The 59,302-nt window shown below is 49.2% G+C and overlaps 1 protein-coding gene and 1 long non-coding RNA gene across 4 annotated transcripts; one reads left to right on the top strand and one right to left on the bottom strand.

The window, feature by feature from the left end:
• Positions 1-10,991: 10,991 nt before the first annotated feature.
• Positions 10,992-35,137, bottom strand: SLC35B4 (solute carrier family 35 member B4). 2 transcript variants are annotated; one of them, XM_002712001.6, is made up of 10 exons: positions 34,740-35,137; positions 28,986-29,099; positions 25,017-25,119; positions 23,892-23,941; positions 21,010-21,091; positions 20,733-20,796; positions 19,204-19,313; positions 17,864-17,939; positions 15,631-15,706; positions 10,992-14,870 (listed from the first exon to the last, which is right to left on the bottom strand). In XM_002712001.6, the coding sequence occupies exons 1-10, from the start codon at positions 34,814-34,816 to the stop codon at positions 14,624-14,626; spliced, it is 999 nt and encodes a 332-aa protein (XP_002712047.1). In that variant the 5' UTR covers positions 34,817-35,137; the 3' UTR covers positions 10,992-14,623. The 2 variants fall into 2 exon arrangements, with proteins under 2 accessions (XP_002712047.1, XP_017198174.1); XM_017342685.4 differs by lacking the exons at positions 23,892-23,941; positions 25,017-25,119 and having other exon boundaries at positions 34,740-35,067.
• Positions 35,101-43,629, top strand: LOC149127596 (uncharacterized). Of its 2 annotated transcripts, none has more exons than XR_016231073.1 (2): positions 35,101-35,212; positions 42,607-43,629. It is a non-coding gene; the product is annotated as an uncharacterized LOC149127596 (long non-coding RNA). The 2 variants fall into 2 exon arrangements; XR_016231074.1 differs by having other exon boundaries at positions 35,178-35,354.
• The last annotated feature ends 15,673 nt before the right edge of the window (positions 43,630-59,302 follow it).

Consider the following 59,302-nt stretch of genomic DNA (forward strand, 5'->3'; position numbering starts at 1 on the left):
ACTGCCATGGCCTTGGGCTTCTTAGATAGGAAATATTGCTGGTGGTGGTGTTGTGGGGCGCTATGAAAATGCTATCAGGGCCAGCACTGTGGCGTAGCAGATAAAGCTACCACCTGCAGTGCCAGCATCTTATATGGGCACCAGTTCGAGACCCAGCTGCTCCACTTCCAATCCAGCTCTCTGCTATGGCCTGGGAAAGCAGTAGAAGATGGCCCAAGTCCTTGGGCCCCTGCACCTGCGTGGGTGACCTGGAAGAAGCTCCTGGCTCCTGGCTTCTGATCAGTGCGGCTCCAGCTATTGCGGCCATCTGGGGAGTGAACTGCGGATAGACAACCTCTCTCTCTCTCTCTCTCTCTCTCTCTCTCTCTGCCTCTCCTTCTCTCTCTGTGTAACTCTGAGTTTCAAATAAATAAATAAATCTTCAAAAAATACTATCATTCTATCTCTTGTTTTCTGAGACTGACTTTTTACATCAGTGGCGTTTTTGAGATTCATCTCTGTTGATGGTTAAAGCTATAGCTTATTCATTGCTTTTCCATTCTTCCAGTCTCTTGTCAGTGATAATTTTAGTCTTTCCAGTTTTGTGCAGAGAAATCAGTTCTATTATGAACAGTGTGTTCATGTCTGCTGGTGCACACGTGCAGGAGTGGGTCTGTGGCTATAGCCAGGCGTGGAATGTCTGACGTCAAATTGTTTCTCAAGTTGGCTGTACTAATTTGCACTTCGCAGTAGTACGTAAAAAGTTCACGTCGATACGGCCCTCCTCTACGCTTGCTGTCTTCTGACTTTTCAATTTCAGCAGATGTGATGAATACGATGCACCACCCTGGGGTTAGGATGCACCTCTCTAATTACTGATGAGCCTGACCACCCTTGCGTGTTTCGTGCCCACTTGGTGTTTTCTATCCTGTGAATTATTATTTTTTTATTTGACAGGTAGAGTTACAGACAGTGAGAGAGAGAGAGAGAGAGAAAGGTCTTCCTTCCGTTGTTTCACTCCCCAAGTGGCTGCCACGGCCGGGGCTGCGCCGATCCGAAGCCAGGAGCCAGGTGCTTCCTCCTGGTCTCCCATGAGGGTGCAGGGCCCAAGGACCTGGGCCATCTTCCACTGCACTCCCGGGCCACAGCAGAGAGCTGGCCTGGAAGAGGGGCAGCCGGGACTAGAACCCAGTGCCTATATGGGATGCCGGTGCCGCAGGTGGAGGATTAACCAAGTGAGCCACGGCACCAGCCCCTGTGAATTATTTTTGTTCTTTTCTTTATTGATTTCAGAAGTTCTTTATAAATGCTGGATATTCCTCTTTATCACTTAGATGTATAAAATGTGTTCTCCTAGATTGTGGCTGAATTTTCTCCTCCTCTCCTTTTTTATTCCCCCTCCCTTCCTTGTTATACTTTTCCCTAGAATATCTGTGATTTGGAACAGACAAAGGACCCACACATGTCAGCTCAGCCCATCACATGATGGAATTCCCAACAGACTCGGTCTTCCTCTTAAATTTCCCCATCCCTAGCATTTTTGGCAATTATTCCTAGATAGTTTTGTGAAAAACTAAATAGTTACCCTCTGTGGCATGTGAATTACTCTTTTTCATTTTTAAATTGAGAAGTAAAATGATTTTTTTTTTATTTCTCCCTTTGTGCACCGTTTGGAATTAATCCAATTTCTAATATTCCTCCATAACCTTAACTAATGGGACACAATGCATAATTTATGGGTAATTTGACAGCTGCTCTAATGCTTGGCAAATTTTAATACCATTTGTTTGTTGAAATTATTTGCATAGATGGAATCCTGAGAGTCCAGCATTCTTTTCTGTCCTTACATTTTCCTTCCCCAGCATGGAATTTAGCATTAAACCTGTGAAGCTTCAGGTTGGGTCTAGACGCTCAGTGGTCAGTTCCCTAAGAACACGGGCCCTGTGGATTTTGTTCAGCGATGGACTCCTAGTGCCCAGCGCCTTCCTGGCTCAACGCTGCTAACCCAATACATCCCTGACCAATGGAGTAAGAGTACAGTGTTGGTCACATGTATTTTAGAAACTTAAAGTCACACTGTATCCACTTCCAGGGAGTATACTGAGAAAGAAATATGACCAAGCCACATAGATTTTATACAAAGATATTCACAGGATCAGTATTATTTATAATAAAGTAAGTTTGTAAATATTATATTTTAAATGTTCAACAATAATACATTTATTTCAACAATTATGGAACAATAGACCACTGTGAGTTATTAAAACTTGCATTTGCAAAGCAAACAAGAAACAGTATTACATGAATCAAAAAGAACATAGAGAGCTGGCGCTGTGGTGTAGCAGGTAAGGCTGCCGTCTGCAGTGCCAGCATCCCATGTGGGCGCTGGTTCGAGACCAGCTGCTCCACTTCTGATCCAGCTCTCTGCTGTGGCCTGGGAAAGCAGTAGAAGATGGCCCAAGTGCTTGGGTCCCTGCACCCATGTGGGAGACCCAGAAGAAGCTCCTGGCTCCTGGGTGTGAATCAGCACAGCTCCAGCTGTTTCGTCCAACTGGGGAGTGAACCAGCGAATGAAAGACCTCTCTCTGGCCGGCGCTGCGGCTCACTAGGCTAATCCTCCGCCTTGCGGCGCCGGCACACCGGGTTCTAGTCCCGGTCGGGGCGCCGGATTCTGTCCCGGTTGCCCCTCTTCCAGGCCAGCTCTCTGCTGTGGCCAGGGAGTGCAGTGGAGGATGGCCCAAGTGCTTGGGCCCTGCACCCCATGGGAGACCAGGAGAAGCACCTGGCTCCTGCCATTGGATCAGCGCGGTGCGCCGGCCGCAGCGCACCAACCGCGGCGGCCATTGGAGGGTGAACCAACGGCAAAAAGGAAGACCTTTCTCTCTGTTTCTCTCTCTCACTGTCCGCTCTGCTCTGCCTGTCAAAAAAAAAAAAAAAAAAAAAAACTCTCTCTCTCTGCCTCTGCCTCTCTGTAACTCTGCCTTTCAAGTAAATAAATAAATCCTTAAAAAAAAAAGATTTTGAATTCCAGGGACCAGTGTGGTGGCGCAGTTGGTTAAGCCACCACCTGCAACATTGGCTTCCCATAAGAGTGTCAGTTTGCGCCTACTCCACTTCTGATCTAGTTCCCTGCTAATGCACCTGGGAAAGCAGAAGATGGCCTAAGTCTTTGAGCCTCTGCAGCCACTCGGAAGAGCTGGATGGAGTTCCAGGCACTTGGCTTTGGCCTGGTCCAGCCCTGGGAGTTGTGGCATTTAGGGAGTGAACTAGCAGAAGATCTCTGCCTCTCTCTGTCTCTCCTTGTGGTGTGTGTGTGTGTGTGTGTGTGTGTGTGTTTGACAGGCAGAGTGGAGAGAGAGAGACACAGAGAGAAAGGTCTTCCTTCCGTTGGTTCACCCCACAATGGCTGCTGCGGCCGGCGCACTGCGCTGATCCGATGGCAGGAGCCAGGAGCCAGGTGCTTCTCCTGGTCTCCCATGGGGTGCAGGGCCCAAGCACTTGGGCCATCCTCCACTGCACTCCCTGGCCACAGCAGAGAGCTGGCCTGGAAGAGGGGCAACCAGGACAGAATCCAGCACCCCGACCGGGACTAGAACCCGGTGTGCCGGCGCCGCGAGGCCGAGGATTAGCCTAGTGAGCCGCGGCGCCGGCCTCTCTGTCTCTCCTTGTAACTCTGCCTTTCAAATTATTTTATTATTTTATTTTAACAAATGGGCATGGACGAAGCAGCAGAGACGAAGCGGCCACTCAGGGCCCAAGCGGAGCGCTCTTGTTGCTGGAGGTGTTGGCGGTGGTAGCGGGTGCTCTTGGCTGTCAGGAGCACAGAGGAGGCCAGGGGATGCTAAGTTCCAGACCCTCATTCTTTCGTCCCCCCCACCCCCGAGGTGAGGGAAACAAGACCTATACTGCAGTGTTTCACTGACTAGGCATCTGTCTCTGCCTTCCTATTCCTTTTCTGCATGAAAAACCCTCTGCCTGGTTTTAATTCTCCCGCTCCAGGCCTTTAGTGTTGCCTTCCCTGGGATAAGCCACGCATTCAGACCCAGAGGAAGACTAGGAGTCACACGGCCAGAGAAGCCCAGACAATGATTCCAAGGAGAAGGCGCCGGAACTGCAGGGTCCCCCAGCTTTGGGGACCCCAGGAACCAAGACTGGGCACAACATTCACAACTCATCATTTACTTCCTGCACCTCACAGATGCCTCCTGGATGTTTATGCAACTCCAGGTGGATGACAAAGATGGAGCTTGGGAGTTTGAGAGCCTCACAGGGCTGGCAGAATGAGGCTATCCATCAGGCCTTTCAATTTTTTAAATACCACTTACATGTGCCATTCCTGTCACAGTCCAGTTTGTGATCCAAAATCCATCCTCATGACCCTCCGGGTAGTGGGAGTGTGAGTCCTGAATACTAAGAGCAGAGTTGGGCTCCTCGATGACTTTAGGGACAAATTTCCAGACGATATCAGCAAATACTTGACCCCCAGATGGCAAGAAGCCTTTTGTCTCAGAGCATATATGACAGCGAAGTGTTAATCTTCGCATTGGTGAAACCCCATCTGTCACTGTCAGCTGTCTCTGTTGCCCTTGAATGCCACTCTCAGTTATGCATTCCGCCAAGTGAGCTCCTCTTTACATAATTAACCACCTTGGGCAGTGGCTAATGGATGAAGGGAACGCGCCATTAGGAGGCCATCTGAATTCATCCCACGCCTCCTACAGGAAGAAGACGGGCACTTGCTTCTGTGCCACGCGGCGACACAACGGGATGGGGGATTGACTCTTGGCCTTTCCTGGATAATTGCCTAGCAAACTTGGGTGTGTACGATTGTAAACTGCTGCCTACTGTGTGATTACAAGATTATGAAAGAAGCCGTGAATTGCTAATCTTGTCAGTCCAACTGTTTTCTTCCTGAATAACATTTGCGTTATTACACTTTGGGTGATGAAAGATTGTAATTGGCTGTTGACACTGATTGAAGGAAGGAGACGTGGCTTTTTTTTTTTTTTTAAAGAGAATTAATTAGCTTTGGCGAGGGAGGTAACACAATTCAAATCCGCAGCGCTCACAGCTGCATAACAGAAGTGAACTGTCAAAGAGTGTTTTCATCTCTTTCTTCCCCACCTGTTTTTCTCATTTTTGATGACATATTTTCCGAGATTTAACACATTTAAAATAAGCTCACCAAAGGAAAAGAGGGGGTGAGCTGGGGAGCCTTCAAAAGAGAAAGAAAAAAAAAAAAACCTGGAGTTTTCTGGGAGTCACAGCAGAAAAGCTGCAGATGTCCGCGGGTTCCATTTGCATGTGTGAAAGCCGTGTTTGAGGAAGACCTCCCAGACGCGGGAGGTGAGCGGCCACGTCTCTGCATGCCACTCAAGCTGTTTAAAGCCAGTGGCAAACTTCAGACTTCGTGGCTGTGTGGGAGCCAGAGCGGGGTGGGGGTGGGGGGCTCTTGGTCAGTTGACATTTCCCGGTGTGACTGGTTCAAGCCAATCTCGGTGTGGGCTGATGAAATGGTCCATGAAAACCTGGTTTCCTACAAGATACAGGACATCCGTGCTTGAACTGCCGCCAACACGGGGGAGGGGGCTTTTCTCCCTTGGGTACAAGCAGGAGGCAGCAGCGCAGTGGCTTCTTTGACTGCTAACAACCCACTTGCAAAGTGTTTTCTTTCTTGTTCCTACAACTTTAAGTTTCCGTTCTCAAGCGGGAAGCGTTGTCACCAAGGAATGCAACCAACGTTCAGTTGAGAGCGGGTGTTGTGGGGGCCGTGGGGTCACATTTGCCTTCTCGGGCCATTCAAGCAAAGCAGAGGCCACTACTGCGCCCCGGGGAAATCAACTGCAGGCATCGAGGGGAACCAGGGGCCTTCTACCTGATGCTCAAGGCGTTCCCTGGGGGCCTCTCCTAGTACTTCCTGTCCAGAGGGAAAAGTTCGCTAAGACAACACCACCAGTGCAGACCAGACAGGTCGGACCGTTGAGAAACGCACGTGGGCATCATTCCACAAGGCGGAGACACGTGACCGGCGAGGCCGGGTGGAGGATGCACAGTGCAGAAAGAACATTATAAATGCCTGCGAGAGCCGCTGACAGGACCGCAGTAACTGGGGATTTTCCTCCTTGCATTGTGAAGAGGCGAGTAGATTAATATTAGCAAGTTGATTTTTTTTTTTTTTTTGACAGGCAGAGTGGACAGTGAGAGAGAGAGAGACAGAGAGAAAGGTCTTCCTTTGCCGTTGGTTCACCCTCCAATGGCCGCCGCAGCCGGCACACCGTACTGATCCGAAGCCAGGAGCCAGGTGCTTCTCCTGGTCTCCCATGGGGTGCAGGGCCCAAGTACTTGGGCCATCCTCCACTGCACTCCTGGGCCACAGCAGAGAGCTGGCCTGGAAGAGGGGCAACCGGGACAGAATCCGGCGCCCCGACCGGGACTAGAACCCGGTGTGCCGGCGCCGCAAGGTGGAGGATTAGCCTAGTGAGCCGCAGCGCCGGCGGCAAGCTGATCTTGCTAGTGGCAGCAAATTCCTCCCTTGAGGTCAGGCGTAGGAGATGGTCACATCGTGTTGGGCAGAAGCGTCCTGTGCTGCTCTGCTCGTTTGGAAGTTAAACCTTCTGCAACAGTCCAGCCAAAGGGCCGGACTTCGCTGTGTTGCTTGCTGGTAATTCAGCCCCATTTCCCCGTCTCTCATCTCTCCTCCAAGTACATCTTCCACAATCTTGGCCTGCAGGATTCTGGGATAGGATCCTGGAAGGCCAAGGACGTGTGAGATCTGGAAGGCAGAAACAAAGCGACAGCCATGTGCCCGCACCTCCGGCACTGGCGGGCACATCCGGGGGCTTCGGCACGTGCGAGGCATGTCCTAGCAGCTTCCACTTGTTTTCCTTGAAGACTTCCTTTGGGAGCCTCAGCAACCCCAATCCACCTGTGTCTCCTGTGAGGAAGAAACCCTCGGGGTTTCCACTGCATCCAGTTAAACATAATTCAGATCCCATCATATACAGCACGACAGTTTCCCTTTATGACATGAGTACATATGCAAACACATCTGCACAGACAAACGTCTTCCAGGAACAGCACTTGAGCAATAATGCACCACTGATTCCGGTTTGAACGTCGGATATCATCCGATAACGCACTTCACTCTGATTTGTGCCAAAGCTACCGATTCACTGAAAATGAGAGCTGTAATGATTCTTGTATAACGGCTGAGGGTCTATTAGCCGCGTGTAATTCAGCGATGGCATTTATCCAGGTAGATAACATAATTTAAGTGCTTTCTGGGGCAGAGCTGAGAGACTTAAAACATGGTTAACACATACGTTCAACAGTCTGTAAATTACAGCTCCTTAAGCCAACTGTTGATAAAGGTTTTGTGATGTAATTACCTAAGTTTCTGTACTGCCTGTTGGTTATTGTTGATTGACTTCAAAGTTGGGTACATTCTGATGTGAACATTTAGGAGCCAGGACTGTTTCAGAATCCTGTTTCGCTACTGACTTTCTGGGTTTTATCTTCTCGCTTTTACCACAGAGCAGATCATAGGCTCTTAAGAAACAGGACGTGAATTCAGAAAGACACGAAGAGGTAAGAAGACACATTCAAGACTTACTGATGGCATTTAGTATACAGGGATCTACACAAAGCAGGCAAACACAAGGCAAAGAGACTGTCGCCTCATTAATGAGGTTCCAGAGGTAGCACAGGGCAGTATCAGGAGTCCATGGCTTCAAACCCCAGCAGACAAGTTAGGCAGCTCCTCCTCTGTGCCTCAGTTTCCTTATCTGTAAAACAAGGATATTTCCCTCATGGCGATAATTTGAAATGATTAAATAAGTTACAATCAGCGAAGTATCTTATACATGGTAAATATATGTTTACTATTGTCACTGCATTCTATGTAGTTGCTGGAATGCAACTCCTTATGTTAATGACGTTAAGATTCTGGGAAAATTGACAGAGATGTCTGGCCTTTGTGAAGGGAGTATGTTCACGCAGTCAGCTGCACTCAATGCCATCACAGGAAATGAAACTTCCGTAATTATAATCACTTAGTTTAGAGCCACATGTAATAAAGGCGCCAAATGCTAAGTCCTTGGAAATGCTGATTAAGAAACCAGGCATTGAAATAATTTAATGATGACATGATTTATTAATTTGCAAAGAACATGACTGACAAGCTTTGACGATGAATACTTGCACAGCCAGATGTGCTGTTCTCCCTTTGAAAGGGGATTTTTGATACACGCGTGCGCACGCGCGCACACACACAGACACAATTCATTAATCTGCACTCATTTCTGACAGAATGTAATATGGGGGACGGGGGAATCGGATCTTTGCTGACATCCCCCGTGTGCCGCTGGCCCTTATGAATGTGGGATCTCTCGGGAGGAACCACTGCGTTGTTTTGCTGCTGGTACCCGAATCACTGGGTACCACGTGGAAGCTCCACTGATGAGATTATCATTCGCTGACGATTGAACCAAACCATGATTTAGTCTCCTGAAGGATCCTTTGGTTTTTAGATTTGTGGTTCCTAACATTATTTACAGTTCTACCTGTCCTATGCCTGTAAGACTTGAGATCCAAGGGGCCTCAGGAAGCAGTGAGACCATTCCACTTGGCAACACAGCGGGTGGAGTGGGGTAGAACGCTGTAGGGTATGCGCAGCAGCTAAGCGACATCAGGTTCTGAGCTGGGTGAGTACGAACACTGGCGTCCGGCCTCAGGAGTTATCTGCGTTCCACACAGAAGCCTCAGAGCTGTTCCAGAACACACAGCCCAGTCCCTCTGATACAAGGTGACTGCAGCTTGTGAAGAGATGTCTTTAGTGGGCTAAGCCTCCGCCTGCGCTGATGGCATCCCAAGTGGGCACCGATTCGTGTCCCAGCTCTCTGCTAATGGCCTGGGAAAGCAGTAGAAGATGGCCCAAGTGCATGGGGCCGCAGTACCCACATGGGAGATCCGGAAGAAGCTCCTGAATCCAGGCTTCAGATTGGCCCAGCCCCCGCCGTTGAGGCCATCTGGGGAGTGAACCAGTGGATGGGAGACCTGTCTGTCTCTCAAATAAAAACAAAAAAACAAAGAAAACAAAAAAGAGATAATTTTCCCCCTAGCATTGGTTACCTGAGGACTGCTGTGTAACATGATTAAAATTGGACTGGGTGGGGTGAACTGCTTTGAGTTGCTTTTGCTTTCTGGTTTAAAGTGACATACTAAAAATACAGGGCGCTGGCCATCACAGCTTAGAAAAGTCGAGGTATTTTATCATGGCAAAGAGGTTTTGAGAGATCTGCTATAGAACTATACTGCCATGAGCCTCTAAAACCTCCCAAAGTAGGCCGATCCTCCTTTCATTTCTGAAGCAGAAAAACAGGACTGAACATTAGAAAGACAGTGTCGATGACTGTTTCTAATAACATACTCCACCGCCACTGGACAAGGTGAAAGTTGGGAAGTGGGGGCCAGTGCCCGGTGGGTGGGTTAAGCCACTGCTGGCAACGCCTGAGCCTGAGTGGCCGGCTGAGTCCCAGCTCCTTTGCTTCCAAGCCAGCTTTTTACTAACTCCTTCCCCGAGAAGACAGCTGGTGATGGCCCAACACTTGGGTCCCTGCTGTCCTTATGGGAGCTGGCCCAGCCCCAGCGGTTGTGGGCACCTGGGCAGTGAATTAGGGATAGAAGATTCTCTCCTTCTCTCTCTGTTGCTGTTAAAAAAAAAAAAATTTGGAAAGCTGAAAGCCACACAAGTAGTTGAAAGGTAACAGTACTGGAAACACCTGCAAGAAATTTCTCACTTTTATTAGGAAACAATGATTGCAAAATGCAAGATAAAAGCCAGATGTCTGAGGAGTTGCTTCTGAAGGTTTTTTTTAAAAAAAAAAAAAAAAAGCGGCAGCCGTGTATCAGAAACAATGGTGAAGACTCAATCCGTCTGGCAAAACATTTTATTCACAAAATCTCCTAGCACAGTAGTGACTTGTGACTGTAAGTAATCCGCAGACATTTTTACTGCGCCCGAGGAGTAACCACCGCTACTCTGGGGCTCCTAGGAATCTTCTTTACATCTCAAGACACAAATCATTCCCTGCGCCCAAGCAGTCATTACCACGTTCCCCTTAAATAGGGGCCTTATTTCCTCTAAGTGCAGACCGGATTTTCTTTTTCCTCCTACCTCGGATGGCCCTGCAGTTGGCCTCACTGGATAAAAGCGAAGGGCTTCCGGTAGGATGGTTAGCAATTTCGGTAGCTCCAGCTCAGGGAAGGAGTCTCAGCAGGACAAGGAGACCAGACAAGGCAACAGCAGTCCGCAGGCAGAGGCACGGTAAAGTAATTGCGCCGGCCACGGTGGGGCGGTCACCCGGGAGGCTTACTTCACACACTTTTAAGGAAGCTTTCATGCTCTGATGGGCATCTCCTTGGACTTTCTTCCTGAGCAGCAAACCTGCAAGGTGCTAAATCTATAACGCCTTTGCCTCCTACCACTAGCCAATCAAGAGAGCAAAGACCCCGGCGGCATGGAGTTCTGGTACCCAGCCCAGTAACCCTCCATTCCTTCTCTTGCTTGCAAGCCTAGCAGGGTCTCCTCTGACTTGCTTTTGTTTTTTGTTTTTTTGTAAATTTCTTTGAAAGGCAGTTAGTGAATGAGGGCGAGAGCAAGAACGAGAGGGAGGATATCTTTCATCTGCTAGCTCACTCCCCAAATGGCAACAACAGCTGCGGCTGGGCCAGGCCAAAGCCAGGAGCCAAGAGCTACAGCTGTGTCTCCCACGTGGGTACGGAGGCCCAAGCACTTCGCTGTCCCAGTTGCATTAGGAGACAGCTGCATTACAAGTGGAGCAGCAGGGACACGAACTGGGGCCCGTATGGGATGCCAGCATCGCGGGCGGTGGCTTTACCTGCTACACCACGACGCCCACCCCATCCCTTGCTTTCTTGCCAACCACAACAGTGGGGACGGGTCCCAGGAAACATTATCAGACGGTTTCTCAGAAAGTTGAGGGAAGACGAGATCTTGGTCAAGCATTTGTTTATTCATAGAAGATAAATCAGACACTGTGCCAAGGGCTGCCAACCCAGAAACGAGCAGGCTGGGAGCGCTGTCCCTTGCAGCCCCTGGAATGTGTGTTGTGAGCAGGCTGCAGGAGACAGAGCACAGAGAAGGGCGTCTCCACCGCGCAGACACTGCTCGCCCGCCAGGGCTCCCCGCGGGACCTTTATTTGCACACGGTGTTTGCACTCACTTTCAGAAGTCACACCCAGGATTCCATCACAGTTCTCTTCAGGACAAAGACCAACATGCTTTAGCTATCTGCTAAGGTCAAAATTACTCAGAATTCTATTTCGAGTCAAAGAGAAACAAAACACAGCAGACGTAGGGTCTTGGCGTCAGCTCTCTGCAACATGGTTCTTCTCCAGGTGTATTTGTGTGCCTGCTGCGGTCATTGTCGCCAGCGGGCACAGGGCGGACTCGCAGGTTTAGAATTCTTTCTGACCTGATGTTTTTTTCCTTCCTGTCTCCACTCTCTCCGTAAGTATCTGGCACCACGGAATGAAGCCAGCCAGAGGTAGGGTAAAAACAGCAAAATAAACAAACTCTTTTCCAAATACAGAGGGAAATGGCGGCACACACACGCAGCCCCGACTTGGAGCTGCACCGGAACAGGCAGCATTTCTTCCTGCTCACACGCACCCACTCACACACGGCCCCCTACTCTTACCCGCGGAGTTGCATGCTTCTAACAGCTTCTAACAGCAACGTTTATAAGAATTTGTAACAAAATACATGGTGCACAGATATAAATACCCTATAAAAATCTACAAAAACACCCAGGCGCCCCAAAGAACAGAGGCAGACACAGGTCCAAGGTTAATTACAGGTCCTGCTCAGGAACAAACGCAGGTGCAGGGAAGCCAATGGAAGGTCAGTAGGGGTGAGGAGGAGGGGGAGAAGGAAGGAAGTAAGGGCATCAGAGAGGAGAGGCGCTCAGGCCATGACCTAAGTTGGTCCTTTATAAGTATCCGGGAAACACAAGAGGTCTGGTAAGGGTTGGCACCCACCAACTCAGCTTACAGCACTGACCGATTCCAAATGCTGCAGCATTTCCTCTGACTAGCTGGGCGGTTAGAGGGAAACAGCTCTGAAATGTGTCCACATCTACAGAACTTGGTATCAGCTCAGCCAGTGCCTAGTGGGTGTTCTGGCTGGATGAAAAATAAGCCTCCAAGAAAGAATTATTGGTTAAAAAAAAATGAAAAATCACTTATAACGTGCCAACAGAATTTCAGTAAGGACACGTGGATTCAGACATCCACCGTCTTCTCCTGCCACCTCCCCGGTCGCTTAGCCAAGCTGTTGAGCGCACACAGAGTGGCACGCGCCTTGCACTTCCTGGCCAGGGCCTGTCCTTTGCCATTTGATCTTTGCTCTGGAGAGGAGTGTTGGGCGTCTCAACCACCACATTCTTTTGTAAGCAAACCCTCTGCTCTGTCTCTGCAGCACAAAGCACACGGTCCTGACCCAGGCAAAGAGGAGGAGCCACTCGTAGACATTTCTCCTCCTGCAGGTGAGAATGGTCCTCTCGCAAATGACTTATTTGCCCTTTGAAGAAAGGCCGAAAACAATTTCAACTTGCCTTTAAAAATCAGTTAGCCAAAGGGAATGTGGGCATGTGTGTGTGTGATAAATGGTTAAGAGAAATATAGTAACTGGTGCCAGGCATACTCCCTTCTATCTAGCCAGTGCCAGGGCCGCGCAGGCACCTGTCTCCCAGCAGCTGGACTGTCTCTCCTGTCCACACATGCTCCCTCTGTTACAAAGTGCAGAGTCCCACTGACAAGCTCTAAATCCAGCACCTAAAGCCTCACGGGCCCAGTTAAATGCTGTCTGTGTGCATTCACCTGTCTCAAGCAAAAAACCCAATTCTCCGCTTTAACACGGAAAGGGTGACTGGAGCTGCACAGCAGTCAGCCAGCCGCTCGGGGCGGGCTCCTCTGTGACCGCTGCCTACGGGAGGGGGTTCAGCACTCGGCATTCGCGACACCATGTCTGAGGAGGGACCCGCACGTAGCTCAAAGCGAGGAGGTTTGATTCCAGGAGATGGACTCACACCTATGCTGGCATTCGAGGAGAGACCGCCAGTGGCCCTGGCGAGTGCTCAATGTCCAGGACAAACAGGCCTGCCAGCCCAGGGAGCGGGGTGCAGAAACAGCACCCACATTTTATGTAACAGAGACACACCTGCGGCAGGGCTGGGCCCCTCGCCTGCTGCCACAGCTTCTCAGCCCCACAGAGCAAGGCTCCAGTCAGTGGGATACACACCCACGCGACCCCCAGGCCGCCCAGCAAGCATCCTGATCTCAGAACAGTCTGCACCCGGCCGGAAACGCAAGGCCTTTGTCTGCAGGTGAACGCTAGGAGGCCTAGCTGCTTCCGGTGCTTCCGGGAGAGGATGCGCTTGGCTGAGGTTAACAAAGGTCTGGGGTAGGAGAAGAAAGGGGAGATGTGAGAACACTGACTTCCCACGATGCCTGCACTGTGCTGACAGCATTCTGCTCCCAGGATCCCTCGCTGGGAGGAAACCAGGCCCCTGAAATGATCAACGAGAGAGAGAGAGAGAGAGAGAGAGAGAGAGAGAGAGAGAGAGAGAGGCAGGTTTCTCCTAACAGCAAACCCTTCCCCCAACACCCAGTGACCACATGAAGGACCTTAAACAAGAGAGTGCCTCTCGGCGTCCTTGGGATTTGACCTGATTGACACCCTGCATGCCCGCCCACCGCACAGCCTAGCCTCTTCAGTAGCCTGACGGGTCAGGGCTCTGGGTGACAGTCTTCCAGAGCCTAACCCTCCCACGTGGCCGCCCTGGGAGCACCTGGTTGGGCCCACAGTGGGGGCCAAGCAGGGCCGGCTGTGCCCTCCCCACCTCAGCCCCAGGCTAAACAGCTGCACAGCAAGGCTGGGGGCCTCTCCCTGGCGATCCGTACACAACTCTCCTCTCCTCTGAGCGCTGTCCACTGCAGGACTCCCCGAGCACAAAAAGCAAGAGGCAGCTGATTTCTGCAGGGGAAATAAAGCAAATGGGGGCAGGGCAAAGAAGCCCCCCTGCTCGGCTCACAGGGACACCACTGTTCTCCAACACGTGGGAGGAGGCCGGGCCGGGGGCCTGGCGCTGCCGCTTGCTCGGGCACTCAGCTCGCCCCGCTGACCATGCTGTGTGCAGCGTGACTGACTGTGCGGGGCTGCGTCGGGAGAAAAAAGCCATGGATGACAATGACGATGATCATGACGGCAGGGAATCACCAGGATGGCAACGGAAGGCGTAGCTGTGTCCCAAGACTGTGCATATAAAACTAGTAGCTCTGGGGGCGTGGAAGTCCATAAACAAGTATAGCACTGAATTTTTTTTTTTGTAAACAAAACAGACATAACCAATGAAAGGGCTGTCCAAAAGTACAGAACTGGCCTTTTTTTCTACTTTGGGATTCACGGATTTCTACTCAGAGTCTACGGATGTTGTCTGTACGGACAGGAGACATTGAGGCGTCGTCTCCTGAGGACCTCTGGTCCTGTGCTGGGGGGAACGTGATGACCCGGTGGCCAGACCGTCACCAGGACCCCTCTCACGGCGACACTCCCGGGCAGACCTCAGTTCTCCTTGTGGCCTTTCTGGGGCTGACTCTCTGCGGCCCCCAGACTGTTCCACACCTCTGTGTACAGCAGGGTCCCGATGAAGACAAGCGAGGTGCCCAGCCAGTGCCAGGCGGTGAAGGGGTTCTGGAAGTACAAGATGGAAAAGATGAGGCTCACAAACTTGCGCAGAGTCACGACGAGTGTGACCGTGAGCGAGGCACATTCCGTCGTGAGGATGAACACGCCCCGGATGCACACGTACCTGGAGGGAAGGAGTTAAGGCGGCGGCTTGGACCTGGGAGATCAGGGCGGGAAGCCGGAGGGTCTGCGAGGGTGGCCCCGAGGCTCCTCCTCGCTGGACGTCCTGCAGGATTCCTGCTCTGCCACTCCACCCACAGAGCCCCACCCACCCACCCACACCGGCCAGAGACCTCCTCTTATCCTGGAGTCTCTGAGCACTTGGCCCCCCTCCCAGCTAACGACAGGTGCCACTCTCAGTAAGGTGGACCCCAGCCACCTTCGTCTGATCTTGTCCCCACCCTTCCACAGCTCTTCTTCCTAAAAGGGACTCACAGCGCCCTGTGAGGTGGCTTCAAGGGTGAGGCTGATCTCAATCTGTTTCACTGTTTCAAAGCCTTAGCGACTTCTACAAGGTCGTTCAAAATAGCCATTTTAAAAAAAAATCAAGTGTTGATGTGTTTGAGATTTCAGAACTTTGTGGCAACTTGTGGTAACTGGAAATTATTGTAGGATACTGGAAAACTCCAGTAGAAATGAGTTTGTAATCAGTCCGTGGGCTCCTACATATCTACCTGGGGGAGCTTCTCCCCATCACTCCCCGTCTGACCGACTAGCACATCACTAGTATCTCTTCTGCCCTCCACAAGACAGCGCCCTTTCCTGCTCTAAGCACGTGAAAGCAAGGCAAACTCCACACTCATGGTAAGGAGAAAATAACACACATCCCTCCGCCAAAGTCACGTGGAGGAGACACAAAGACAGCAAAAGAGTGCGAAGGATACTGAGTGATGACGTTCATGAGGAGGTAGAACCACATGATGGGCATGGTCACGCCGACGACTGGGATCTGATAGGATTCTGCGAGGGTTGAGAGAGGACACAGTCACGTCACTTTCGGATAGCTTCACCGTTCTTCCCAACAAGGCAGGGCAGCAGCCTGCACGTGAACAGGACAGTAACCCCCTCCTGCTCACAAACGGCTGTGGGCTAGGGATCGCGTTACTCGCCGCGGTTCCTGTCCACCACAGCCACAAGGGTCATGGCTATGTGGGGACAGACAGAGAGCTTCAGGACCGTCCTGCTGACTGCCAGAAAGGGTTCTGAGCAATTCAGAGCCTCACAAACTTCCTTACGTGCTGCGAATCTTTATCACACACACACACACCCCTTTTTTTAATGCCAGATGGGAGAAGCAACACAGCAGAGGCAAACCGCTGTTGTAACTTCACAACTCACATTCAGGTAGCAAACAAATATCTGCTGACTCCCTACCGTCATTCTCAAAATACAGTTACTGTGGGATGAATGTGCAATGGAAAGCCTCGATAATTAAAAATTAAGTGGGGGCTGGCGCTGTGGTGCAGCAGGTTAAAGCCCTGGCCTGAAGCACTGGCATCCCATATGGGCGCCGGTTCGAGTCCCGGCTGATCTACTTCTGATCCAGCTCTCTGCTATGGCCTGGGAAAGCAGCAGAAGATGGCCCAAGTGCTTGGGCCCCTGAACCCATGTGGGAGACTCAGAGGAAGCTCCTGGCTCCTGGCTTTGGGTAGGCCCAGCTCCAGCCATTGTGGCCATCTGGGGAGGGAGCCAGCAGATGGAAGACCTCTCTCTCTCTCTCTCTCTCTCTCTCTCTCTGCCTCTGCCTCTCTGTAACTGCCTTCAAAATAAATAAATAAATCTTAAAAAAAAAAAAAATTAGTGACCAGCACTGTGGCATAGCAGGTTAAGCTGCCCTGTGGGATGCCACCATCACATATGGGTACTGGTTCCAATCCTGGCTACTCCACTTCCAATCCAGCTCCCTGTAAATGCCACCCAGGAAAGCAGAAGATGGCTCAAGTGCTTGGCCCCTGTACCTACGTGGGAGACCCGGAAGAAGCTCCTGGCTCCTGGCTTCAGCGTGACCCAGCCGTGGCAACTTAGGCCATGTGGGGAGTGAACCAGAAGAAGGGATATTTTTGTCTCTGCCTCTCCCTCTCTCTAACTCTGCCTTTCAAATACATAAAATAAATCTTTTTAAAAAATGTTTATTTGGTCCTTGTGTGTTCATCTGTCTTCTAACACACCACATCTATGACTAGATAATTGAGTTCTTTCGAGTTAACTGACAATCTATAGTGACTTTCCCCAACAGCCACTTTAAAAAGCCATCGCTCACACTGCAGATGCCTGAAGCCATTCTGCTTCCTCCTGCTGCCTCTCTCCTCTGCATCCCTGTGCTCCCCTCCTGCTCTCTCCAAGGCAGCTGGAGTGCGTGTGTGGGCAGCTCTGCCTCTCACAGAGGGGTGGGGTGAGCAGCAGCAGTGGGAGCTGGACTGCAGCCCAACTCGGCCAAGCTCCGCTCTCCGCACTGGGCCATGACCATGGGCTTTCATTTTCTAAACGTCGCATACCCCACTCCAGTGCAAACCCCAATACCAAAGCAATACAGAAAATCTGAAGGTGCTTGCTTCCTCCATTTCTTTTTTTTTTTTTTGACAGGAAGAGTGGATAGTGAGAGAGAGAAACAGAGAGAAAGGTCTTCCTTTTGCCGTTGGTTCACCCTCCAATGGCCGCCACGGCTGGTGCGCTGCGGCCGGTGCACCGCGCTGATCCGAAGGCAGGAGCCAGGTGCTTCTCCTGGTCTCCCATGGGGTGCAGGGCCCAAGCACTTGGGCCATCCTACACTGCCTTCCAGGGCCACAGCAGAGAGCTGGCCTGGAAGAGGGGCAACTGGGAAAGAACCCAGTGCCCCGACCGGGACTAGAACCCGGTGTGCCGGCGCCGCTAGGTGGAGGATTAGCCTATTGAGCTGCGGCGCCGGCCTGCTTCCTCTATTTCAATAGCTGAGATGCACCTGTAAGAGGTTCTCCTCCCGCGACTGCTGACTAATGCCCTGCCCTCCTGGAAAGTGCAACGGGGACGGTTTCAAGAGGATTTGGGTAAGATCATGAAAATGTCCTGGTCAAGTCGAGTAAAACGGAGACTCTGCTTCAGAAACCGTCAGGCAGTTCTACCAAACGATCCCCAACTCACCAGACTTATTAAACAGAACCGCGTGGTCATAGATATCAGAGGCCAAGAAGATGAAGCCAGGAAGCGGAAGGGCGTGCTGTGGGGAAAGAAAAACAGTTCATATACATTTAGATGCGAAAACATCGTGGAATAATCAGAACAGGCTGACAGTGACTCCGAGTGGTCAAAGTCTTCTGCCAAGCGATATGAAGAGGCGTGAGGGAGACTGACGCCCCAGACGTCCAGTCCCTGCCCTGTGCAATCTGACAGCCACTGCAGACAGAGCACGAACTGGAGCCAGTGTCCTGTCCTCGGTGAAAAAGGCGGAGAAATTTAAACACGGATCATTCCACTCGAAGGGATTCCCTACATTCTATTATTTTTGAGAAAAGTGAAGCCAACAAAATATACCCTAAAACGATAAAGAATGCAGCAGCCATTTCTAAGAGTTCAGAAAACTAGTGGTGAAAGACGGAGAACAATCCGAGGTCAGGGACAACGAAATGAAGACAGGAATAAAGAGATGGACGAGGAAGAGGAGACAGTGGGGGAGCCAAGACAAAGGGCCTGACCCCACTCCCCAAAGTAATAAGAGCCCACGGCTCACAGCCACGGAGCTCTACCACGTGCCACGCATTGTGCTGAACAAAACATGTGAACAAAGTAAAATGTTTAACGTTTTCAATTCTCAGCCACAGACTCCAGCTCCAGTTAACTCTCACACTGCTTGCCTGCACCTTCAGTGCAAACAGTTGGCAGTGAAGAATCCCGGGGGGATACAGAGCACAGAGCTGACCCCCTCGCCCTGGCCTTGGGGCACTGGACTCGGGTGCATCTCAGTAGGAGAGGGGTGAGCGGGGAGAGAGGCGGGGCAGGCGGTGTCAGGTGCACATCTTCAAACAAAGAGGCTCAAACACACCTCATTCATACACCAAACTTTCTGTCAAATGCAGACGGCCCACCTGGCAGGCCTCTGCCTTTCCACCGCCTCCGCCTCCCACCACGATCGCTCCGATGCCGGCCTGCACGCATGCGCCACCCGTGGCATGTGGCTTCTGGGACTTGCTTTCAGTCATTTCTAGGTGTGCAGGTTGGTCTTGGCCTGATTTCAGCTATAGGAACACTGTGGGCCAGGGTTCCTAGTCCCTGGGGGTTGCCCCTGGCTAAGGGACAGGTTCGACTCACACCAGCTGTTGTGACCATCCTGTGGGAGAACACTGGGCCCCGCGTGGACACTATCACTCTGTCCCAAAGCTGTGCACCAGCAATAAATGGACTTTCAGAAGGACAGCACGTGTCGCTTGGAGTAACCCGTTACAGCTTGGGGGTTTCCATCCTCCCATGTTCGGGGAGTTGCTTACGTTATAGAACAAGGCCTCCTTGGAGTGTTTCCCAAACTGTTTGTAGAGGGTCTCCTGGAATATACCCATCCTTGCTGACATCAAAAGGGCAAAAGTCAGTGCCCCGATACCTGAAAAAATAAACACTGGGTTACAAGAACTAACACTTCCAGATGTTTTCTTAAAGAATACTTATTGCTTAAAGTTCTACAAATTTTGTATACTAATTATAGAACAGGTGCAAAATGTTAAAAACAAAATCAGTCACAATATTACCATCCATCCTCTATAATTTTGTACAACTCTATATACATATGTACATATTTTTTGCATTGGGACAGGATCAGATTATATACACAATTTTATAACTCATTTTTCTCACCATTTGTTCCTTGAAGTCATTAAGGTTTTTTCAAAAGTGTGGGTTAATGATTGCTTATCACTCTATCAAGTGGCCGTACCATACGTCAGTGTCTTACAGTAAGAGAATCATTTCCAGTTATTTTATCATTAACATCAATGTATCCTGTACACAAATCTTTAAATAGGATGTTGATTATTTCCTTAGGATAAGCTTTCACAGATGCAATTACAGAGTAGAAAGGCTGCGGACATTTAAAAAACTCACCCCCCGGTACTTTTCTGGAAAAGCTGTGTCAGCTGATACCCTAAACAGTTCATACGGAATAGCCCTCTTACTGCGCCCTTGGCTGCACTATGACCATCATTATCATCTTGCCAATGTGACAGACCAACAACGAAAAGGTTTTGTATTTTGCCTTCAATTTGCATTTCTTTTGTTAATGTACTAGTGAGGCTGAACCTAAAATTACTGAACAAAATTTTTCCCCATGAACTGTAGTTCACAGCCTTTGCAAATTTTTCTCATCACGCAAATCATTTTCCAAATAGCCCATAAAGACCTTCCTGTGCCAAGAAACAAGGAGGACACAGTTCTTTCACTGCTGTTTCTCTTTCGTTGGTCAGTCTCTGTCTGTTACCACTACCTCCAAAAGCCCCTGGAGAAAGGTTCCTATCTGGATGATGCAGCGGGTCAGCACATCTCTACGGGAGTTGTCTAATTCCACAGAGATACTTGTCTTTTCAGAAGTCCCCAGGAGATTCAGTCCAGTTGGGAACACTGCCATATGGAACAGCTAACCTAAGAAATCCAAGATTTTGAAATGGGTCCCTCGGAAATCGAGTCAGTCGCTCTCATGCGCCTTCTACCTAGCAGACACATCATGAAGAAACGGGCAACACTCCAAGCACCGCTTTCTAAGAATGCGATGAGCGTGCAGACACACAGTTCCCTCTCCATGCCGGTGGCAACCAAGGAGAACGTGGGTCCGTGCTGCGGGACACACTGCCTTGACATTCGTTTTCCATTCCTTAGACGCCAAGCTACAGGGGTGTGTGATCCCATGTGCCCCCTCTTCCGTGGGTCATTTGTTTAGCAGCAGCTTTTGCCAAGAAACATGTCCCTTAGGAGAAGACTCGGCAAACACAGCGGCAGAGGCAATTAGCTTTACCGTAATTACTGTACTTGCCTAGTAACCACCATGCAAATGCCTGGAATCCATCATTCTCACTCACGCTGGACTGGTGGGAAGTCTAGGGAATAAGAAAATAGACTAGGTACAGAGACCAGAACTACAAGGAAGATGCCAAAATAGGAGGGAAATATTTATGCTATTCATTTCCCTCTCCTCTTCTCTTTCAGAGATTTGAATCCTTCTATTACATAATTTATTTTATTAATAAGTGCCTGGTAGCTGGCCCCCACGGCAAGTAGTAAACATAAATGATTTTTGAGCTGATTCTTACCACCTGCTTTGCTGACATGAATGTGCAAATAAAAATCCCCACGGACACCAGGGCAATGGAGGTGTATTTGAAAATACTGTACCTGCAAAAATAAGAATAAAAACACTTTAGGAAAACACAGATGCAAATGCGAATTTCCAGTGCTATTTATAGTCGGATGGTCCACGTCGGTATGTACACACACGAAGGAAGCCGGGTGCTGACTGCTTTCCAGACATCTCACCTTAGTGTTGTTTGCTCGTTTCCAACAGTTTACTGACCAACAGATGGCTTCTCAGAAAACAAAAACAGATAGAGACCAGACCCCACACTGCACTCTTCCCTCAAGAGGGGCCAGCGCTGCGGCATACTGGGTAGAGCTGCCGCCTGCAGTACAGGCATCCCCCACAGGGCGCTGATTTAATTCCCAGCTGCTCCACTTCTGATCCAGTTCCCTGCTAATGTGTCTGGGAAAGCAGCAGCAGATGGCCCAAGTGCACGGGCTCCTGCAACCATGTGAGAGACCAGGAAGAAGCTCCTGGTTTCGGATCAGCACAGCTTCTGGCTGTCTGGGGAGAGAACCAGCGGATAGAAGATCTGTCTCTCTCCCTCTCTCTCTTTCTCTGTAATCCTGCCTTTCAAATAAATGAATAATTTTTTTTAAAGAGGCCAAATGAAAGGTTGACCCCATCTAGACTGAGATCATTTGTCACTTCTCCTATCTCTGGGGGGCCCATACCTGAGTCAAGAAACATCTAAGCCACTCAAGAGATTATCAGAAAATGATCCCATTATCCATTCTCTGGGAAGGATATTTTGGTCCTAATCTCTGAATGACTTAAATGTTATTTCTAAATGCTGGCCTAGTTGGAAGAAATGCAGTTTCTAGAGCTATGAGCAATAGTCACAGTGGCGTGTCACATTAACTAAAATAACACCATTAGTATCCCTCTCGGATTCCTGCTGATCAAGCAAAAGGCTCCTGGCAAAAATTAAAATAAATTAAACTCATAAGAAGAACCATCTGAGATTTCTCTTTCTCTCTAAGATTTATTTATTTATTTGAAAGGTAGAGCGACACAGAGAGAGAAAGATAGAGCTTCATGTTCCATCCACTGGTTCATTCCCCAAATGATGACCACACTAGCTGGGGTTGGGCCAGGCTAAAGCCAGGAGCACAGAACTCCATCCAGGTCTCCCACGCAGGTGCAGGGGCCCCAGGACTTGAGCCATCTCCTGCTGCTTTCCCAGGTGCATTAGCAGGGAGCTAGACTGTTCAGTGGAGCAGCTGGGACTTGAACTGGCGCTCATGTGGGATGTCAGCACTGCAGGTGGCGGCTTAACCCACCGGACCACACCACCAGTCCCACGTGTGAGCTTGTTACCCACGCCATTGTACTGTTCTGGTTACAGGAACTCCTAAAAGGCCAACAGGAGTATCTAAGAAGCTGAAAAAGAGACAATAGCTGTGTGAGGGCTCAGAGGACCATGCAGGAGGAGAAGGCTGGGTGGGGCAGCAGAAACCACCAGGGGCAGACCCAGAAACAACGAGACTTCAGTGTGGAAAGAGCAAGATGAGGAGGTTTGCAGTTCAGACCAAACAGTGAAGGAGCTGGGGAGGTGAATACAAATTTGCTCTCTGAATCCTGCAGTGAGCAGCATACTATGAACTCTGGCTAACATAAGTCATTAGTTCACTCTTTTAGGTAACTTAGGGAAATATTGTAGCTCTATGTGTGATATGCACAGAAAAATCTAAAGAGGTTAAATGGATAGATTTAAGATGACAGACTCAAAAAAGTTATTAAAGGAAACCAAGATTTTAAGAAAGGCTTCCAAAATTAAAAAAAGAACATTTATTTATTTGGTGGTGGGGAGGAAGGGGAGAGACAGACAGACAGACAGATCTCCTATCTGCTGGTTCACTCCTCAAATGCTCTCACTAGTCAGGGCTGGGCCAAAGCTGGAAACGGAAAACTCAAGCCAGGTCCACATGGGTGGCAAAACCCCAAGGACTTGAGCCATCCTCTGCTGCCCTCCAAGGTCTACAGTGACAGGACACTGGAGTCAGGAGCTAGAGGTGGGAATGGAACCCAGGCACTCCAGTGTGGGACACACGCATTGGAGTGGGCATCTTAACTGCTGGGCCGCACACCCACCCTGCCCCTGCCACTTTGAGGCAGTATCAGCAGAATACGATTCCTTTTATAACATGTTCTTTTGTATTCCTGTTATGACCCAAAATCAAAGGTTGGGAGGGATCCCAGGTGTGTCCCAAGGCGGAGCCTACGCTAACAAGCAGCTCAACAGTTCCTTCAAACGTGACCATTACATATGCGTGCTTAAATGCAGAGAACCTACAAGAAGTACCTTTTGGGAGACCACTGTTAGGAACAGTCTTTTTAATATCTCTGATGATTCTTCAATTCACTATGCTGTTCTGATAAGCACCTCCTAGGCCAGCACTGTCCCACAGAACTTCTAGGACGCTGGGAACTTTTGTCACCAGTCATTCGTGGCCAGTGAGACTGAGGACTAAATGTTTAATTTTATTTAAATTTAAATCAGTCACATATGGCTAGAGGCAACCATACCGTATAGAAGTTCTACGTCAACCGGCTTTGTAGGTTAGTATGATATTAAAGATGCATTCAGTAACAACAAGAGCTAACCAGCTTACACAGAGAGGGCGCCGTGCCACAACTACAGACAGGCCTTCTTACCTGGTCAACTGCCTGGGAAAAGTCCACCACTGGGGATCATTGTTAGAGAAAGAACTAAGGAAAAAGGTAGATTGCCAAGAGCAACCTCACCAGCACCGTGGGAAAAGGACTCCAGGTGACTAGTTTATGGATGTGGCTTAGAACATCATCCTCACATGCAGAATTCAAGGCGGTGTTTACCTTTTCTTCAGAATGATAATTCCTAGAATCATGTTGGCAATCAGAGAGCCCTGTGAAGGGAGACAACCGTGCATTAGGGAAAGAAAGTTCCCGAGGGATACGAACATGGACAAAGGCAACAGCATGAAGGCGCCTGGCAGGAACAGCTCATAAGGTTCAGTCGTTCTTATCACGGCAAAAAGCACAGCCCCTACAAATCGATCACGTGAAATAATAAACAACTTAAGAAGGACAGTGAGCAGATGGTCACCCTCAATAACTGCTTACAGCCGACACTACAACTAGAAGGAATAAACCATCGCACACTTCTTTTTGTCTAGGTTCTCGGCTGTCTTGTTTGTAAGAACTTCTAATAAGTGTCTCCACAGCCCCAGTTTCAATACAAGAAGTCATGCAGGGCTGTCTTTCTTCCCTGGAAAGGTGTCAATCAACCAACACATGTTTACTACAAGTCTACTAGGAGTTCAGTGCTTTGAAGGTCACCAGAATTATAATCAGTTCTGGAAGGTCCCTTCGGAAATAGCACATCCAGTCTCACAAAAACCTCAGACTACAGGAAATGTTATGGCTCCAACGATCGCCCATTCTGCCTTCTTCTATAATCCCAAGTTCATCCCCCTGCAGGGGTGGTTGCTTTTCAGGGAACATTCTGTTCTCGTTTAGATCCACGTTGCACACACATCTTCCACCACACCGCAGCCAAAGAGGAAAGCCTCACTGCTCTGGGAGAAACCCTATCTTCATCAAGAATGTCCTTTTATTAACTCAAGTATCTGCTTCGTGCACAAGACGTAAATGTCATTTTATGGAAGACCGAAACGAGAAGTGGCAAGAAACATGTTAAATCACATTCACAGCAAGCATGAATATAAAATCAACCAGAGGAAAGAAACTGAAGGTAAACTGTCTCGGGGACATTTTCATCGTCTCTTCATCAGTCGCCCATGGAATCTGAGACGAATCCAAGGAAATCATCCCCTTTCAGGTTCTCCCTTCTCTGCCTCCTGCCTTCTCAGAGGAAAGTCGTGCCTGCTCCGCACGTGGCCGCCCATCCTGCTTCCCTAGACTTCTACTTCTGCCACATGTTCAGACTTTCCACTGAATGGAGGAGCACGCAGCACTTACAGATCTAAACACCATATGCAGGGGCATGGCAATGTTGAGGTTGAGGGCATAGTTGTTGACCACGCTGACGGTGAAGAACATGGTCACCATGATGGTGTAGTATCTGAAATGCAGACAGCGGCACATCACACAGAAGCCACGACTCCAAGAAAATCCAGCAGGGAAGGCAACAGCTGATTTAAAACATATTAACCTTATTCCTGCTGCATTAAAGGACTGTATCATTATTATTGCATAAAGCCAAATACCGAGTATGTAGAAACATGGTAAAAGTGTGAATTGTAGAATTTTTAAAAGGAAATTGAACTTTAATAATTTTCAAGTATATGCAGCAACTCAAAACCAGGCTTTAACATTATGTTACCTAATAGGTATCGGTGGTTATTTTTGCCTAAGTGCACAGATGATTTTATTTTTATATTAATTCTTTGTATATCATTTTCAAATCCCACCAAAGAACTTGAAAATGGCAAATTCAAATATTTCCTCTTTGCGCAGGTTTATGCTATTTATTTTTACTATTTCTAAAGAAAAGATTTGCCATGTCAGAGCTTACTTTCAGTGTAGCAAATGTTAAAATTTTCCCATATTTTGAACCAGTGGCTTCCAAATTAATGAGGACACACAGGACCTACAACCTTATATTAAATAATTGAGGACCCTGTTTTTTGAGAATTTAGGGGTCTTAAAAATAATTAAAAGAAACATGTAAAACATCCAGTAACTGTAATAACCTGGAAAGATACAGGGGCCAATACAAATGGACAATTATGAAAAGATAAATAAGTAATTTCATATTTGTATGTCTCCATTTGATCTTGAAAATACTTAAGATGCCTTTTAAAACATACTAGGTTAAACCATTCAAAATCATCATTTTCTTTTTTTTTTGGTAGATCAAAAAGGGCTGAATATCAGCAATTTCAAGATTTAATCTAATATATTCAATGTGAGAAAAAATAGTATTAAAAATAAATGGCCTGGCTGGCGCCACAGCTCACTAGGCTAATCCTCCGCCTGCAGCGCCGGCACCCCGGGTTCTAGTCCCGGTCAGGGCACCAGTTCTGTCCCGGTTGCCCCTCTTCCAGGCCAGCCCTCTGCTGTGGCCAGGGAGTGCAGTGGAGGATGGCCCAAGTGCTTGGGCCCTGCACCCCATGGGAGACCAGGAGAAGCACCTGGCTCCTGCCATCAGATCGGTGCAGCGCGCCCACCACAGCAACCATTTGGGGGGTGAACCAACGGAAGGAAGACCTTTCTCTCTGTCTCTCTAACTCTGCCTGTCAAAAATACATAAATAAATAAATGGCCCAAGAATGCAGGGCCAGGGTATGTACGTGGTTCCATGTCCATCAGGGAATGTTGTTGCTTGAGCAGTAATCCCAATCGTTTTACACTTTTGCACATCTGCCAGCTACAGCAACACTGAGAACCCCAGCAATGCAGACCCATCACGACAGCAGTCCAGCAAGGCTGAAGTAGCAGAGTGCCAAGTCAGAGGAGCCTGACAAGGCTGAACCAGCAGAGTGCCAAGTCAGAAGAGCCTGACGAGGAGCGCAGAACACAGCGTTGCACACAGGCAAAGTCGTGGGCGTGCAAAACCGCCCCGACGGCTTCCTCACCACTCACAGGTAACTTGCTACTGGGGGCTGACGAGGCTTCCTGCCAAGTGTTCTCTGTTGTCTTGAGGAGAGGCATTGGGAGATCAAGGTCTTTCAGGAGAATTAACTCAACTATTCCACATTGCTGCCTACAGCGCACTGCCTGGACACTGCTTATGGGGACGAATGATATGCACGAGATTTTGATTAAGGTTTCACACATGGACAATAACAATAGCCATCCCAGACAGGACAGTATGGCTGGTAGGGCAGGATCATGGGTAGCCTCGAAGAACAAGCTGCCTGGTTTGGTCTTCATGGCCAACAACATGGTAACTCCCAGGAGGAGGGTGACGCGCTATAAGGTGGAAACAGACGTGGAGGGATGAAAGAGGGGGCAGCCAGCTAGGTACAGCCATAAAAGTTACGGTGACAGTGAACGTGCCCCTGCCCTGTGCAAGTGACTGGGGGCATGGGCGGTGACAGAGCAGGGAGGCAGGAAAGGCCCAGAGGACTCAGAGATGCGGGGCTTCCACTGGGACATAATCGCTGATCTACAGAACAGCAGGTTTTAGGCAACTACTATAACCAATGAAAACCAAACAAGAAAGTATTTAGAATGCTTGGCATCACCCTGGGAAATAGACTTCCAATCCAGCTCTCTGCTGTGGCCTGGGAAAGCAGTGGAAGATGGCCCAAGTCCTTGGGCCCCTGCACCCACGTGGGAGACCTGGAAGCTGCTCCAGGCTGCCGGCTTCGGATTGGCCCAGCTCCAGCCGTTGCAGCCATTTGGGGAGTGAACCAGCCGATGGAAAACCTCTCTCTCTCTGCCTCTCTGTAATTATGCCTTTCAAATAATTTTTTTTTTTAAAGTATAGCATTAATAACAAGGTCGAGGCTGACTTTCCAAAGCAGGCTATTTAGGAATGCTGCACAAAGACCCCAGCAGGGATGAAGCTTCATGTTAGTACTTGATCTGTTCACTCCAGAGTCTCATTCTCTGGGCGGGCACCATGGCACAGTGGGTTTACCTGCCTCCCTGCCCCCGGACAACTGCATCACATATCCCAGTGCCTGAGATCGAGGCTGGCTCCTCCACTTCCAACCCAGCTTCCTGCGAATGCACCTGGGAGGCAGCAACTGCTGGCCCAAGTACTTTTATCTCCAGTCTCTCCCAACAAAAATGCTGAATTTCAATATCAATACACTGTTTGTTTATTTATTTATTTATTTATTTAACAGGCAGAGTGGACAGTGAGAGAGAGAGACAGAGAGAAAGGTCTTCCTTTTCCGTTGGTTCACCCTCCAGTGGCCGCCGTGGCTGGCGTGCTGCGGCTGGCGCACCATGCTAATCCGAAGGCAGGAGCCAGGTGCTTCTCCTGGTGTCCCATGGGGTGCAGGGCCCAAGTACTTGGCCCATCCTCCACTGCACTCCCAGGCCACAGCAGAGAGCTGGCCTGGAAGAGGGGCAACCAGGACAGAATCTGGCACCCCGACAGGGACTAGAACCCGGTGTGCCGGCGCCGCTAGGTGGAGGATTAGCCTAGTGAGCCGCGGTGCCGGCCTCAATACATTGTTTATGAGAAGAACCCCCTGTTCTCTATTTGGCCCCATGAAGTATAAATATCTGTACAGCAAATTTGGACTCATAGGTGGAAGTCGACAATTTTTTAAAAATATATTTTTAAAAATTTATTTAAAAGGCAGAGTTACAGAGAGGGACAGACAGAGGTCTTCCATCTGCTGGTTCATTTCCAAAATGGCCACCACAGCCAGGGCTGGGCCAGGCTGAAGCTATGCACCCGGGTCTCCCACGTGGGTGCAGGTGTCCAACCACTTGGGCCATCCTCTGCTGCTTCCCCAAACACATTAGAAGGGAGCTAGATCAGAAGTGGAGCAGCCAGGTCTTGAACTAGCGCCTACATGGGATGCCGCCGTCACAGACGGAGGCTTAACCTACTACGCCACAATGCTGGCCTCGATGTCAACAATTTTGATTTGGCCTTTCATTTTCTTTTGAGGTGAAATTCAAAAATAGTGAACAATGCAGTGGCACTCAGTATACTCACAATGCTATGTAACACTCATTCATCACTCTTAGCATACTTGATAATATTATCAACACAGGAAAGCATCCAAGACTATTAAAAAGTTGTGGTCACACCAGGTCTTATGTCTGATCCTATCCGCTCTCTCTCTGAGAGTACTTCAAACTGTCAGTGGGAAATGGAATTAAAAGATACATTCGTGTTTGATGGGAAAAAACAAATGAAACCTACACATACAGGGGTCTTCAAAAACTTCATGGAAAATGTATACTATGAAAACAGAGTTGAAACCCAATGTTTAGTGAGACTTCAGTGTGTCATACCGTAGTGGGATAGCTGGTGGCTTCCTTCCCAAATCAGCTTCAAAGAGGAAGCCTTCCACAGCAATAAATAAAAACTGTGCAAACGTCACAATGTTCCCACATCCTGGATGCTTCCTGTATAGGGAGGAACAAAAAGAAGACATTAGGCACAAAAGCTGACCTGAAGGGCACTCACATGGGTGACATCCGTGGTTCCAGCCAAAGAGGAGTAGGGATCTCTACTTCGGTGTTCCTAGCCCACGGATCTCGTGGATTCGGCACGGCTGTCCTCCATCACTCTTCGCTAGGTGTGGCAGGTCACTCTGACATACTCCTGCCTCCTCAACTACTAGCAAATGGAAGGAAACCGTCACATATTCTTACTGGGAATCTCACCTAACAAAAAGCCCTCGGTCAGGGTTCTAGTTAGCATAGCCCGAGGACAAACATGCTAAGGTCTTCAAGAGTGTTTTTATATCCCTCCTGAATAGGGATCAACTAGAATGCTGTCGAACAAAGAAATGTGTGTTGACGACATGGACACTGCTTTAGACAGGTGCCCTCAAAGGGGCAAAAACTGGTTCTTGAGGTGGGTGGAAAATCTTGATCTCATGTACAAGTATAAAACAGATACACATTTCTCTGCATAAACCAGTGTGCACTATATCCATGGAGGGGTGTAAAAAAATGTCTAGGGCTGGGCATTGTGGCACAGTGGATTACGCTGCTGCTTGGGATGCCAACATCCCGTATCTGAGTGCTTGAGATCAACTCCTGCCTCCGCTTGCAATCCGGTTTCCTGCTAAAGTGCACCTTGGGAGGAAGCAGCTGATAGCTCAAGTAGCTGGGTTCCTACCACTTATGTGGGAGACCCACATGGAGTTCCTGGATCCTGGCTCTGGCCTGGTCCAGCCGTGGCTGTTGTAGGCATTTGGGGAGGGAACAAGTGGATGGGGATATCTCTCTCTACCTTTCAAGTAAACAAACTAAAAAAAACATGGCTACAAAGGGATCAGGGAGGCAACCATGGAAAAAGATGGAGAAGCATTCGTCTCCACAGCCATTCCTGCGGTGTCTCATACACATTAGGAACTTTTACACTCATTGACCTGAACGGATTCTCTCTCGTCATCTAGGTAACAGTTGGAGAAATCTTCCAGTGAGTGTTAGGAGCAAGTTTACAGAGTAGAAGATGTCCTGCTGACATCCCTCTTGGGGCGCCTGGTAAACACGAGGCCCCCAAGGTGTGTGAGCGTCTCTTAAGCTTGCACTTTACCCCACTCGGCTCAGTCACTCCAAGAGGCATATAGAGAAAGCAGTTATCCTTGTTCACCTGACCCTCCCAGATTACCTATAATATCTCTCTTCCGACCTTCATTGTTTGTATTTTCAAGACATTTATTTACCTGAAGCTAGTGAAGAGAGAGATTTAGCTATATTATTACACATTAGCACAACGCTATATATCAAAATCAACGCCATTCTCTATTGGTGGTATCGCTATTAAGCAGCAATGCCGAGATAAACAAATTCCTAAATACGCTATTCAGGCATAGAAGTAGACAACGGCAGGCGCCTGCCAGTGTTGCAGTTAGGGTTCACCCTCGGAGGCAGAACTGCTGCCTGCGAAGGTTTTCTTACATACCACTGTTCTAGATGCAATTTCTCTGTTGGCCCTTAAGTTCAAGGGACAAGGCTAACCTTTGCAGGAATCCATAAAGAATCATGGGAGGTGTTTACCTCATTCAAAGAGCTGGTGTAAATCACTAGCCTAAATACGAGTGACCTGAGGAGGGACTCGCGTTCTGGACGGTTCCTCGCACAGTGCTTTGTCAACTCTGGCCAGAAGGCTCTTTGAAAAAAGACTCATTTGCTCAGCTGAGCTGGGGCCCTGGAATCTGCACTTTGAAGAGTTCCCCGCTTGACTGCAATGTGCAGCCAAGTTGAGAACTACCAGCCTTGGTCTGGGGAAGTGGCTGGGAGTGTACGTGGATGATGCGCAGGCAACCCTTGTGCTGCCTCAGGGCTGAGAATCAACGTGCCTCCCCGTGGTCACAAGTACTCCCGGTGACATACAAGGTCACTTATCATGCAGCAGAAGTCAATCAACTCATCTCTTTTTTTTCTTTAAAATGGGATCAGTATTAGTAGTTATCTTAATGGTACATTGTAGGGTAAATCAGTCCCTAGAAAGTATTTAATACAGTGCCTGCCACAGAGTGAAAAAAGCAAACTGTAGTACCACATGATGACCAGTATTTAGGATTTTGCCATATTGAAAGGTCTTCAATCTCAGTATAATCACACTTGCAAAAGACATTCACTCAGATTGGCCATTTTCCCCCTCATATATAAAAGCGGTATATGACTGTTGTAGTGAGGATTCCATGAGAAAATACACATGAAACGCAAAGCATAAGACTTAGCCCTAGAGACCCAAAAGTTCCCTTGTTTTGCCTTCCATTTTCTCTCTACCAAAAGTTTAGGCCAATTCAATGAAAGAACAATGACTGAGAATGTTTTATGAACAAAGTTAGGTGTCAGTTTGGAGGGAGCTTCTAACATGAACAAGATCACATCCCTGCCCTTGGAGAGATCACAACAGGATGAGGGAGCAAGCTTGAGACATGAAGCCAGTAAGAGCCCAGCACCCTCACACCCTCATGGGATGGTCAGGGGCCAGATGCGCCCCATTCGTTTGTATGCCGCACACTCTGGCTTCCAGTGAATGGATGTGGGATGCCTGACTTTAAGCAAAGGTGATGCGGATGATTAACATTTGCACACAAGATAAAAAGCAATCATTTATTTCCAAAAAACAATTGATGTATTCTCTATAGGACTTCTAAAAAGTTTTTTTCTGTTTTATCTTTTTTTATGGCGGTAGGTTTTATTACACCTCTATCATTGCTAAAGACACGAAGGCTGTGTCTTTAGCACTCAGTGAGGTCAGTCTCCCAGGGCCTCATGATAAAAAAATGATGTCTGCGCTTGCTCTTACCATTACTTTTACAATACAGTGGCTTTTAGTATGGGTTTTTAGTTGTGCAAATATCACCACTACAGAATCTTAGAGCATCCCCGAAAGAAATCCCATGTCCACTGGGAGCCACCCTCTTATTTGCTTCCCCAAGGACCTGTTAACAACTCTCCTCTCCCATCTCTTCTACAGGATTTTAGACTCTCAGCTTTTTTTTTTTTTTTTAACTTTAATCAGCCTTTAAGCATTTTAAGAACACATACCATTGTATAGCTTTATTTATTTTAATTTAAAAGATCCATTTGAGAACTTCAGAGTAAAAGCTTGCGCTGTCACCCTCCATTTCTTTAAATAAAGTTTGCTTTGAACTTTACTCCTCGGAAGTTAATCAATGACTGCAAATAGTTCCACTTTGAATTGTCCTTGGTAAGAATTTTGCTTTCTTAATCCTCAAACACAGACTTTGAAGAGAATAAGTTGGGCAGATAGTTTATGGCTTTTCTTTTTCTAGAGAGAGAAAACTTTACCTAATTCACCATCACACACTTGACTGCAAAATCAAACGGGAAAAAGAAAATGTCCCAGACGGTTTCCCTGACGTGAGACGGACACGCCACGTCATCAGCTAACGTGTTACACATGGGGTAGCGTGAGCTCCCTGAAGGAGAGGATCACACACTCATCCAGGCCTACGAATCCGCTCAGTAGGCTGCACTGTGTTTCACACATTTCCAATGGCTCCACATAACAATTCAGAAAGAAAAACCTAAATTTCTTTTTCAAGTTAGAGAAATGGGAGAAAACACACTAATCTTCCTACAACCCAGTCACTTTAGCTTTTATATTTAGTGCACTACGTGCCACTGATTAAGGCACCTACTGGTTTTTAGGAAGCTGAATTAAAAAACACAGCTTCTGCTGTGAAAACTGACGGGTTTTTCAACAGCGATGTCCCAGGTTAAAGGCAAAATTCCACGGCCGTCTCTAGAAAGAGCCTTAAGGGCCATCTGGCCTAGCCAGTTCTCATGGGACTGATCTGGAACAGAGGCTGTGACCTGCCCATGCAACTTTGGGAATGGCTGCTGGCGTTATCACTGATAATATTAATAAATTAACCTCAGTGTTTTATGGCAACCCATTATTGTATGCAAAAACGCAGATTTACAAAAAAAAAAAGGTACACAGGGGATGATGACCTATTAAAACAATTTCCAAATCCTGTAAACTGAAGCGCCCATCATGACAGGAAACATTTCGTAAAGTCATGTTTATCCAGACTTTGCAGGCTCAGCTCATAAAACGAGATCTGCCTATAGTGAAGCAACATCGTAAGACAGGCCAACTACCCTTGGTGTGCTTTAGGCTTTACCCGTGCATCTCATTTAATCCTTCACAACTACAGGGCTCACAGACCCAGCACACCTCACTCAGCTGCGTTCACCTAATTCATCCAAGAGCTCACAAATCAGAAACGGGGCACGTCGGCTGGCAGCATAGCCTACTGTCAGAAAGCCTTTGGCAAGATTTAATGCAATGGTGTATTCAACACAGAAATTACACTGTTCTTCTGTGACCTTCATTTCCACAGCTGGCCTGATTATATCATCTTATTATATGTTAAAATCAATTTCCAAATGGCCCTCCTGTGACATATATCGGACTGACAGCCAGGTAGATTTTTTCATTTTCATTTCTCTCGTCCCCTGCTCTTAAGAGAAGTAACAGATCTTTATCAACACTCTCTGCCTTACAAAACAGCAGACTCTGTAACAGCAAAAATTAACCTTATACAGGTCACCTTAAGTGAACCGGTTGCTTGGGAGTGACTGAATCAATGGTATCAGAGTGACTTAATCAATGGTATTAGATAAGATAAAATGGATTTCTAGGAGGCACCCCGTGAAGACCTGGGTGATCAGAATCGACGGGCCGCTCAAGTGCAAACCTAACAGGTGGTTGGGAAAAGGTACTGGAGTGAGGAGGTGGACATCCTGGGTTCCGGTTCTGACTCCGGCACTTACAGGTGCTAAAAGGCCCCCCAGCTTCTTTGGCCAACAGAGACAGTTCTCAATTTATCTAGATGATTCTCGACTTTGATGGTCAATGGCGATCAGGTAAGATGCAGCAACCCGGGCCGGACAGCACCACGGACGCTGCTCAGGGAGCCGAGACGGGCTAGCCAAGACTTTAATCCCCCATCTGAGCCTGCCGGTCCTCAGCCTGCGGTCCCTTCTGTGACCGCTTCTAGCCACCGGCCTCTACACAACTCTAATGGCCAGCCTCCTCCACGAAGCCCACCTGGTTTCCCTTTTGGGAAAGGGTCAGAAAGTAGCACCTCAAAAATGCATGCTTCCCAAATTAGCCTGTAACACCCTAAAACCAGAAATGCTCTCTCGGGTCACCTGGACTGATTCCCTACACATCTACATCTTTGACAAGGGGGTATGTCTGGGCAAAGTAGTCACGACCCTAACGCCAATTTTAAAATAACGTTTTGCAGTTTTGCAGCCCACTGTAATACAAAATAACTTTTTTTTTTTTTTTTTGCGGCGCGTCCCAATCAGACGTCTTGGCTCAAGAGAAAAGTCCAGGGACGGGCTCGGACGGGAAGTGGGCAGGCTCCCCGGGTGCCGTCAGCCCCCTTGGCCTTGGCCCCAGCCCCACAGGACCCCCCCGGACTCCAGTCCCCGGGGGTGGCGGGCTTCGGGGGCGACAGTAACTGAGGGCCCCGGCCGTCCGCCCCCAGCACGGGGGGGCTCCTCGCCTCCGGCACGGGAACGGGACGCGTCACTCACCGGGCCAAGAGCTCGAGGAACACCACGTTGCTGCAGCAGCCCGCGAACACCAGGCTCACGGCCAAGGCCGGGTGCATGGCCGCTGCGCGGGCAGGGGGCGAGCGCGCCTAAGACGCGCCGCCTAATCCTCGGCCCCAGGAAGCCGGCCTGAGGCCCCCGCCGCTGCACAGAGCATCGGCAACGTTCCTGAGCGCCGCTCTCCCCGGGGGCCGCCACGACGCTGCCGGCCGGGGAGCCGTAGTTCGCAGTCAGCCCGGCCCCATTCATCCCAGGGGGCGTCTAAGGCCAAGCTAGACTACATGTCCCAGGGTGCCGCGCGCGCACGTCTGTCCGTGACGTGACCTCGTTGCCCGGCAGCTCCGCGGCCGCCGAGAGGGCGAGGTGCCCGGCATGCCTCACGCGACCGGCGACCGCGGGGCCTGCCGGGAAGTGAGGGCCGGCTTTCGGTGTTCGCGCGAGACCGAACGTGTTCGGTGAGTTCCGTACGGGGCTCCGGGCGTCTACGCTGCTGTCTCGGAGCGAGCGTGATGGAGTCAAGGTGTGAGGTGAACCTGGACCGGTTTAGCCGACCTCCCCGAGTCCCGGTCAACCGTAGATGCCTGCTCCGTGGCTGCTGTGCGTGGTAAAACACTCGATACGTGAGCGCCTCCTCGCTGACAAGTTCACAGTTACCGGTGGGGCGCCCTGCACACGGGTGCACCTGCTGGGGGCTGCAGGGCTAGGGCGTTCTTTAGTTAAGTGTGGCGGGGTCGCAGCCCCGTGCCGGGTGCTCCCAGACGCTGAACTGAGCCGGATTCGGGCTTTCCACCCATGCTAATTCTTGTTCCCACTCTGCTTAAAGGAGAATGCATTAGAATTACTTAGGGTTACTGTTTAAAATACAGGATTCTCACTCAAACCCAGGGATTCTGATCCAGCTGGTCTGACCCGGGGCCCACAAGCCCCATATGTTTCGGATATAGTCTCCAGACCCCAAACCGCGGGGGAAAAAATTCTATAAAAAGTATGTTGTGGGTCCTGAGAAAGATTTGGGACTGTTCACGTCTCCCAGGAAATAAGCCCAACACAGCGTTTTGGTCGCGTTCCAAAGCCCTGCTTAGCTCTGCGTTCGCGTTCTCTGCTGTTGGATGCAATTGCTACTTAAATGTGTGAAAGTGCTGAGCTGCAGAGCTAACGGGGAGTGGAAAGGAAGTGGAGACGTGTTGAGTCCGGCCGAAAGCGGCCTTGCAAAGTGGACAGGGCGTGCACGCGTATTTTACAGGTGCAGACCAGGGGTGTCCTGTGCACGGAGCAGGTGCCTCCCAAACATGGGTTGATTCTGTGAATTAGGGTTGCACTGAGTGCCCGGGAGTGGAAGTGCTCCGAGAATCCCATGGGAAGATAGGCAGTGGGCCTCGTCCCCACCTGACGGCTGGGCTGGCGGGGGCGTCTTTGACAGAAGGGCTGGGACCTCGGCCGTTTGCCAGGCTCTCCGAGTGACTTGACAGCAGCGAAGGCTGAGCACCGCTAACACAAAGCAAGGGAGTAGCTTAGAGGGCCGCGATTAGGGACAGCCGCTATAGGTCACCTGTGAGACTGTGCCTTAGCCCAGCTAAGTCAGCGTCCCTGGGGAGGGGCCCAGGCGATTCCAGTGTGCTGCCTCTGCTGAACTCTCTGGTTCTCAATTCTGACTGCACAGCAGAGCAACACAGGGAGTTTTATTTAAAAACAGAAGCAGGCCCACTGCAGACCAGCTATGGAGCAGACTGTCTGGGGGTGAGGCTCCAGCCGTGCCGCCCTCGCCACCTCCGCTGTGTGGGTGTATCCCTGCCCCAGGAAAGCCGAGCAGAACACCTTCTTTTCTGATTTCGCTGGAGGGGATTCCGCATCGCAAAGACCTTCCTTCCCCCCTAGAGTTTAGTAGCACTTAACGGGTGCGTGACATCTCAGATAAACACCAAAACATACCAAGTGACTGAACCTAGACAAGGCCTGAGTGCTGCCCGCGTAGGTTCTGTTCCCTCCTCCCATCCTCCATGTTTGCTTCGATCTGCCGCAGTGCACACTGATTTAATGTGCGTATTACTTACGTGGGATCTGGTTACAATGCGCATCCTGGTTTACAGGCCTGGAGTGTGGCCCCAGCGCCTGCATTTCTAGCAAGTGCCCAGGGGGTGCTGACGCCATCTGTGGCCCACCCTTTAAAGAACACAGCCTATAATACCGTTCATTCCAGACACCTCACTACCTTTTTTTTTTTAAGATTGGTTTATTTTTTTGAAAGGCAGAGTTAGAAAGAGGAAGAGACAGGGAGAGAGAGAGAGCTTCCACCACTGGTCCCCCCCCCCCCCCCGAATGGCCACAACAGCTGGAGCTGGGCGAATCCAAAGCCAGGAGTTTCTTGAGGATCTCCCATCTGGGTGCTGGGGCCAAGCTCTTGGGCCATCTTCTGCTGCTTTCCCAGGCGCATGAGCAGGGAGCAGGATCGGGAGTGGAGCAGCTGGGAATCCAATCGGCGCCCACATGGGCCGCCGGTGCCGCCGGTGGTGGCTTTACGCACTGCACCACAGCACCAGCCCCACCTCGCTACCTTTCCCTCCCAGTCAGCATATGTATGCTTACGCCTGTCCTTTCCCTCACCCCCAGTCATGCTCAGTGAAATGCACTTAGCTTTCTTCTACCTTCACTGTACTAGCAGACATCTCTGATTAGTAACCTTTAGTCACAGTCTGATTTTTCAGTTGCCCATCAGCTTCTTCAAATACTCTAATCAAGGTCAGATTATTGAAAGTAGCCTTATTAGGGTAGTTGTTTGGCCTGGTGGTTAAGACAGTGATTGGAGCACACGTGTACCCATCTGGGTTTGATACCTGCCTCTGGCTCCTGATGCCAGCTTCCTGCTAATGTGTACCCCAGGAATCAGTGATGGCTCAAGTCATTGGTTCCTGCCACTCCTGTGGGAGACTAGATTGACTTCCCAGCTCAGCTGTGGCCAGTACAGGATTTTTTTGGGGTTGTGAACCTGTCGATAGGGGTGTGCTTTCTCATCTGTCTCTCAAAGAATTAAATAAAAAAAAGGGAAATCATTCTCACGGAGAGCCCTAATGCCTTCTTGAGAGTCAAAGCCATATATATATATGGCTTTATATATATATATATATATATATATATATATATATATATATCTCACAGAAGAGCCTACAGTGGCTCCTGGTGAGCAAAGCCCCACCCTTCCTGACACTCCCTGGGCCTCTGATGATGAGACACGAGTCTCCTCCTCCCACTTCTCCTTTCTGGGCTGTTCCTCCTCTGCACACCGAGCTCTCCTTTCGAAGTTCCCTCATTTGGAGCTTCCTCGTCCTGACCACTTCCTGCCGGGGACTCGCCGCCCATCCAGACTGCTTCACCGTGGGTAGCTGTGATCTCGTGGGCGTGTGCACACGGACAGCCCATATCTCCACATCATCAACATCAGTAACAAGCATTTCCTTGGCTACAACCCCTTCTAGGCCGCACTTCTGTTAATGGCCTCTTCTCTTTGGGCAAAAACTCGGAAGATTTTCAGTCTTCCTCTCTTTCCTGCCACACATTGCTTGCTCTTTATATCCTATCAGTTCCACCTTAACCTCTTGGAAGGTTCCAGGCTGTCTTTTTCCATTTCCCATTGATACCCACTTAGGCAAGGGCCTCCTAACCTCCTGGTACCTCCAGCCTCTGCCTTCTTTAACCTGTTCTCCATGCTGTCTCCAGGCAGTTTTTCCAAAGACGAACCCCAAATCTGCAGGCCCCACTGCCATTCTGAGATGTCTGTTCCAGTTATCTCATGCTGTGTGACACACCACCCCCAAATGTAGTGACCTAAGGCAAACCAAGACCCCCAAGCCGCATTTTTCCTGTCTCCCATTTCTATGTGTTTACCAAGCTCAGCTCGACTGGGGTCTGTCATACAGTTTTGTGCCCTGGGGCTGGAGCCACCTGAGGCTTGGCCAGGCTGACATCCATGATGGCTGGGACGGCTGTCCTCCTGTGGTCCCTCTTGTCCTGTGCCTTGTCACCGTGTGGTAGACTCAGGAGAGCTGGACTTCTTAACTAATGACTGGCTTTCCCTGGAACAGGTATTCTAAGATTATAGAAGATGCAGTGGCCTCAGAAGTCACACAGTGACACGGGCACCACAAAGGGCTGGCCCAGATCCACTGGGGAGGGGACTAGGAAGGCCCTCCGTGGTGGGGAGGTGAGGTGCAGCTGTAGCATCGGCTGCACAGTGTTTGCCGGCTCCTTACTGTGTAAAACCCACATTCAGCAGAAGACACACAGCACATTCCTAACCAAGCCTCAGCTTCCCTCTCCTTCGCCTCCTGCCATTCCTCCCAGTGCTGCCTGCACCCCAGACACATTAAATGCCATTCTCTGAGTGGACAGTGACTTCCAAAATTCCTGTCCGTGAACATGCTGTTCTGAGTGCTTGGAATACCCTTTTATCTCGGGCCAACTTCTTTTTATCCTTGTATAGCAGTGGGGCACAGAGGGAAGTAGCTATCATTACACTGTGGAGGGGGAGGGGTCCGTGGTCAGATGTTGCCTTTCTGTGTGTAACTTCAGCGTCCCATTCCTGACTGCCATCTCTGGATGTCCAGCCTTCTGTCCACTAATCCTTTAACCATGTCGCACTACAGTTGTTTGTTTTCATGTGGGTCTTGCCTGCTCGACTGCCCATTGTGGACAGAAACTACGCACAACTAATTAGCTAGATCTTCCACATCGTCCACGGTGACCAATACAGAGTATGTACATGTATTCCATGTTGAATGAATGAATGAGTGAGCTTGACTTAGTCAAATAATCGACACCTCATAAATATGTATTATTTTTTAGTCTAATTTAGTGTAAACATGACGGGGCTGCCATTGTGGTTTGGAAGGGTAAGCCATCGCCTGCAACACCGGCATCCCATATGGGTGCTGGCTGGAGTCCCAGCTACTCCCCTTCTGATCCAGCTCCCTGCTAATGGCCTGGGAAAGCAGTAGAAAATGGCCCACATGCTTGGGCCCCTGCACGCATGTGGGAGACCAGGAAGAAACTCCTGGCTCCTGGCTCCGGCCTGGCCTTGTCCTGGCAGTTGGGGCCACTGGGGGAGTGAACCAGGATTGGAAGACCACTCTCTCTCTCTGTGTCTCTCCCTCTCTCTCTCTGTAACTCTGCTTTTCAAATAAATAAGTAAATTTAAAAAAAGAAAAGTAAACATGATAAATGTACTGCTCAATGAATTTGCATGCACAGTGATATAAAGTCAACACTCAGGTCAGGAGGCAGAGTGTTACCAGCATTCTAGAAACACTTTGTGCCCCCTTCACTGACCCCCTCCAAGAGTAACTACTATTCTGAGGTTCCAATACCAGAGATGAATTTTGCACATTTTTGGACTTAACACAAATGGAATCATACGATGTATTTTCTTCTGTTTTTGCTTCTTTCATTCATCAATATATTTGTCAGTTCATCCACGTTGTTGTGTATGTCTGTAGTTCATTTATTATTACTCTGTGGCATTCTCTTGTATGAATATATTACATTCATTATTCTCTTGGTGAGCATTTTGGCTTTTATGAATAGTGTGACTATAAAAGATCTGTTCATGTCTTGGTGAACACAGTGAGATATGGTTGACTCTCCACATGTAGTCAAGATCCAGGCAGGAGATAAACCATACAGCAGTTTGAACAAGATAGTTTAATATAAAGAATTCTTGGCTAGTATCAGAGGATTAGCTACTAGCAAGGGTTGAGAGAATTATGCCGGCATCTACATGAGTGCAGGTTTGAGTCTTAGCTCCTCCTCTTCCAATCCAGTTCTCTGCTAGTGAGCCTGGGAAGGCAGTGGAAGATGGCCTGAGTGCTTGGGCCCTGCACCTATGTGGGAGAGGCAGATGGTGTTCCGGTTCCTGGCTCCATCCTGGCCCAGGGAGTCAGCCAGTGGATGGAAGGTGGATCTCTCTCACTCCCCATCACTCCCCGTCTCTGTAACTCTGCCATTCAAAGAAAAATAAAGTAGGTCTTTAAAACAAGAGACAGAGAGCTCCCAAGATTATAGAATCTGTTTCTCCTGAAGACCCAGACAGACCCCAGGAAGGGACCAGCGTAGAAGAGGGGTCATTCTCCTCCCCTCCAAATAGGATTCAAGCCTCATTGAGGAGGATGTGGTGGTAGCCCTCTGGCCAGCAGAGAAGTTCAGCTGCCCCCTGGGGTACAGCTGGGGTACAGCTGGGGTACAGCTGGGGCACTGGCCAACTCATGAGGAAGCTGCCGATGAAAGTGAGGCACCTGCTAGGGAACTGGCTGGACTCAGGCCCAACTTGCCTGGCGCCGCCTGTCAGGATCCTGATGAACTGACCAGGGTGAATGCTTCATAGAGCCCCGCGTGCTGGCCGAGCCCTGCAGGCACAGGAAGAGGACGGCACAGCCAACCCAGGACGAGAAGTCACCTACGGCGGACCTGCAGCCCGTCCGTGACAAAGCTCCACACCATGCCCTGTGCAGAGGCAGATGTTCACAGGGTCCGGCCCCGGCGTCAGAAGCAGGGCCATCCAGGGAGGGTCTGGAGCTGAAAGGCTGGTTCAGGAGCTCCCGGCGTTTTCTTAGGGATCACGTCAACTTCACACTCTAATTATTTCATTATTAAACCAGAGTCACAAAGTGTAGTTACGGCTTCTCACAGACACTTTTTTCCCTTCTCCCCCGAGTTCAGAATTTCCAACATGTTTGAGGGGATAGCAGCTTCTTAGGCAGCAGCTGGGCCCCGGGGGTTTAAGCCTGCTCACTGCCTTCTTACCTTGTGAGGCAGGACCCGTCACTTGGGGGATGTTCACCGTCTTTGCCCTAGCGTCAGCAGGAAGAGCACGCAAACTTGTTTTAAAAGCCATTCTTGCTTCTGGTCCCAGCATCTCAGACACCTTTTGAATCACTTATAAAATCCACTTAACTGAGTTGTTGACACAAAATTAAGTAGGATGCCTCCTGTGGGATACTGCTTGATAAATCTCAAGTTGCCAATGCTGCAGACATCTGCCATTTGGTTTTTTAAAACCTGCTTTCCATATCTATCCCAGGAGCATGATTTTTTCATCTCTACATCACATAAATCTGGAAATGCTTGGAGCTATGCGCAGGACAGGCATTCTTTATAAAATCAAAATAACCTTGTGGCTTTTTTCATAGGTCATGTTCAAGCAATGCCCTGGTATATTGATAGGTGTAGATGCTTTAACTCCTTCAAGAGTGTTAAGAGATTTTCTGGGGCCGGCGCTGCGGCTCACTAGGCTAATCCTCCGCCTAGCGGCGCCGGCACACCGGGTTCTAGTCCCGGTCAGGGCGCCGGTTCTGTCCCGGTTGCCCCTCTTCCAGGCCAGCTCTCTGCTGTGGCCAGGGAGTGCAGTGGAGGATGGCCCAAGTGCATGGGCCCTGCACCCCATGGGAGACCAGGATAAGTACCTGGCTCCTGCCTTCGGATAGGCATGGTGCACCTGCCGCAGCACACCAGCTGTGGAGGCCATTGGAGGGTGAACCAATGGCAAAGGAAAGACCTTTCTCTCTGTCTCTCTCTCTCACTGTCCACTCTGCCTGTTAAAAAAAAAAAAAAAAAAAGAGAGAGATTTTCTGTTTGTCCTTTTTACAGAGTGTAGAGTTTTTGCTAGGAATAAAGTTTAACTGCATTGTGAATGGCACAAGGACAAATCGTCTTAATGGCCACCGTTTCCTCCACATCTGAATGGTGTCTGGTTTGCAGTAGATGCTCAGTAAGTCATGAATGGAAGGAAGGAAGGAAGGGAGAGAGGGAGGGAGGGAGGAAGGGAGGCAGGACAGACCTTTCGAAAATCCAGCTCCTTTTTCAGAAATTCTTACGTGCAAAACGCGTGCGGAGTTGACCGTGGCACCTGGTCTGGGAGGAGCCGAGTGAGGACAGTCACGTGAAGACACAGACCTTGGTGCCCTTGGCTGTGGACGGCTGCTGAGCACATAGTGATTATCAGTGCGCCCCACCGCTCTTCCCTTCCTCGTCGCTGAACTGACAGTTGTTGAATTGTGTCATTGAGTCACGGCAACAAATCTGACGCAAGGAAAACAGATCGTCCTGCAACCTTTAGATAAAGAGTGATCTCTGGGAACGGAGTGGTCTTGGTTTTTCACCCACGACAAGTCTCAAAGTTCTGTACTGTGTTTCTACCTCCCCGCTGTGTACACAGCACGCCGCCTTTACCTGCAGGGGACTCCCACAGTGAGAAATTAACAACAGTAATACTGAAGTAGAATGATTACAACAGTGCACTGCAGTCAAATCACCAGTGTCGCCACCTGTGTGACTTGGGGCTGTTAGCAAGTCAAATAAGTCTTCTTTGGACCTTGAGAGCTTGTTTGGAGGTTCTAGCAGGGGAGCGCAGCTGCTCGTATACCCCTGACCGAAGACCGGTCCTCCTCTGGCGGGGAAGGTCGACCTCTTCGACCCAGCGCGCAGCTTCAGGAGGGACGCACATGGAGCGGTGAGGGAGGATGGGGACACCCGCCTCGCCAGCCAGATCAGCAGAATGAACCCTGGCGATCAACGGGGTGACAAGTGTCGCAGCCAGATCGCCCTCACTTCCAAATAAGGGTTCTTTGGACACAAACGCTGAGACTCAGTCAGACCGTCTAGGTGGCTGTCTTCATCAGTGAGGTGTGCAGCGTGGAGATTCTGGACTAAAGGATGGTTCCCGTCCCAGTGGGCTGCGGTGGAAATCATGAGGTTACTTTACACTGCCTAGACGGAGCACAATTTAAAATTGTTGTTGTTTATTTCTGGAATTCTCCATATAATATTTTTTTGTGATTGACTGCAGGTAACTGAAGCCGCGGAAAATAAACCTGTGGATAATGGAGAACTACGGTATACCTCATTTATTGTCTCAAAACTACAGCCTAACAGTGATGTCTCATAGGTCCAGTATCAATGGGGAATAATTAGTTCAAACTGAGCAAGAATTTCCAAATAATGTATCTAGGTTTTTTTTTTTTTTAAATGATTTGTTTATTTGAAGACAGAATAAAAGAGATTTTCCATCCTCTGTCTCACTCCCCACATGGCCGCAACAACCAGGGCTGGGCCAGGCAGGAGCCAGGTACTCCATCCGCATCTCCCACATGGGTGACGGGGGCCCAAGCACTTGGGCCATCTTCTGCTTCCTTCCCGGGCTCATCAGCAGGGAGCTGGGAGAGCGGGGACTCAAACCGGCACTCCGATGTGAGATAGCAGCCTTGCAGGTGTTGGTTTAACTTGCTTTGCTGCAATGCACGGCAACAATTTTAGAACTGAAGTTTGCTGTACTGAGAATTTTGAATGGAAATCTTCATGTAATTCCCTGCTTTATCAGCTGTACAGTACTGAACAGTGGCTGTCCTTCCCTTGTGTACTCAAGGTCGTGGTTTTGGGCAGTCCCTACTGCAGTGTGCAGATTCCCACTGAGCCACTGGATGGTCCCAGGGCCCTGATAGCAAATGGCCCCTAGTTCTTACTGCAAACTGCTAATGGTTAAAGACTGATCAGTGCTCCTCCAGCGCCCTCTAGTGTCATATACTTGTTCCCAGCCTATCACTTAAGACTATTGAAATCATTCCCTGCAGCTGGTGTTTGGCACCTTAGTTATAATGCATTTTTTGACACCAGCATCTCATATTGGAGGGCCTGGGTTCAAGTCCCAGCTCTGCTTCCAATTCCAGCATCCTGCTAATGTACGCCCTGGGAGGCAGCAAGTGATAGCTCACGACCTGCTACCTACAGGGTCTTGTTACTTGGCCAACACCATGCCAGGAAGGATGGCATTATTCATCACAGTTCTTGCATGAAGTAAGAGATTAATACGTGCTTCTTGATAAGCAAAATACAAGCAGAGAGCATGTTCGCAGTGCCCTTAGAACAGTAGATGGCATATGAAGCACAAATGCAATGCCATGCGTTTCACTCATTATCTCATTTCATCTTTCTGAAAATCCACTAAGATATTATTATGATACCCACTTTATACAGGAGGAACTTGAGATTGAAAGAGAGTAAGAGACGTTCCAAAGTGGTAGGGAGTTGTAAACTTGCTGCTGGCACGAGACTCTTCCTCCCCTGACCCCTGGGGTCTCAGCTTCAGCAGAGAGGGAGATTAAACACACAAGAAGCTACCGAGATTCCCGCAAATGTTCTGTGCTGGGGCCTGGGCCCTCGTACCTCTCTCATACTCCCCTGCTCCTCGCTGTACAGCCTGGGAGACCTGGATTCTTTCTGTTGCTGCAGCACAGAGCCGCCCTTGCAGCAGAACAGCACTCTTTCCCCTGGTCTATCTGTGGCTTCCACCCCTCTTTCATTCGGTTCCCTGCTTACATGTTTCTTCCTGAGAGACTTCCTGACCACCTTGTCTAACAGCAACCCCCACCAGACTCACTGTATCTGGCTTTATCCTGCTTTAATTTCCTTAATTCCCACCTCCTTATTTGACCATCTTTTTGTTGTTGTTGTTGTTGTTTTTTTTTTTTTTTTTTTTTTACAGGCAGAGTGGACAGTGAGAGAGAGAGAGACAGAGAGAAAGGTCTTCCTTTGCTATTGGTTCACCCTCCAATGGCTGCTGCGGCTGGCGCGCTGCAGCCGGCACACTGCGATGATCCGATGGCAGGAGCCAGGTGCTTCTGGTCTCCCGTGGGGTGCAGGGCCCAAGCACTTGGACCATCCTCCACTGCACTCCCGGGCCACAGCAGAGAGCTGGCCTGGAAGAGGGGCAACCGAGACAGAATCTGGCGCCCCGACCGGGACTAGAACCCGGTGTGCCGGTGCTGCAAGGCGGAGGATTAGCCTAGTGAGCCGCGGCGCCGGCTCCTTAAATGTCTTTTTATACATTTAGTTTTTATGGCCAGTCTCTTCCATTCAAGAGGAAACTCCAGGAAGTAAGGGCAAAGTGTGTACCCCCAGCACCCAAAGCAGTGCCTAGCATTTGGTGGCATTCAGTATATACCCACTGACCAGTAGCACTCGATATACACCCTTTGCTGTCTGTCAGTGCTATTGAAGATAACTGACATGTATTGAACAGCAGTTCTGAGCTGGGCATTTTCCCACGTGGTTTATAGTACAGGGCTCACTTTGCCACAATTCTCTGAGAGATATGTTTTGTTTTATTTCTACACTATACACACAGATAAGAGCAAACCAAGTTCAGGGAGGTTGAACAGCGTGATCCCGGGCAGTTAGCATCTGGGCTGGGATCTGAGCCTCACAGTCTGACCTGCACACCGTGAGTGCCCTTTCCCACTATAAATTGTGCCCTACAGGTTCGTTCTCCCAGGGTTAGTTTTCTTACGGGCCTGCAGCCTGTATCTCCAAGGCTTTTAGCAGCAAGTAGTTTCCCTTCCATTTTGCACTGGTAGTATTTCTTTTTCTCTTTCAAAAAGATTTGTTTATTTATTTGAAAGGCAGCATTAGAGAGGGAGAAACAGGAAGAGATTCTCCATCTACTGGTTCACGTCCCCAGATGGCCAAAACCACCTGGGCTGGGCTAGGCCAAAGCCAGGAGCCATGTCCAGGTCTCTCATGTGGGTGCAGGGGCCCAACCACTTGGGCCATTCCCTGCTGCTTTGCCAGGTGCATTAGCTGGGAGCTGAATCAGAGGTGGAATGGCACCTGCCGTGCCACAGTGCCTGCCCCACACTGGTGGTATTTCAGCAAGTTCCATCAGGCGGAGCAGAGACTGCGTTACGAGTTCTTCAAACTCGGGTATGGGTGGGGACTCAGGACAGCTGCTTGTCCGGGGTTGGGTTTCATCTGGGGTTCTTCAGAGCCTGCCTTATTTTCAGCCAAGGCACGTGGCTTATATGGAGCAGATAGCTTTGTGAGCAGCAGTGGGGAGAGAGCTGAGAGGAAGGTCAAGGCAGAGCAGGTTTGTTCTTGTCCTCATGGGCACAAGGAGCCGGCGATGTGTCTGCTGGTTTGGCTCAACACAGTTTGCACAGGCAGTGCCCTTGCCCTGCTCTGGTTGCTGGCCACTACATCACGCCCCTGAAAATGCAGCAGTGTAGAACCTGGAGCAGGCTGGGACACACCTACCCCATTTACTTGAGCTTGCTCCTGTGGGGAGGGCAGAGGGAAGGTGGCTCTTTCATGCAAGATGGAAGCAACTCACTTAATATCAACTCTGAGTCCTGTGAGACATCTACATGATGGTCTGGGCTTGTGCTAAAAATGAAAGGATTTTTTTGAAAGATTTATTTATTTATTTGAAAAGCAGAGAGAGAGAGAGAGAGAGAGAGCGGACCAGGCCAAAGCCAGGAGCTTCTTCCCAGTCTCCCATGTGGGTGCAAGGCCCAAGCACTTGGACTATCTTTGGCTGCTTTCCTAGGTGTATTAGCAGGGAGCTGAATCAGAAGTGGGTCAGGCCGGCGCCGCGGCTCACTAGGCTAATCCTCTGCCTAACGGCGCCGGCATACCGGGTTCTAGTCCCGGTCGGGGCGCCGGATTCTGTCCCGGTTGCCCCTCTTCCAGGCCAGCCCTCTGCTGTGGCCAGGGAGTGCAGTGGAGGATGGCCCAGGTGCTTGGGCCCTGCACCCCATGGGAGACCAGGAAAAGCACCTGGCTCCTGGCTCCTGCCATCGGATCAGCGCGGTGCGCCGGCCGCAGCGCGCCGGCCACGGCGGCCATTGGAGGGTGAACCATCGGCAAAAGGAAGACCTTTCTCTCTGTCTCTCTCTCTCACTGTCCACTCCGCCTGTCAAAAAAAAAAAAAAAAAAAGTGGGTCAACTGGGCCTGAACCCTGTGCCCATATGGCATGCCGGTGTCACAGGTGGTGGCTTAACTGCTGCACCGCAGTGCCAATTCCTAAAAATAAAAGCATGGGCATTTCTTTCATTGGCAAAGCCTCTGGCAATAAAGATGACCCCTTGGTTGTCATAGGGTCAGCTCTTCCTCAGACACCCACAGTTTCATGAAATGGAGTGGGGGTGTTGCAGAGACTGGGTGGGTTTGAGAACAGGAACTTGGGGTTTGTGTTGCATGGAGCCTGTGGTGCTGATCGCCCAGGGTGCCTCCAGGACTATCGGGCACTAACACTGACTGTGCAGTGACCCTGCTGTGGGTCAAGTGGGCAGCCCTCACAAGGACATCCGGTCTGCAGTTCTCAGTTCTCAAAAAATGAAAGGCAAGCTCAGAGAGGCTGGTGGTCAGCACGCTCAGAGAGCCTAGTGGTTAACACGCCTGTGATTCATGTGTCTGTTTACAAGCTGTCAGCCATCCCTTATATCTTCATGAATAAAAAATCCACACTTCCTTCCATTGCCCCTCCATACCTACATTTCAGCCCTGCTCCACACATCCCCAAGCATGAAACCCTCCCACACTCAACATCGGCAGTTGATCATTTTCCATTTCCAGCATCTTCTTTTTTCATAGCATTGTTAACTCTCAGTGTTCATTGAGTCGGTGTTCATTGTTGAGGTTTTTTTTTTTTTTCAAGATTTATTTATTTGAAGGCGAGAGTCAGTCTCTCTCTCTCTCTCTCTCTCTCTCTCTCTCTCACACACACACACACACACACACACACACATACACAGAGTGAGCTCTGGCATCTGCTGATTCATTCCACAAATGGCTGCAACAGCTAGGACTGAGCTGGCTGAAGCCAGGGCCAGGAACTCTATCAGGTCTCCTATGTGAGTGGCAGGTGCACAAGCACTTGAACCATCCTCTGCTGTTTTACCAGGCACATTAGCAGCGAGCTGGATCAGAAGTGGAGCAGCTCGAAAACAAACCAGAGCTCCAATAAGGGATGCCGGCATTGCAGTTTCTATTTGATAGGAAGTGGGCGTAAGTTTCTCTCAGCAGAGGGGACAAGGGACAGTTGCGTGACTGTGAATGAAGGGAGCCAGCTTCATTGCAGAGACTGATTAAGTTCAATTGGGAACTACATGGTATGGCCCGAGCCCTCCCAACCCACCCCCCTGCTCCTTTGTAGACCCCCAAGTCTGTGCCTGTGGTCCTAGCTGTGCTAATTGCAGCACCTCATGTCTGGGGAAATGACCTTCATTGTGACCACTGCCCCTGTGTCCATTGGTGGTGGCCCTGCTGTGTTGAAGGTGACTTGTGCTTTATTTGGAGGGCATCACTCCAAGGCCAGCCAGCTGTATAGTTCAAGTGAGGAGATGCAGCTATTGGGCATTATCTTCCGCTTCTGTCTGCCTCACTGAGCTGGGATCTCGTGGTTCGTCTGCAATGGCATCTCCCGGATCACATCATCAAAAAGATTTCTACATACTTATTGGCATTCTGTAGCAGCCTTAGTGACAATACCGGGCTGATGGAAGGGTCTTATGCATCATGAATATGAATATCATTATTCAAATCACTCTGGTAGATGTTGAAGATAAAAGGAAATGTTTTATTTTGTGTTCATTAAGCACTTGAGGGGATGTTTCCCCGGCTGCCGACTCATTATGCCTGTTATGGTTAATGGGAGTTAAATTCCAACATCACATCAAGGGGGAGAAATGATCCCTCAAGTATTTGGAAACTTTTCCCTCCAAATTGCAGATCAAAGCTAGGTTATGAACTTCTACGCTATCTTGCTAATGGATTAGACTAACTGCATTCTTTGAATTTTTTTCCTCCAAACACTAACTTTCTCTAAGTAGAGATGATTACAGAAACGTAAGCGTGAGAGACTGTGAGATCTGAGAGAGCCAGACGCCATTGTGGATTTCCTCTGCAGGAGAGAAAAAATGACATCGCATCAGTGAAATGTCTTGGGTAGGAGCAGGGAGGACATTCCAGGACATTCTGCAGGTGCCCAAAACCCTGGATTGTACCAGACCCTAAACTGTTATGCATATATTTCTATGATAAAGTTTAATGTATAACTTAGACACAGTAAGAGATTTAGAACAACGAATAGTAAAATAGATCAATCATATCAATATACTGGAATGAAAGTTATTTATAAATTATGAATTGTTTATTTCTGGAATTTTCCATTAAATATATTTGGACATTGGTTGACCACAGGTAACTGAAACCGTGGGAAGCAAAACTGCAAATAAGGAGGACCAATGAATGAGTCCATGAGGAGATTGAGGCCTGAGATGGTTAAGCAGCCAACCTGCGATCCTGCAGCTGTCAGGAGCACAAGGCACAAGCCCAGAGCATTCTGGTTGTAAGACATGTGAATCCAGGGAGGGCACTGGCTGCAGTGGTTAAGACTGCTTTGGACTCCTGCCTCCCATATCTCAGTGCCTGGTTTGAGACCTGGCTTCTGATTGCAGCTTTTGCTGATGCATACCCTGGGAGGCAGCAAGTGAGGGCTCAAGTGCCTGGGTCCCTGCCATCCATGTGGGAACCCTGGTTGAGTTCTGGCTCTCGCCTGGCCTATTCCCAGCTATTGTGGACATTTGGGGAGTGAACCAGTAGATGGAAGATCTCTCTGGCTCTTTATCCTTGTCTTTCTGCCTCAACATGAAAACAAATAAGTAAAAATTTAAAAACATGCAAATACACTGTTGTAGACCACCTCCGTGGTGTGTGTCAGATGCATGCTCCGTGATAGTATTGAGTAGATATGGCCTGGAGTAGGCAAACGAGAGGAAAAACTTAGCCAATAAACTTGCCAGAGAGGGTGACTGAGTCACATGAACTCATGCAAGCTATCTGCACGTGTGCTTTTCTCCCTTTCCATAAACCTGGGGTAGGAAAATGAGTTAACTCCAGGCCACTGGGGGTGGTAGCCAGGGAAGTGTGCTTTATGTGGCTTGGTGCAGGGGTGAGGCAGTGTAGACATGAAAGAGCATGTGGCTGGGCTGGGGCCTCAGCTTGCTCATGGGAGAGGAGGCTGTGCCATCCCTACCACCTGATTATAGAGGAGGCTTCCAGTGACTTCCAGGAGAGAAATCCTAGAAAGATCAGCCTCCTTCAGGTTTTCATAACATTTAACAAAATACCTCTATTGCAACATAAAACCTGTTCTCTTGTTGCCCCTAAAGATGGAGGAGGAGGTCCCTGCCCTCCTCCTGCTGCGTCTCCCAGGGACTGCATTTGGGCTCCAAGCAACACAGCCCAGCGCTGTGTTTTCCTCCCAGGCCCCATCTGCGGGGCTTGGGATATATTTGCGTTGTCGTGCTCTGTGCTGTCTGTGGCTGGCTTCTGTGTGGAGTGAAATGTGGGGCCCACGAGGAAACGGAAATGGATCTGCTCACAACACTTGGAGCAGCAGATGACGCCGCCGAGAGCCCACCTGCGAAGCTGTGCTCAGCTCTAAGCACCTGATTACCGGCAGGCACAGACAAATGGGGTGGGTGTTCAGGGAGTGATGGAGAAGGACAACTTGATTTATGGAGGAAGATTAAAAGAGCTGAATTGATAGTGCTCAGTAAATGACCATCTCGGGAGCCAGGGACTTATATCTGGAGGCTGTAAACAGTCCGCAGAGTGAGAATTATTTTGGCTAAAGCTCAGAAACATAACACAGAGTAATGAAAAGAAATTCGTGACAAGGATAGACTGCCATTTTATACCTATTCCCAGCCCACGAAACCTCAAAACATCTTGTGGCTAAGTATAATAGACCCACCCCAACAGGGTGTATTCAGACTGTAAATGGTTTATAATTTAACTAAAACCTTTGCGAGAAATAATATTTAGTGAGAGGGTTTGGGTGCTTTATGTGTGAAGTGCAGGGCCCTGGCTTGGTTTTGCCTGCTGCCCACTTGCAGGTGTACTGCAAGTGGAGAACGGTGCTGCATTGTAGAAAACTTCCAGAGTTTTCTGTTACCCACACAATTAAATCCCCCATTTTACAGAAAAAGAGTAGGCATTTCCCCCCCTGAAATTCCTCTGTTGAAGTTCTGTCTTCCAAGGTGGCGGGATAGGAGGTGATGGGAAGATGGGGGCTGAGCCCTCGGGAGTGGGCTCAGTGCCTGTGCAGAAGAGGTCCTTCAAGTCCTGGCACAGAAGGAGTAGTGTGGACTGTGGCCAAACCTGCTGAGTCGTCACCCTCTCCCTTTGCTTTCTCCACCTCCACCTGAGGAGGCAAATCTTTGTCTCTTTTCTGATTATGAGCCTGAGAGATGCCTGGCTCTTTGCTTTTTGGTCTTCCCTGCACGCCGAGTGCTCTGTCCTCAGATACCTACTCTGCTCACTTTATTCAGATGCTGCTCAGGGGCCTTGTGTCAGAGCTGCCAAGACCGCAGCATCCCCACTCCTCCCCTCTCCAGCCCTTTACTCTTCACTGGTATTTCAAGTCTCCTTAGCAACACCTGAAGTTATTGTATTTGTATTACGTTCCTGTTCATTTCGTTCTCCGCTGACTTGCACACAGACACCTAAGGACAGAAACTGGATCTGTTTTGTCCACTGCTGCTGCGTCACCAGTGCCCATGATGCTTCCTGTCTGTCCAGTACACATGCTCAGTGAATAGCAGCAAAGGGCACGGCCTTGCTGTAACGTAGTAAAACTTACACAGCGCATGGGTTACGCATATCTGCAGTGATTATTTATCTTTGTATACTTGAAAGGCAGAATGATGAGACAGAGAATGAGGGAGATCTTCCATCTGCTGGTTCGCTTCCCAAATGCCCACAACAGTCAGGGCTGGGCACACTGAATGCAGGAGCCTGGAACCCATCTGGATGTCCCGCCTGGGTGCAGGGGCTCAGCACTGGGCCATCACCTGCTGCCTCCCGCGATGCCCATTAGCAAGAATCTGGTTCGGAAACAGAATAGCTGGGACTCGAACCAGGCACTCTGCTATGAAATGTGGGTGTCTCAAGTGGTGGCTTACTCCCCCTCCTGTGCCACGATGCTCACCCATGTGCTATTTTTTAAATCTCCTAAAATTCTTTCCATAGTCCCATGGTGTATGCTAGTGCTCCTATCTCCAATTTACAGAGAGAAGAATGGGGCATGGAGCCACAAGTTGAGGAAAAGTTACCTGACAGCAACCAGATTTCAACCCAGCACTGTCAAGTTCTCAGAGTTCTTTTTGGTCCCTGGGTGCCTCCTACTATAGCCCAGGTTTTATGTCTATAAACTCCTTGTGAACTTGTAGAAAGTCGTAATGGGATTTTTAAAGAAACTCATCATGCAGAATTAGGTAAGTGTCTAAAGTAATGATCTCATTAAAGGAAAATCTATAAATCCAGGCCATCTCCCCTCAGCCACTAATGACAGGAGCCTGAAGTCTCTGGCATGGCTGCTCTGCACGCGATGGACTTCAGCGGCCGTGGCCTCGCCGTTCCAAGTAGCTGGGAGCGTGGAGGAGGTGCTTTGCTGCTGTGCGTTTCCTGCCTTCCCTCTGGTTACAAATCTTAATGGCCGTGTACAGGGCTGGCAGCGTGTTCTGCAGCCTAAGTTTGCACTGATAGACTTGAACTTGCAGTTCGCTGATGCAGCGAGAGGATTCTGAGGTTCCCATTCCCGTTCCTTTAATGGCTTGAGTCAGCATTACTTTTACTTTTGTCATTAATATGTCACCAGCGGTACACCAGAGAGCCACCTGGAGACCCAGAAGAGGCAGGGGCCGCCCTTGGCTGGCGACCTCACCAGAGAATTCTGGCAGGAGATTGGGAAGCAGCGTGCCCTGGGAGATGAGGTCATTGTGTGGACCACTGCGGAGGGGGCCTTGGCAGACACCTTGCTCAGGAGCAGGGAGCTGCAGGGGAGGGAAGGCTGGAGATCATTTGGCTAAGGGGAGTCTGAGCAGAAGCAGCCCCAGAAGCAGCCTCCAGGGCACCTGTGTGATGGGACCCTGGAGCCAGGCCTTTCCCCTCCCATGAACTGAACGGTGCTCTGCACATTCCAAGAGCTGATGCTTTCCTTCGTGTTTGCAGCTCAGCAAGGCCAGCCCTCTTAGCCCTACTTAGGCCTAGGTGTGGCAGAACAAAAATGATAAACAGAGATGCTGGAACCCATTGACTTCTCTCAGTTTGCAACTGATCCTTCTCTTTGAGGCACCCCCCTCCTCCACCCCTGATGTTCTTTTAGACCCAGATACCATTTGGGAAGTTCAGATTAGAAACATAAGAACAAAAATGTCAGGTGCCAGCTACGAACTCCCTTTTTAGAAAGAAAGCATGAATAGAGCCCACCTCAGATACTCTGTGCAGGCTTCCCAGAGTAGTGATGAAGTCACCCTCCACTTTCTTGTTAATCAAAGATTTTTTGGTTTCTTTTTGGCCCTTTATCCATCCCCTAGGAGATTTCATTAACTCCGTGAACAAACAGAACACATCTGGACAATGTGCCTAGAAGGGCAGGGATTAGGTTCATTGGCTGTGCGTCTGCTTTTGGGGAAAGACTTCCATGGGTAGATTTGCTTTGGCTCCTGACACAATGCATGACAGCTTTTGGGTGCACAAGCCTGCCATGTGATTTGGGCATCTCAGCCTCCGAGAATGTTCTTCAACTTGTTTGAGCCCATGTGGAGGTGGGCTTGGACCACCATGTTCCTGGGAAGAATTACCATCTCCATTGGTAGAAGAAGTAGATTTGACTTGGATGTCTGAGGCCACAGTCATTTTCCCACCTGTACATGCCCAGGAAAGAAAGAAAGGAGAGGTTGAAGCTGACTGACCACATGCAAGTTTTTGAACAATGAGTGAATTGATGACTTTAGATGAATTGGGTGTGAGCAGTTTTTTTCCACGAACTTTCAGTTTATTTTTAAAAGATTTATTTATTTATTTGCAAGAATTACAGGGGCCAGCACTGTGGTGTACCAGATAAAGCCACTGCCCACGGTGCCAGCATCCCCTATGGGCACCAGTTCGAGTCCCAGCTGCTCCACTTCCAATCCAGCTCTCTGCTATGGCCTGGGAAAGCAGCGGAGGATGGCCCAAGTGCTTGGGCCCCAGCACCCACGTGGGAGACCCGGAAGAAGCTCCTGGCTCCTGCCTTCAGATCAGCACAGCTCCATCTGTTGTGGCCCTCTGGGGAGTGAACCATCGGATGGAAGACTTCTCTCTTTCTCTGCCTCTCCTTCTCTCTCTGTATAATTCTGACTTTCAAATAAATAAATAAATATTTAAAAAGAGTTACAGAGAGAGAGGGAAATAAAGAGAGAGGGAGAGACATGCATGAAACCATGAAGATTGAGAGAGACTGAGGTTACAGGAATCAGATGGATCTGACTTTAAATCCTGACTCTGCGTGTGCTTAGCAGTTGAGACCACACAAGTTGCTTTTAAAATCTTCAGCTTCAGTTTCTCTATAAAAAGGGAATGACAGCACCTGTCCAACCCTGAGAGTTCATTCAGGTGGCCTAAGGTGAGCTCCACACATGTGGCACACACCCGGTTGACTTCAGTCTCCTCCCACTCTGTGTCCATGTCCAGGAGCATTGATGTAGTGCACAGCAGGCTTAGAGAGGTGGTCCCACTAACTAGAGAGCTGTTGCTGACCGCAGCTCTCTTAGCTGCCAGACCCTCTCGCAGATGCCAGACCAAACCCAGAGGCGCATGAGGCTTTGTGGGCTCTGTGGGAGTCTGGGCGGTTGCTCACTGCACACCAGCTTCATTTTGAATCCAGGCCCTTGAATGCTTTGTTCTGCCCCCCTGACCTGATGTGAAGGCAGGAGGAGCAGTTGCAAGCCCTGCATGTGGCTCTTCTGTGCCACTACCTGTGTGCCCGGGTAGAGGGAAGTGCAGGGAGCTCCATTACGTTCTCAGGACTGCACACAGCCCTGCTTTTGTGGTGATGGTGAAGAGACCCAGGGACCTGAGGGGGTCGGTGAATAAAGTGTGTGTGATTAGTGACCCTTCTTTCCTCCCAGTGTGGTTGCGCTGAGCTGTTGTTCCCTCCCTGCTTTGGAAGGACAAGCGCCGATTCAGTCTTGCAAAGAGGAGAACCTGGCCTGTCGTCATCTTCTGCTGCTTCCTCAAACTTTCAGAGTCTCCTGTGATTTTTTTTCCTTTAAATTCAAGTTTTTTTTTTTAAATACAAGTAGGAAATATCACTTCCCCCAAGCTAACTGCCTCTAGCATCCTTAGAATTTTGAGAAATGCCTTGCGTGACTTATAAACAATTAGGGAAGCTGCCCCTGTAGGAGGCTTTCTGGTTGTGGGCAGGCTGCAGGCGGTGAGGAATAGGGATGGTGGGAGCCAGGGGCTAACACAGGATATTTAGGCAGAGTGGCGAGGTGGGGCTCCAGCACGAGGTGGGGGCATTGCTTGAGGAGGAAAGAGAAAGGTTGGGGAGCTCACTGGCTGTCAGATGGACCGTAGTCCCCCTCTATCAGTGGAGGAGATGTCCCAAGACTCCCAGCAGATGCCTGAAAACATGGATTTTATCAACCTTATATGTATTAGCTCATATTCTGTTGTTCTTACAAAAAATGCTTTATAATGAAAAGTTTATTGAGAGCACAGTTTTGGAAACTGAAAGTCTAAGGGTGACCCCATCTGGCCTGTGGCGAGGGCCTCCTGGAAGATGGCATTGCAATGATGGGAGTGTGTGCGAGCCGCATACGTGCAAGGGAGCTGTCGTCACCTGGGAGATTCAAGGACGTGGCCTGCTCTTTTTATAACAACTCACTTTTGTGGGAACTCTCTGGGGTCCAGTGAGTACTACACTGATCCCTTCTGAGCAGCACCCTCTGTGTCTGACCAGTTTCCACGAGGCCTCACCTCTTAAAGTTTCTACCAATGTCAACATGTTGGGGACCAGCCTTCCTTAGACACATGCTCAAGCCATACTCAACCACAGCACTACATGTGCTTTGGTTTTTCCCATATAGACCTAGGCTAAAATTTAATTTTTTTTTAAAGAGAGAAAAAGTCTTCCATTTTTCAATTCACTCCCCAAATGACTGTAACAGTTGGGGCTGGGCCAGGCTGAAGCTGGGAGTCTGGAACTCCATTTGGATGTCCCACAAGCATGGCAGGGGCCAAGCACTTTGGTAATTTTCCACTGCCTTCCCAGGCGCATTAGCAGGGAGATGGATCAGAAGTGGAGCAGCTGGGACTCGAATTTGCACTCATGGGTTGCTAGCGTCACAGGTAGCAGCTTAACCCATTCTGCCACAATGCTAGCCAAAAATTTAATTTATAAGTTAGGCACATTGAGAGATTAACACATTAAACCAGGACAATTACAACAATATACTGTAATTAAAGTCATGTGACTGATCTCTCTCTCAAAGACTGCATTTTCATCTTTTCACTTAAAGGAAGCATTTTATATTTCACTTTGGCATATCCAAATTGTCAGCGTCATTACTCTTGGGCTTTTGGGGTCATTACTAAGTAAAATCAGGTTTATTTGAACACAAGTACTGCAGTACCACAATAGTCCACCTGCTACTGACAAGGCCACTGAGTGACCTACAGGAGGGTAGCTTATATGGCATGGATACACTGGGCAAAGGGGTGATTCCCATTTGGAGCAGGATGGAGTGGAATAATGAGAGGTTTCATCACGCTACTCAGAATGCATTGCAATGTAAAACGTATGACTTGTTTATTTCTAGAATTTTCTATTTAATATTTTCAGACAATGATGGATTCAGGTAACTGAAACCTAGAAAATGAAACTGTGGACAGAAAGGGAATACTGTCATGCAATTTCTTCTCCACCTCCTTATGACACCTTCAGACATTTGTTGCAAAGCTTTCTGTGAAAGAAATTGTAAAAAAAATACCAAACAAACTTGTGTTTCCTTTAAATGCTTCCTTGTCCTAAAACAAGCTTTAAACGAAATAACACAGCCAGTCTCAGGGACCTGGAGTAGTGCATTTTATGTTTAATACACTACAAGGAAAAAAAATACCTGACACTAGTAAACACTTCATGTTCTCTCACTCACTTAACCCTTGCAGCAGTCTTACATTTATCTCCATTTCACAGAGGAAGAACCAAGGCCTAGTAGGGATTGGCAGTGTGTGACGTCACATGGGCGAGCAGTGGTGCTGGGGTTGGCTAGAAGCCCAGGTGTGTCTGGGCTCAGAGGCCAGGCTCCCTCCTTTGTGACAGAATGTGTCATACCTTTAGAAGGCAGCTAGATCCACCACGTTGCCACCAACACTGTGCTGTGGCTTTGGGTGTCTCCCTGGCTCCAGACTTACTACACGGTGGGAAGAGCAAGTGTGTTGCTTGAGTACCACACACCGCATTCATCTTCAAGTACATCTGTTCCAAGCAGGGGGTTAGGGTCAGTCCTCTTTGGACTTTAAGTTCAGGAGGATCACAGGAATACCCCCTCTCAAGCAGAGAATTCTATGGGAGCAGGTGCATTCTGTTTTTGGTATAAAAATAGTAGAATATCAGACTATTAGACTGAATATGTGTATAGACTCCAAAATATGCTTCAGGTGTCTTTTTGGGAGTATACAAAAAGTCTAGCTCACCCCATCAATAAACTCAGGGCAACCAAGAGGGAGGGTGGACGTGGTCCAGCACGACTGTATTCCAAGTGCCTGAAGTCATAGAGCAGAGTGGGGAGAGATGAATGGCAGAACTCAGCCCTGGAAGAGATTTTGAAAACTCATCTAATGTGTTCTCCTAAATCATCTGAGGCAGGTTGGTTTTGTTCTGAAATAGTCCAAGGGAAAGCCGCTGTTTGGGTGTAGACATTGCAGTATAAACAACTCCCACTTGCTGGAAGTCAGATCTCTCTACTTCATCACCTGCCACAGCAAACACAGGCAGATGGACCCTGTTTACTGAGATTTATGCCTCTGGCTACTTCCTGGGTGGTTGGGAGGCAATCTGCAGGTGGGGTTGGCTTAGAGCTTAGGGAAAAGAGAAAGTGAAAAAAATACCCCAGCACTCTGTGATATGTTCCCCTACAGAGAGATCATGGATGGCCTCAGGTCATGGAAAATTTGGGCTGGACTGTACAGGACTGGGAAGGGGTACATGCCTGAGAATAGAAGCTGACGGGCTGTGACTGGTGCAGAGCCGAAGATTGCTTTGTAAGTGGCTCTGACCCAGTCTAGGGAAGCAGACAAGAAAGTGCTGGTTGGTGAGTTCTGACACAGCAGATTTGAGGAAGGACTGATGGCAGGGAGGGTCGTTTGGGAATGTGTGTCAAGGGAGATGAACTGCTTGCTGTTCCTAATGAGGGTGAATAAATGACATGTGAAAGGCAAGCCCAACAGGTAGACCCCACTGGAGAGCGAGGAGCTTGTGGCGCCAGTGGTGGCAAGAGGGAGGGAGGGAGGAAGCCATGGGCAGGCATGTCTGTTAGGCCAGGACGTGCAGGAAGAGAACAAGGCACGCTCTCAAGTGCAGCACGACAGATCTGTCTCTGGAGAAAACAGCCTCATCAGTCTTTGTGAAGCTACTGCATTGACCTTTAAGGCATCACTACCTAAGGGCTTTTCATGCTGACAGGCCGGAAGAAAATGCAAATGTTGAAAGAAACTGAGTTAACTGGATAAAGTAGGCTTAGATGGGTTAAAGGCAATCAGGCTGTTGAAAACACAGCATGGTTAATTTGGAAGCTAGAAATATTCCTCCTGTTCATTAAAATTCAGATTGTTCCATTTGTAGTGTTAGTATTCTTGCTGTTATTGCAATACTACTAACAACACAACTAAGCTGGGA

The sequence above is a fragment of the Oryctolagus cuniculus genome, chromosome 3 (genome assembly GCF_051225735.1).
Source record: "Oryctolagus cuniculus isolate XC-2025 breed Fujian yellow rabbit chromosome 3, ASM5122573v1, whole genome shotgun sequence".
Lineage (NCBI taxonomy): Eukaryota > Metazoa > Chordata > Mammalia > Lagomorpha > Leporidae > Oryctolagus > Oryctolagus cuniculus.

Bases quoted from the DNA above. Each gene is read 5' to 3' on its own strand.
- SLC35B4 (XM_002712001.6), bottom strand. From the start codon at position 34,816: ATGCACCCGGCCTTGGCCGTGAGCCTGGTGTTCGCGGGCTGCTGCAGC. The intron at 23,942-25,016 runs GTAAGTGCTGCG...CTCCCTTCACAG, and splicing joins TGCATATGGTGTTTAGATCT to GGCTCTCTGATTGCCAACAT. The intron at 20,797-21,009 runs GTAAGAATCAGC...CTTATTCCCTAG, and splicing joins TCATGTCAGCAAAGCAGGTG to ACTTCCCACCAGTCCAGCGT.